Here is a 72089-nt window from a genome sequence, read left to right on the forward strand (position 1 = left end):
ATCTCCCTAGATCAGGTCTTATCAGAAAAAAAAGGCCTGTTTTTTTTTTTTTTTTAAGTAAACAAAGTTTAGTATCAGAGTGGCAGGTCCTCCATCTGCGACCTGAGCCCAGACTGAGATTGGCTGCAGCGTGGGTCTGATGGTCAGATGGTCAGTGTCAGCAGGGCTTTTGTTATGTTCACATTGTATCTGTGCGATGAACGGGAAAACAACAAAAGAGCCAAATAAATCATTAAAATACAGAATCCCTCAGCTTCCACATCTGACTCCTTCGTCATCCTCGGCACAGTGCCGAGCAACTGACCCCAGTGGGGAAGAGGAGGACAATTAGGTCACCTCATGATTGCATTACTCAAATGACATATTAATGTCATAGTGCCCTTCATGCATTTCATCAGCACATCTTAATGAGGACAGGAAGGGAAAAGAGCATGGGTGAGATTGATTGCTTCATGCTTCTATAATAATATTTTGCAAAAAATTCTAACGCATACAACAAAGTTTACAGCATAAAGCAGGTGAAATGTATTTGTTCACCCAATCAAATTAAACCAATCCCGATTATAGGAGGAACAGTGCATGGTCCTTGTAAATTATGTGTGTGTGCATAGCAGTGTTTTGAAAATATCTGTAACCTTTTTATTGCAGAGTCCCATAACTCCAACCCTGGCTGTGAGATATTTGTACACAAAGTGACCGCAGTACTGAAGGGTTATGGAATAACAAGGAGCCCCATGCATTATTAATGGGTTCTGCTGTGAATCTGTTCAGAATAATAACAGCGATTTCCCAGAGCCTCATTACCGTGTGTTTTTAAAGCATGTGTTTGGTATCCATGGACACCTGCGCTCACATTCTCCTCTTCTCCCCCTGTGTTGAGATTCAGGTCATGCACAGCACTTGCTGTTTTTAATTTTCATTTCATCATAAGCACTTTAAGACTGTTGCCAACGCTTATTTGCAGTTTTCCTGCAGACCTCTTCACTCGGGCTTCTGACAGGACAGATGCTGCAATTAATCACGGCAGAGAAATGGGCATCGTTTCCATACTGAGCTGAAGAGCCAATCACCGCAGCAGCAGCAGCGGCGGCAGCAGCAGCAACCGTGGGGGCCTCGGCCCAAATTACAAATGCTTTCCTAAAACTAACTAATTGAAAACAAACCAAAATTTGAAAATTGTATCAAGCCGCTATCACAGAAGCACAGGAGCAGATTCTCTCTCCTAATTTGTAACTAACATTAACCCATGCCTGTAATGCGTCAGCTGCTTTTGGGAAGAAAAAAAAGGCCATCCTCTGGGCCAGTGGATTCACAGCCTATTGTGAAGATATGATAATTATTGTTTGCCTGCCTTCCCTCCCCCGCTCACCATTTATTCAAGGGAGCTCAGCAAACCCCTGGGGATGTCTTGGAAATGAAGCGATTTTGAAGGGAGTAAGCAAGAGGCAGAATCCAATGCACTGGTGGGTGAGAAGGGGGCTGTTATTGAGACAAGTACCAGTTAGATGCTGACCTTGTCCAGTATCAACACTGTTTTTACACACAGTTACAATGGACTTTCATTCAAATCACAGAGTAACAGCAAACATAAACACGCCAACATGAATGCTCAGATACCACCGCAAAATATCTTTTTCTCATAGAATTACTCCATAGAAAACATACAAATTTATTTTTTAATATCTCATAAAGAACTGAGTGATATGGATATTTATCAGTTCATTTTCAATAGCTAACAAAGAGATGTGAAGAAATACCTCATAGAAATTATGGCTGATAAATATTTTGAAATAAACCAATTCTTTCAAATAAATATTTATGATTGATAGTTTAATTTTTGAACAGAGACACAAAGAAATATATAATACTTCATACAAAATTATGGCTACTATCATGTTAGTGATGGAATGTCTCTGGATTCGTCTTCATGGCCGAGTAAAATCTCAAACATTAAATTACTTTTCCTAATGTGAGCTGACAACAAATCTTTCAAGAACTCCATACCGAATGCATTTATTCTATGGACAGTTTTCAAAAGCAGTTGGTTTGTAAGCAAAATACAAACAAAATGAATCGCTGCTATTGTAACTCATAAAAAAGTATAAAAGAGCAGAAATGCACTATGTGATATAGCAATCCACAGGTCGTTTAACAATGTTTTAATTAAAGCCTCACATATTAAAACTTTACAACAGGTGATATGAAAAATGTACAACATTTTCTTTTTTTTCCCCAGGGACTTCTGTACAGCTGGCAAAAATACCTCCGATGCCTTTTCAGTTGGCTTTGGCAGTGCAACAAACTGGCTCTGCTAGTTTTCTTTTTTTTTTTCCTTTTTTAAAACAATGACGTATCAAGGAGCAGAGTAAAAATACATCAATCCCCAAACCATCTGCCTTGATCCGGACATTTGTATTTACCATAAAATATCCCCTTTGTTACACAAAATAAAAACATAATTTAATTGTTAAACATCTGAAGTAAAAACAAATAGATTAAAGAAGATTTTTTTTGGGGGGGTGCCAGTTACACACTTTTGGGCAAATCATCTGGAGGGTTGGATTACTGGATACAGGAGGTCTTGTCTCTCCCCACTCTACAAAACATGTACAGCAGATTACAGCTACACGTTGATGATGTGATGAAATAAATGATCTATGGCAGTTTCTGTCTCAGTCTGTAAATTCATTCATCCAGAGATCTGTGTCCCTAGAGTTTTTGTATTTTCTCTTCCCCTTATTTTTAAGGACTGCACTATAGGCATGATTCAAATGTGTTCAAATATCACTGGGCCACCGGCATGTGATGATCTGATCAACCATTTCCTCCACGCCATTGTTGAACAGTTACATCTGCAAAATGAAGAAGAGCCATGGGAGAAAGAGAGAGGTTGGAAAGAAAGTCTCGCGATATACTGGCCAGTGTGGGAACAAAGATTGATGTGTGGGTTACTGGTTTCCAGCAAGGATCCTGTGAGTCACTCAGTCCAGACAAGAGCTGATAGAAATCCTCTTGTTGAAACACATTGAAAATGTCCTTTTGCTGCGCTGAACAGACAACTCTGGCCTCATAAATAAAGCTTTATTGTTAAATAAAACAATGAAAGACATGTCTTTCAACATATTGTGTGCCCAGTCAGTTTAAATTGACAACTGAAAGACCTCACAAACAAACAAATAAACAATCACTGGGCGCTCGCCCTAACAGGCTTCTGTCACAGCTCAGCCTATTTTATAGACAAGTTAACATGTTTACCTCCTGTACACGCATGTGCATATCCGTCTATAACAATGGACAAGTTCTTAGTATAACATTCTAAATCTTACACACTTCTTAAGTGCAACTTAGAAAAGCAACATGGAATGATGCTTTTATTCTATTCCTGTTCTTTGAGATAGGATTTCAATTTGGCTCAGTAAATGCTGACTTGAGACAGGACCTGGGCATGGGCCTGGATTTGGGAGGGGTGTGGCTGTTGCTGTGGGGCCGGCTGGGGGCTTCCGAGCGATGCAGAGCCTCCCACTGAATGGGGTGTACCAGGAGAGTGCTGGGGTGGGGAACACTGGGACTGGTGCTGCTGTTGCTGCTGCTGCTGGAGATGTTGAATCTGCTGCTGATGCAGCTGATGCTGCATCTGCATGTGCTGCAACTGCATCTGCTGTTGCTGCTGTTGTTGTTGCTGCTGCTGCTGCTGTTGTTGTTGGTGTTGGTGTTGGTGTTGGTGTTGCTGCTGTTGTTGTTGCTGCTGCTGCTGCATGTGGTGCTGCTGCAGCTGTTGCTGGAGGTGGTGTTGGAAATGCTGATGCTGCATCTGCTGCTGAATCTGCTGGTGATGCATCTGCTGCTGCTGCATCTGATGGTGCTGGAGGTGCTGCTGCATCTGTTGCTGCTGCTGGAGTTGCTGCATCGCATGTTGTTGCACCGGTTGCATCGGTGGGCTCATCTGAGACACCGCTGTGGACTGGGCACCCGCCACCATGCCCCCTCCGGCACCCATCTGGCCGAGCAGCTGCGGTGGCATCCCGGAGGACATGTTTTGGTGGGAGACTGTAACTGAGGTCACGATCTGATTGCCCCCTAGTCTCATCTGCAGAGGTTTTGGGGCAATGGCCCGTGGGAGAGCTTGTTGGAGGGCCTGGGAAGCTGCTGACATGGAGGGGTGCTGGTTGAGGGGTGAAGGCAGCACCAGGCCTGGGGAAAGGCTGGTGGAGGCCAGGGTCTGCTGTACTGAGCGGATAGTCTGGGCCTCGGCTGATTCTGCTGCAGCCTGGATGTAAAAAAGAGATCTTAAGTTATGTACTAAGCTACAGTTGGCCCCACTGAAGAATACCATTTACAATTTCTAGGTATACCGTATCATTTCTAGACATCAAGTTGTTTTTGGCATTACATTTTCTACAACTTCACAGTGCTATAGAGGGAATTATAAGAAATTGAATTAACTTTTCTGTCAAATTCACACATTTTTCAGGTGAAAGGGAGGAACAGATTTCTCACCTTGGAAACCAGGCTAGCACGGTATGCGGCAAGGGCTTTTAGATATTCTTTCTTGGCAGCTTCTGTTTTGCTTTTGTAAACCTGTGATGACACAAAGGTACGAGTGAATAAAGCTTCTTATTAATTAGACATGATCCCTATTACAATGGAGAGTACATTACTCAAAATAAATGGTTAAATGGTATTCAAATTATAGAGTAAAAATACAAAACATTCGCTCATGGACAAATCACATTACAGATAATTCTAAAAAAAGAAAAAAAATGGCAGAAATGGCTGGACGAACTGAAAAGTCTTTATCCAAAAACATTCTTAAGAGGTAATATGTTATAGTGTGATCTACAGTAACCTTAGTTATTGCTGTGCAGTGTGGGGCAATGCAGCTCAAAGAGACTGCAGCTAACACTAAACAAGGCAGCAAGAATGGTGTTGATGTGAAAAAGGGATGAGTAAACTACATATTATAATGGACTGGTCCACAGTGGTGGATCATGTGAGACAACATTTTCTTGCACTGATTTAAAAAATCAAGAGTTTAAAAAGCCAGTTAGTTTCAAAGACAAACTGCAAACTGCTTATAATTTAAGAATAAAAGATAAAAAAAATCAATATGTACTACCAAATAAAAAAACTGAAATGGGAAGACTGTCACTCACTCAAGAATAGTATAGCAGTTGGATTATTGATTGTAGCTTTTTAATGTAGTTATCATCACACTATTGTTCTTAAAGTAGTTTTGGAATATTGCTGTTGTCTGTGAGCACATGCAGATGAATATGTGTGTATTTTTTAATGTGCACTCTTTATTGTACATAGTATTTAACCTGACTCTCGCCAGTTGAATTTCGTTCCACCTTGCTTCCCTCATCCCTCCTCCCTCATCCATCTGGGACCGCTCGAGGAAGCGATTTCAGGAGGCTGGGCCTTGTAAAAAATCCTTGCATATGATTGGATAAACCCCTTATCCCCTTGTGCTACTTCAACCACTCACATCGAAACCAACCCCTGACGCTGAGGAGAGCGACGCAGGGAAAAGCCAAACAGAACAGGTGACATCGTTTCCACCAATAAAAGCCTTCAGAGCCGTTCTCTGGTGTTCTTTTAAAGAAGAAATATTCATATATTAAATTAGATTAGATTAGAAATATTAGATTGGACAACACGGATGGAATAGCAGCATCGATGTTGACATCTGCTTCCTCGATGCGAGCCGCCACAGTCATTCTCCGCTACGTCACATCTATAAAAACCCGCCAAGCGGTCCTGATTGGCCTGACCATTTTTTGCAGACCCTGAAATCACTTTCCTTTGGAGCGAATCCAGATGGTTGAGTGGAGCTAGGCGGAGTCAAGACGGAAGCAAGGCGGAACGAAAGTCATCTGGCGAGAGTCAGGTTATGGAAGATTAGCCAATGAGCTAAAAGAGATTCAAATAAAAAGACAAATACTCAGTTCACACGTCTGCATAATTCAACTTTGTAGTACCTGCTTCTGCTCCTCTCCCAGACCGTCCCACATGGAGGCCACAATCTTGGACACCTCTCCAAAGGTGGCGTTGGGATTCTGTCCCTTAATAGCGGCCTGGGTGTCTCTGAAGAACAGGGCGTAAGCCGACACCGGCTTCTGAGGCTCATTGGGATCCTTCTTCTTCTTCTTCTTAGGAGTCTTGGGCTTCTTTGTGGGATCTATAGGGGCTGGTCGCTTCTCTCCGATGACCTGCAAAGATCCAGTCAGATGCAGAAATTTACAAAAATAGCTTTTACATCGCCAGATTAATTTCCTACGATTACCATTCAATACAGTTATTTAAATTATTTATAACTTTTGCTCACCCTGTTGCCTTCGTCCTGGTCATCTTCGTTGATGGAGCTGGAGGGAGACGGTGTGGCAGATTTGCTGGCAGGTGGTGATGGGGAAGTATGGGTGATGTTGGGTCCCGCCATGTTTAGGCTCAGCTGTGCGTTGAGTTGGGATTGGTTGATGGTGGTCAGCTGATTCCGTGATAACATCCCATTGGGGCTGTTCATGCTGATGATGGACTTCATCACCATGGCTGGGTTGGGTGCATACTGGCGAAGATGGCCTGGTCCAACATTCTGTAAAGGAATTGATGCAAAAGCAAAGCAGGCATGTTTAGAAAATCATAATCAATTTTAATATTACATTGATTTCCCTCTGCTTTCATAATGCCTTTGAGATTCTGGCTGCATGGACTTGCACCTCATTTCTCCAGCTCAGGGATGTCTTTATCATCACTATGACACCCTGCTGCCCAGTGCACAAAGCTCATGTAGCTGTATCTCTGTACCAGAGAGGAAATCAGGTCATTGGATTGTGCGGATTGTTATGTGGCCGATCACATGTCACTATGTCCTGGGTCTTAAATGTCTCTATTACAGGCCATGATAAATTATCTTGACACCCGAGGAGCTAGTTTTATAAGGCAGTAATAGATGGCCACACAGCTCAGTTGATTCATTTCAAAACTATTGTATGGAAATCTGTGACACAGCTTTTGACTGCCCAGTCCCTGGAGGGGAACAGTGGAGTTTTCCTGCGCTGTGGTACATAACTTCAAATGCCACAATAAAAAGACTGTTTGAGTCACAGTTTGTATGCATGCACCTGCATGTCAGTTTGGTCTGAGGCAGCCACAAGCCTGTATGCTTAAGTGTAATGATACTTTACAGTTGTAACACCTTCCATAGATCATTTTTTGACTGCCAGAGTGGGAAAAAAATACGTCTATATAATCAACTCCATAAATTAACTTGCTGAAGGTATGAAGCTTAAGGGCTCTGGACAGGTCTCCTCCCTTCTACTATCCAGGGTACAATGTCATGACATTTTGAAAAAACTTTCCTGGTAAAACATTAAATTCTTGAAAGAGTTTCAGAGAAGGTGCATGCAACATGTTTACATTGATTGTTGTGAGGATGAATTTACTAGGACTGCCAGCTCCCCAGAGGGAAGACTGATCAGAGAGCCAGCAGAGCTGACATGGAACAGAGGAGGGGACGTGAACACAACAGAAAAGGTGATTTGTTCTCCCTGGGTACATCCATCTGGTATTCAGCAGCACAAACTCAATCTCTCCCAACATCAACACATCATAAACCCACACACCTGGCTTTATTGAAAGAACCTTATGAACGCCCGTCTTCAAAAACAATATTATAACACCATTTCAGACAGAAACATATTGGATCTACAATCCATTTCTTTTCTCATATGCCATGTCTACTGCTTATCATAAATACAATCTATGAAGTGAGAGTGGATTTATATTTACATGTGCGAGGAAGGTTCTGTGAGAGGTGAGGCGAAGGTGGGAGAGAAATTGGAGACGTATTGTGCTTCAAATATGGAAGCTTTCCGTTTTCTTGCAAATAAAAGCTGCAATAAACAAGCCTGTGATCAAATGACTGTGATTTACATATCTGCAACCCGCCATGTTCCAAGTGCTATTGTCATCTTCATTACTGAGCACATGATGGCTTGCAGTTTCCTCTCTGCTCGCTGCGAACATCAAAGATGCACACACTGAGCTCATTAGTCGTGGCCATCTGTATAATAACACTTTTGCCCAATCCCAATGATGTACTTTTGACTTAGAGCAATGGCCCATTCTGCCATTTGTTTGGAATATGGTGATTTCATTTGAATGGCCTTTGGATACAGTGCATTAAAAAATGCACTGATGACTACAGTTAAACTTGATCACATCACATTTAACAGCCTACTAAATGTCTTATTCCATCACATATTATAGCAATAACTGGATTAACAGCAATTGTGCTTTTGACTCAATGGAACACAAGAACAATGACAGTTACGTCAATGAAACCCCAGCATTAGCAATTCTGATTTTAATGAAAAGATAACAGCTAATAACAGAGTAAAGGAAATCATCCTAAATAACGCCTTGATTGTGAATATGAATCTGATAGGATATTTATTTATGTCCCTCTACCTTCTCATTTGCATTTTGATTGCAGTATTGTCAGCAGTCACAGCAGACATCTAAGCAGATATTTTGATTGTCATCGTAAATCTGCAAATAAGTCCTTATCTTGAGTACACAGTGGCCAGATGTGCCCTCCTTAGTCAGCTCTGCGTGTGTGTGTGTGTGTAGGTGTGCCGTCTGTCCGTGTTTGTACGGTAAAACACTAACAAGCTGAAACCCACTCCCTAATCAATAAAGGCTTTTTAAAATGTAAATTAATTTTGTAATATTCCCCAACGTGTTGCCTTTATTGTCAAATCTGAAATAGCTGGCAACAACATAATGCTGTCAACAATATGCTGCTGCAAAAAAAGAAAAATAGCTTGTTCTGTACATTATTGTTGGCCTCGTCCACACTTAACAGAGCAAACACTCCATGTAGCGTTTGGAAAACTAGCAGATGAGAGAATAAAAACACCATTGACAATGTGTGAAACCCTTTCCACAATAAAACACAGGCCAATAAAGACAGCAGCTGGACACAAAATGCAACATTATGCGTTCACCAAGTGATACAAATCTCAACACTGATGTCAATGAAAGCAGGCTCTCTTCTGTTCTTTAAGATATTGGAAATCAGAATTTGGGGGAAAATTTATGAACAGTGGCAACATGTACTGAGCTGTAACAGGCTGAAAAGAATGTTAACAAGTTCAATTTCCATTCAATCAATGCCAGAGCTCTTGGAAATGTTCCATGGCAGGAGAGGGGTAAAATCATCTATATGGTAATTATAAGGATGAATCCCCCAGTAACTTTCGCCAGCATGAAAGGTCAGTCCTATTAAAGATAGTTTATCAGTGCTCTGCACATATTCCTTTACTCGCCTTCTAAACGGGTACATCATTTTATTTTTTTCCTCCATTTTCAGCAACCTGCTGAAGTCTGTGCTTAAGCCAAATGAGAAAAATGGAATTTTGAATGCCAGTAAAGGCTATAATAGCATAGAGATAAATTGTTTTTCTTTCCCTTGCCCTGTCTCAGTCAAACACACTACTCTCTCTTTCTCTCTCTGGCGTGTGCAAACTCAGTCCATCTATCTCCCCCACCTCTAACCCACACTTAAAAACAAATCTCTCTCTCCCTCTCCCCCCGTGAGGTTCCCTCCCCCTGGTCCGGTAAAGCCACTGACCCATACGCCTTTCCACTATTTCTCCTGATGCATTATGGGTATTTAAAACTTGTCCAACATGACATCATTTCATTTTGAGAGCTGCCTGAGAAAAGTAAATTATAGAATCAATCATGCAGAAGGTCAAGCTGAGACTTCATTACAAGTATTGCATGCCTGCATGAATATCTTTCATTTCTGACTGACCCAATATGTCACAATAGCTGTCTGTCGAGGGAGAAAAGCAAAAAGAAACGGAGCGAGAGAAAAAAATTCACTCTCTTAAATTGATGTACAACTCATGTCAGTGCTTCTTGGCTTGGGAGGGAGATAAGAGGGAAGTGTAGAAAAACATGCTTTCTGCAACAGTACCCACATTTTCCATTTGATTCAGGATATAGTGGTTTTTGACCAGTCAAAACCAAGGGTATTATACTCACTGGCAATCTACACGATATCGAGGCATATCAAATCATGTGAACAACAAACTACAAACCTTTTTTTCAGCCTCACTTTCATCTCACATGATTCATGTGGTCCAAACACTATTTTGTGTTACACATTAACATATCTTTGCAGCTGTAAAGCTAATGACATGTGAAACTGCGAGTTGGTAATGAAAAATATATAAAGCATCACCACATGGTGGTAAACGTAATAAGACAGCAGGGCTCATATCTCCTAAATATTGATTTTAACATAATTTACAACATGTAAGTTTCAATTCCAGTCGTGGAGGAAATTTCGGTACATGCCTACATGTGTCAAGAAAAGTCTAAAGTGTGGTGAAGGCACCAGGTGTTTTTTGAAATAGAACCCAGAGACCCTTGCTGTGCAGCAGGGAGAAAATCGAGAAGAAATTGTGAATAAAGCAATACTGGCAGCTCTAACTCCACTACTATTTGGCACTATTGAGATTCAATCACAAATCAGGAGGACACATGCTGGGAGACAAAAATGAGAGTCAGAAGCTTGTTAGGAGAGCAGATTAAATAAATAATGACTTCAGATTCAGGGCTTGCCAGGCACATTGCAGCTGAGAAAATGTATTTCTCTTTGTAGGAGCCCCGGCATCTGTGGCCACTTTGCGAGACATATGCTGAACATTATGGGGAGAGGAATTAGCAGAACACTTGGCAATGCAATGACATGGAAGAAGCTTTTTTGAAAATAGCCCAGGTATATTCACTAGTTGGGTATCTCATTAAGCTCTGATAAGAGACAGGCTTCCAGACACACTAAATGTTCTCCACTAGTAAGCTTGTATACAGAAAGAAAACCAAGACAAGTGTTTGGGAAATATGAGCGTGGTGGCTTGATGAAAAATGTAATTGCAATAGTGCACGGTTTATTTGTTTGCCCCTGCAGCCATAACAAATAACACAAAATGTAATCATGTATATAAGGCTGTCATTCCTTTATCAGTGTGCTGACAAAATGACAAAACACCCCTCTTAGGGCCTTCGTAAATCATTGTCTCTGTATATAGAATGCGCTGCTAACAGTGCTGTTACTTATCTCATTTAAAAGTTGCGTTCTCTTTTCTAGGCAAAGATAACACCATAGATGAATAGAATTTCTATAGGCATTGTCACAAGACTTTTGGGGATCAATCCCATTTACAGAAAAAATGAAGGGCCACCACAATCCTTCCTGCAGTACAATGTGTGATGACTGATAAGGAGTGAGTAGTGTGCCGACGACAAAGCCACGAGGCAAGGAGCAGAAACCCACATTCTCCCCTCAGTTTTTAATAGAGTCTCTGCACAATCAGAGACATGAGCCATGCAAATGGTGTTAAAGAGGAATAATGTTTGAGAATCAAATCTAATCCTCCAGCAAGTCGTGAGAACAGTCAGGAATGTAATTGTGTCAAGGTTCCGTTTCTTCCAGATGTAGAAAGCTTAACTGACCATGAAATGAAAATTCTTTAGGCAAAAGCCTTCTGGGGCCCACTTACTGTATGCGGCGGAGATATTTTAAAAGCCACAATTATTTTACATGCCAGAAGCATGGAAGCAGGAAAAGGAGCTGTAACACTTTATAGCCCCCTTTCCATATAGAATGTAAATAAATATCTCTAATATCAGTGTGATTCAACAAATGTGCTGGAGGGCAGGGGGTCTAAAACATATTTAATTCATTCACATAGTTATAATGATCATGGAACCTCTTCTCCTTGCCATGTTTTTTGGGGGTTTGCAAAGCAAAATCCGCATCATATCATCATCTTTCCACTCATGTCTTTGTCCTTTCTTTTCTTTTCTCCTAAATGAATCTTCCATTTTTGTAATAGGTCTGTAAGACAACTAGTCAGCCAGTGACATTTCCATTTTTCCTCCTCAATGCTTCTATGATTGTGGCATTTGAAAATGCCTTCCACCTCAAGACAACAATCTCACAATCTATAGCACATAGCGGTATCAACATAAAGAGAATGATTATTTCATCCACTGTTAGACCATCCGCATCAGGGGAAAGGAGGATTAAACTGAAAATAGGTTCATGAAGCCCTTTTTTAAGGGTCATTTTCTACAACGCAAAGACAAAGCTGATCCTAAACTCCAAACAAAGCATGTGTCTTTTCTGAAGACCTCGTATGACATTGGAGAGAAGCATGCATCAGCATTTACAACAGAAAAAAAGGCTTCTGGAGGCAACATGAATTAAATATGAGCATGTGAAACTGTGGCACTTTTGGGTCCCATTTTCACTGTCCTTCCTGAACTGAGTCTGCTTTGTACTTAAACACCTGTGATCTATGCACATCTGCTCACCTTACAGAGGGGGTCATCCATACTCTGTGTGCCTTTTTTTTCTAAAAGGAATCCTCACAGTAAGTAACATAATATCATGACATTTACTCAATGTGATCATATACCTCCTGTGTTGTAAACCAGGCCAGATGCTGTGCCAGATGCACTGACAACAGGAGGCATACACAAACTGTGAAGGTGACATTCCAGTTCAGTAAAAGTGCCCATTTAAGGACTGTTTGCTCGTATCAGGGGTGTCCAGTAGACTACACTTATAAGTCATATCCTTTAGTTTGGAAACAACATCAAAAAACGTATCTGAAGCTGCAGCTACAAGTAGGGCATACACTGTAGCAGCGCTGGTGCAGGATTTCAGTTGACAGATGAGAACAACATTTCTCTAGTTTCAGAAAATAAAGCTTTCTTAATTGAATAGTGGTGTATATGCATAGCACTGCTCACCACGTGTTGGCCATTGTGGATAGACACCCCTTCCTGGTCCATCATGTTGCGTGAGATGGTAATAGAGGGCAGATCCAGGCTCTGAGGGGGGAACTGAGGGATTAAGAGACCCCTGTGAGGAACTGGGGGCTCCGGCATTGCTGGGAAAGGTGAGTCCACTTCCGAAAGACCCAGACCAGACTCCGTCTCAGGTGGAGGTGTAATGGGAGGAATCTCAAACTCCTCATCTCCCAAGCTGGGTGTATGAAAAGTCTGCAAAGAAGAGTGAAAACCATGAAATCCAGGAAACACAACAGCCAGAAAACATTCTCTGAGGTGGGACTTATCTAACATGCTGGAAGGAAACCTTAGGGGATTAAATCAGACAACTTTGTTTAAGAGAGAGAGTGTTTTAGTAGAGTGGTAATACACTTGTCTGTAAGTGCACTAAGATGTAACATTTCCTAAACCTATTAAAGTCCACTTTGAGGAAAAAGAGAAAAAAAAAAGGCAAGTGAGGAGGAAGACGTCAAAAGCAAAAATATCAAGCGGCAATCATGGGAGAGAGAGGATACATGATAAAAGCCCTTAATCTTAGGGATGGAAGATGTTGGGTTGAAGTGCAGTGAAAATACACGTCACAGGGAGATGGGTTTAAAGAACATTTTCAAAGATTATTACGCTTGGCCAGAAGTGTTTCTTTTTGTTCCCCTTGCCTGCACCCTTAAATCTGCTCATCAAACAGCCTAATCCTCCTGCCTTTCGAATTAAAGTTTTTGGTCACACTTAATTTGCTTATGTGCCTTCTTGAAGATGGGACTGTTCACCTACTTGGGTCTTGTTTTCATTTGCGCATTGCATTAAGCTACTCTCTGAAAAGCCAATATATTCCTATCCTCACAATGACCACACTGCAGGCCGACATATGTACAGCTGAACAAACAGCATGCTATTGTGCTGCTGACATGATTTTGACTGTGAGCACTTTGCACACTGCTTGCATCAAGATGCTACTATCGAACACAAAACTGCTTCAGGTTTATCTCAAGTACTACTTTTTTGGCCTTGGCACACTTCTGTGGTAATATTTAACTGATAAATTCTACTAGATGTGGATAGCTGATAGGTTTCAATTATAGTCAATGTTTGTGCTTCCACCGACTCCCTCACAACTCCGCCGATCCGGAGCCCTCCGGAGCAGATACACAGGGCTTCTATTTTTGCCGGATGCCAGAGCAATTCAGCACAGAGCAGATCATGTGGGACAGGAAGTCGTTGCAGAGAAACAAAATAAAACATCTCGTTAATTTCAAAATAAAATACACCAAGCTCACAATATTGTACTGATCCATAGTAGAATCACAATAATCCACACAAAAAAAGGGGCTCAGTTGTTTCCCTTCTACTTCTCTGGATGGAAACAAACTGTTGTTGGTTTTGTGGTTCTGTTTATAGAATCTACATCCTGTTATATGTCACGATCATATGTGAATTTGCCTGATCTCGTGGGTCCTACGCTGGACAGCTGCACACCACAAACGCAGCCAGTGGGTGTTGACGGACGGCAGAGCATGGAGCAGAGCACGAAGCAGACACGCAAGACCTGCATCCAGTAACCTTATCAGCTATTTTTTAAAAAAAAGAAGTAAATAGTCATTTATACCAATTCGAAAAAGGCACATGTGAGTCTCCCGCATGCCAATTTCCCCTTTCACACACCTGCATTTCATTATCAACAGAATTGTGAGTCCTGGAGATGATCACCCCTCACTTTCTGACATAAACCCCAGGGGAGCCAGTTATTCTCACTCTCTGTTGACTCCCTCTTAACAAAATGTGAAAACATTACATTTAGGCACATAAAGCATCATTGCATGGCTTGTGCTATAGGAGTCCAGTCCATAGGAATCAACGTTCTATCAACCTCAAACTTGATACTAAGAGCAGCATGAGATGCCAACAAAGCTCATTGTGGTCAACAAAAAAGCTAACCAGGCATGTCTTCTCAGTCTTCCCCTTCTGTCTTTCTGTCTCCGGTAGAGGATAGAATAACAGAAGGAAGACAATGGAGAGAATATGCCAACACAGCCGTTGATTAGGGAGTATTAATGTTCCCCTTGCTTGCTTTAGCACACAGACACTTGAAACTAATTCATTGCCTACTCAGGGCAGCTGTCTTGACAAGCACTGATGAATTCCAGTGGTAGAGGCAGCAAATAGAGTTTTCATTTCTTCCTTTTCTTTCTCTCTTCCTGCTCCCTACCACTGCTTCACTTTTCAGTGCTTGTTTCACGGCTACAGAATCAGTTCTCCTTTCAAAAGGAGCGAAGGTCATATTCATCACAGTTCTGGCCTCTGGCTCGCAGAGTGCAGAATAAATCACAAGCACCTTCAGTGGAAACCATTTACTCTCCAGTCCTCTGCTGTCATATTATGCTTCCACTTACAAAACCTCGAGAACTTAGTTCACAGTAATGCCTGTTCATCCTCATGCAAATCAAAAATGCAGACTGTTTATAAAAAAAAGCAAAAAAAAACCAAAAAAAACAAACTGTCATGAGTTATGGACAAAAAGTTCCAGTAGCACATGGGAAGAATCAAAGATTCATCATCAGGGTCTTCATTCATCTTATTAGACCCCTGTGGATTATGGTAAACCTCAACACCAGCCTTGGCTTGGACTAAGCCTCATCTGTATCATATCATGTAGCAATTTGAAAACACAAGCAAACTATTATAATCTCTCTGAAAGAAGACTATCAGCTCTAACTTGGTAATGCCTTGTCCGGTAGAGTCAATCACACTACACACACTGTAATACTACATTAACCACATAAGCCCTTGTATGAATGCTTTTGTGGAAGCAAACAAATCACTCAAATGTGTTTGCTTTGGCTTTACCATGGATACTATTTGCTGATCTAAGTATATCTTGTGTTACCTTACACCTTGTAAAGTAAATCAGGGCAGAACTATACTAGTGATCAAAATTAGAGAACAAATTATAAATACTTGATTTATTCTGAAATACTGTTATTTTTTTACTATTCAGAATTTGATAGAATACCCCCTGTGGCTATACCACTGCTATACCAACATGTTTTTTGTTTATTTTTTAAATAACTAAGGCAATTCAACAAAACCTTTATTTTGTGGAAAAAATAAACAATATTTTCTCAGGGATATAGGATTAAAAAATGAATAGGAAGGGTAGAGGCCCTTGCTTTGAATGATTTCAGCACATACACGCCTACAGGACATCACTAGTTTCTCACACTGCTCTGGTTTGATCTTGGTCCATTCTTCTTCAGTCTCTTCCACAGTTCGGTATTCTATTAAATTCTAAACAACAGTGTTTCAGAATAAATAAAAAAATTAAAGTATTTATTAGTTGTTCTATGATTTTGATCTCCAGTGTATATAGGCCACTGGATCCTATAGGGTGGTGAAATGTGGCCTAGTTAGAGAGCCAACCGAGAGATTTGAGATGTCAAAAAGAAGGTTGGTAGGTGAACTCTGTTTTGTATGAGAGCAGCACAAGCATGACTGTGACCTTTAAACAAAACACAGACATGTACATGGAGGAAAGGGGTGCTGGTGTTTAGTGTCTGCTAAACAGAATGGAAGCAAAGGACATAAAATACTGTGGGGGAGGGAAGATAGATCAAGATCAGTATCACAGACGTGCTTGTGTGCATCACCTCTTTTTGTTAATGATTATACAAATTAACATCTGCACCAGGGGCACTGATAATGGAGACATGGCGTTTGTGTCTCATTTGGGGGTAGGGGGTGGGGGGTTTGGAAGATGTCAGCTGTCTGCTAAAAAAAAGGCCCTCTCCCTGGGGAAGAGAAGCCAGATTTTTACTGGAACCCACAGAGTGTTACGGTGTTGCACACTGTCTAGTGTCATTTCACATAAAGCCAGTCTAATTCTGTACCAGGAGCAGCTTAGAGGGCTCTGATCGGAGATTAAAAGATGCACAATCCACTTTTTTTGCATCACCAGCCTGATTATCCATTTAAATTGTTACGAATGGCTCAGCAGAGCCAAGTGCCAAGCCAAAGGCTGGGTTGGGATGTGCAGGCATGTACATTTAAAGGGTGGGCAGGAGACAGCACAACAGAGAGTGAGTAGTGTGTGTGCGCCTTTCCACTGGCAGCTACAAGGTCCAGTGGTATGAGTGCAGGGCTTGATGTACCCAACATGAGCATCCCGAGTAGGTGTTTGGGAAACCTCCAGCTCTCAGTGGTAAATCTTGGCCAAACTATACTGTACTGCAAATCATCCTCAGCAGTTATTATATTCTGCCTGAAAAAAAATCAAATACTGGGGTTAAGCCTATCTAGTTTGTAGTGATAAACAATTCATAGCTAATTGTTAAGAATATCCAGTGAACAGCAGTGAATACATTACAGCAAATGCAAAAAGATGTTACCAAATACTGAGACAAAATGATCTACAGCCACACTAGGGGCGTATGTTCACAGAAGTGCTTTGAGCTAAATACTACCATCAGCTGTCAATGATAACATGCTGATGTTCAGCAGTTAAAATGTTTACCATGTTCACCATCTTAGTTAGTATGTTAGCATGATAACATTTGATAATAAGCACTGAAAACAGCTGTAGTGAACAGCTGAGGCTGGAAACTCATGGTGGCACTAGAGAAAACAAGTTCACCAGAGTCATATACTGTTCATCATCTGGGAACCATGAATCTGTTAGATGTTGACATATTTCAAAGGATAAGTGAAAATGTATCTTTAATATCCTGGAGGCACTGGATGAGGAGAACCTTATTGTGGCGCTAGAGGAACTTCAGACTTCATCCTCTGAGGAACATTAATGTCAATACAAAATTGACATACAATAATTGAGCTATTTCAGTCTGGTCCAAAGTAGTGGACATACCGCCCGACCAGCATTGCCATCAATTTAGTGCAAAATCTTGTTTTAAACAGTGATGCTTCATTGTAACTATATCTAATAAATGAAACACTAAAATGTTCACAACAATATAAATATACAGGGAGTTGACTAGAGATGTGTATCAGTGAATTTCCCTTTCCAATATTTTATCCTTGTGCTGCCATGGTGCTCTTTCAATATCAGGACAAAGAGCAAGAGAAAGCTTTTCGGGCAATAGTCCCAGCCCTTCAATAAACGTAGTAATGCAATTCACAGATGCAATAACCAAGACTTGTTAAAGGTAGCAGCAAGCAATTACTGCATATAATAGGCCTTAGAATCAATAGAGGCAGGATTGAGGATCCCGTTTCAAATATCTAGACAGGCAGAGTGCAGCTACTCAAATGACAACATCAACCATGGCACCCCTAATCAACATTATTTCAAATTTGGATCATCTGTAGTCCATTTCTACATATTTATAGTTCATTACACGTCTCTAATTTGATTGGGAAAGTAAAGTGATACATCTGAGTGGAACACAATCTCAGTGTGCAGTATCCTTTTCCCTGAGGGACGCAGTCAAGCTTTCACTGCTAGGATGTATGCTTTACCAGGCACACCAAGGTCATCTTATCTCATCCTCTAAGTGCATAAGGTAAATGATACACCAGCCATTTAAACAGAAAATACAGGTCTACTGTTCTAATGTGAAAGCAACCTGCCACAAACATAATACATGCTGTAATTTTAAATATACAGTATGCTTTGTGCAGATAAATGGCAACTGGATGCAAACAAGTTTCCATTTTGTTTCAAGACATTTGTGGTAACAATTGTGAACAATCATCTACTTGGAGTTAAGAGTCAAAGCCCCAACAGCAACAAAATTCTCACCACAGACAACAAACTGTCGCTATAAATAGTATATTAAAGTGTAACATTATTCTTCTTTCTTTCTTTGCTGCTACACTCTCAGTCCGCCTAGTACATGACCAGTAGTTTATGGTGGCCAATGTTAGCAGACTTTGGATAGGTATTGCTTAGACGGTCAGTTAACTGACTTTATAACTCTACTTGTATTACTGTTACACTATGTTTTAACATTTACCATTAAAGTAAAATTGTCATCTGTGGCCACAGTGGCAGCTGTTAGCAAAAGTTACACAGACTCACTAAATGATAGGTGAAACAGGACACTCACATTGCAATCACGTCAAAGAACAGGTTAAAAAACAAAAAGGGCTACAAAAGCTGTCAACTGTTGTTCAAGCAGTCAAATTTCACCAGCTTGACAACTTACAAACTTTCTCAGGGACAAAATGGAAGTTCCGATACTACTGCAGGAAACCCAGAAAATTTGTTACGTGTTGTGATGTGACTGTAACGCCACTTTTTCATGGTATGGCCACATTGCGGATGGGACCCCCTCGGTGTAGGCAGGATCGGCATAGCACTGCTGCGTGGAACTACCGTGACATCACCTCCAACGAAACACTCTGGATCCTTTCATTGGCAACCAAACAGAGGTACGTCTGCACTTCATCAATTACTAGAGATGGGATTTTCGGCTCTTTGAAGGGAGCCGGATCTCATTTAACCGTTTCTTTCAAAGAGTGGTTCAAAAGACTAGCTGCAGACTGATTTTTATGTTTATTTATATATATATATATATATATATATACACACACATCTATATACACAAATACATGTATATGTGTGTATGTGTATATATATGTATATGCATATACATATTTATATATATATTATATGTATATACAGTGGGTACGGAAAGTATTCAGACCCCCTTAAATTTTTTACTCTTTGTTAAATTGCAGCCATGTGCTAAAATCATTTAAGTTCATTTTTTTTCCTTTTAATGTACACACAGCACCCCATATTGACAGAAAAACACAGAATTGTAGACATTTTTACAGATTTATTAAAAAAGAAAAACTGAAATATCACATGAACATAAGTATTCAGACCCTTTGCTGTGACACTTGTATATTTACATCAGGTACTGTCCATTTCTTCTGATCATCCATGAGATGGTTCTACACCTTCATTGGAGTCCAGCTGTGTTTAATTCTAATGATTGGACTTGATTAAGGAAGCCACACACCTGTCTATATAAGACCTTACAGCTCACAGTGCATGTCAGAGCAGATGAGAATCATGAGGTCGAAGGAACTGCCTGAAGAGCTCAGAGACAGAATTGTGGCAAGGCACAGATCTGGCCATGGATACAAAAAAATTTCTGCTGCACTTAAAGTTCCCAAGAGCACAGTGGCCTCCATAATCCTTAAATGGAAGACGTATGGGATGACAAGAACTCTTCCAAGAGCTGGCCGTCCAACCAAACTGAGCAATCGGGGGAGAAGAGCCTTGGTGAGAGAGGTAAAGAAGAACCCAAAGATCACAGTGGCTGAACTCCAGAGATGCAGTGAGGAGATGGGAGAAAGTTCAAGAAAGTCAACCATCACTGCAGCCCTCCACCAGTCAGGGCTTTATGGCAGAGTGGCCCGACGGAAGCCTCTCCTCAGAGTAAGACACATGAAAGCCCGCATAGAATTTGCCAAAAAACACATGAAGGACTCCCAGACTATGATAAATAAGATTCTCTGGTCTGATGAGACAAAGATGGAACTTTTTGGCCTTAATTCTAAGCGGTATGTGTGGAGAAAACCAGGCACCGCTCATCACCTGCCCAACACCATCCCTACAGTCAAGTGTGGTGGTGGGAGCATCATGCTGTGGGGGTGTTTTGCAGCTGCAGGGACAGGACGACTGGTTGCAATTGAAGGAAAGACGAATGCGGCCAAGTACAGAGATATCCTGGACGAAAACCTTTTCCAGAGTGCTATGGACCTCAGACTGGGCCGACGGTTCACCTTCCAACAAGACAATGACCCTAAGCACACAGCTAAAATGACGAAGGAGTGGCTTCGGAACAACTCTGTGACTGTTCTTGAATGGCCCAGCCAGAGCCCTGACTTGAACCCAATTGAGCATCTCTGGAGAGACCTCAAAATGGCTGTCCACCAACGTTCACCATCCAACCTGACAGAACTGGAGAGGATCTGCAAGGAGGAATGGCAGAGGATCCCCAAATCCAGGTGTGAAAAACTAGTTGCATCATTCCCAAGAAGACTCACGGCTGTATTAGCTCAAAAGGGTGCTTCCACTCAATACTGAGCAAAGGGTCTGAATACTTATGTCCATGTGATATTTCAGTTTTTCTTTTTTAATAAATCTGTAAAAATGTCTACAATTCTGTGTTTTTCTGTCAATATGGGGTGCTGTGTGTACATTAATGAGGAAAAAAATGAACTTAAATGATTTTAGCACATGGCTGCAATTTAACAAAGAGTAAAAAATTTAAGGGGGTCTGAATACTTTCTGTACCCACTGTATATATATATATATATATATATAAACACACACACATATATATATATATATATAAGCACTGCACGTGTACTCTGCTGCGTTCTTCCCCTTGTGCCTTTTCTCCGTCTCACGCAGTGGAGTAGCAAAGAAGGAGCTTGTGTTTGCCGCGTTAAAAAATAAACTCACAACTCTATCAATTATATGGTGTAGTGTATGTAAGTAATGTACAGCATGGTTCCGTGGGCTGCCATTTTGAAAAATCCGCATTGAGTGAATTAAAATTTGCTATCCCTATTGAAGGTAGCATGGCTATTTAAACATCATGGAAGATGCAGGAAGCCCTGTTTGTCATGTTAGCTCACTTAGAACCTCTACTAAGGTGTACAGGTCCAAAAACGTACTATTGCCTCGCTCTTTATAAAGAAAACCAATAAAGAACGAGTCAAGCTGTAACATTCAAGGAAAAAGCAGTAAAAGAGAGATACAGTTTGATGGTTGTAATAGAGAAAACATTTAGAAATGTATGTATGACTTTACAATTTCAAGTTAGCGCTATAACAACTGAACCTACCGACCAAAAGTTAGTGCACCTGCATCTAATTAATAACTCAAAGCTAATGATATTTTTTTTAAGTCCTATTTTGAGCTATGCATAAAGAATCTTCATAAAATACAAGGGGTCACATATTTGTATGCAATTACCCTTTGGTTTGATTTGATAACAATAGCAAATATGGAGGAATAAATTTAGCCTGCTGCCAAAGTTAGCTGTTCATCATCGAGTCCTCATAATGGACACTTCCTTTCTCCCTGCACCCTCAGCCCAAGGCAGACACATTAAGTCGATTAATAAAGCATTACAGTGGAGATGGTGTGAAATATAAACATTAATCTTACTTTAGCTAAGGTTGCAACAAACAACACTTTGGCAAAAAGAAAAGAAAAAAACTATGCTTAAGACTTCTTCTCTCTTGCTCCAACACAATACCATCTGTGCCCTAACACTGGAAACAGTTGTTCCTTTTGACGAAATGCAAATGAGGTAGGCTGTTTTTATCAAGGAGCCCCCCTCTTTCCAAAGCCCATCCCCCCAGTTCCCTGACTGCCACAGTGGGCACTCACAGCTGGGGGCTGAACGGGCCTCAGCAGCCAGTGAATACAGAGGATGCGGCCACTCAGCGTAAATGCAAAGGAAAATTAAACTTCTTCCATAAAACTCTGTGGCTTTCTGAAGCAGCCACTTTATGGACATGGGGTCACACACTCAAAACACTTCCGTCTGAGTTGCATCCCAACAGCCCAAGTGACTTGAATGAAAACAATGAGGTTAACGGTGGCATCTATCTCACTATTTTGGAGCCGTGTAATGGTGCTTTGCTGTGGGTTTTGAAGCCAGATCAATCTCCCCTGCTAAACTGGATGAGATTGGCCCATTTGAACCACAGAGGATGACGGGTATTTTTGGTGCACTTGTCTCTAATGACAGGGCAGTGGAGTGGGTGGAGGGGGAATAGAACTGGTAAATTTAGCACACTGTTAGGACTACTATGGCTCAGAGAGGCAGTTATGTACCTCCAGAGAAACAACTGTTCTCTTCTTTCTTTCAAAGCAACAGTACACAGAGTCCATCCAGCAGCTCCACATACTTAGGGCGCGCTCACACTATCCTCCCGGACCGAGACCCGGACTTTAGGGTACTTGTCCCCCCTCCCTCTCCCCCCCGCGCCCCAGCCCCGTTTGTACTCACACTACCAGGGCCTCGGCCAATACTTCTTGCTGTCCATACGCCTTCAAGCCGTAACACGTCACACGCATTGATCGCGTGTGTGTGGCTTTGTTTACAAATCTTTCCACAGACAGTTTTTGTGCGTCTTGTCGACTGTTTTTGAATATTTTCATCCGACCAAATCTGCAGTAAACACTCCACCTCCGCATCACACCAACATGAACCTTTCACCGCCATTGTTGTTGTTGTTAAATGTCCGCGCATGGTCCGTCCTTCTATTTACATGTCCGAACAGGCGGACATAACGCTACTGCCGTAGGGCTCGTGCTCGTGCGCGTACACGTGCGCACGCTCGTGCTCGTACATGTGCAAACGGCTCCGCTAAAGCCCACCTATTTCAAGCGGGCCGTGGCGGCCCAGCTGGCCCCAGTTGAGCGCAGAGCGGGTGCGCTCACACTACTTAAAGGTACTAGACTTTAGCTGAAAAACCGGTTTTGGCCGCGGCCAAAAGGATAATGTGATCACGCCCTTAGATTGTTGGTGACATTTCACTTTTTGTAGCAGATAGAATGTGACAGAACTATACAATCTCTCTGGGCTCCTTCATTATGTCTTTGAAAAGGAGAAGAAAACAGGTGTTTATAACCTCAGCTTTATCTTACAGTGTGCGGTCAAGACAGTAAGATCACATCAGCATCAGCTCTCAGAAGTTACTATGAGGCAATAATGGGTGAACCTAGGTCATCCTTCTGTAAACGTATTGTCTTTTGTGGCTCTCAAGACAGGCAACACGATGAATGGATGTTTTAGAGGGCATTACAGTGTGAAATACAGAGCTTATGCTTTAGATATTGGCGTTTACTTATTTACCTAAATACTAAATCACGAATCATTTATATACATGACACCTATAAAAAGGCCAAACTAAATGAAAAATATATTTAGATGTTGCCAAGTCAGATAAGAGACATTTGTTCCACTGTACTTTACTGCATTTGTATTGGAAAGTAGGTTTTGCTTGGTTGAATTCACCGTGTTCAAATGAGAGTTTTAATAGGAAAAAAGTTAAGTATACTCACATCCCCAGCAGCGAGCAGTGCACCGTTCGCCTCCGCCATATTCATGTAGTTGTTGTTATTCTGGAACTGCAAATTAACACAAAAAACACAATCAGCCTACTAGTGTCCAGATAACATTGAGTGCAACTCGAGCTCTCCCCTTTGATATTGGACATCTGTCATTCAAACAGACTGTCACACTTGCCTCTGAATGTTTACACATTGAGTTAACCCCTATTCTCTACCTGCGCGGGCGCATTTTGCCACTCTGCCATTATTGTGACATGACGAGAGGCATGTGAGAGGCCCAGGCCAATTCAAACCAGGGTAATGAGAATCTGGTCTGGCTATTCAGCTCATATGGGATGGCAATTAAGGATATGTTTGCATCACAAAGCCAAGTATCAAGATGCAGTGGCAGGTTATTAACTTCAAATAAACTATGGGAGGGGAGATACTGAGGGGAAATAAGGAGGCAGAGAGTGTTTTTAATACGGCTTGAGTACATTTTTGGTTAATGGGAGCTTGGTTTTACAGTGCATCTCACCAACATGGTTTGGATATATATTTATTTTCATTAAGAATCAGATGTCAACATGTATTTTGGATCCATCCTCTTTTAATGCAACAAATAAAAGTGTATTTTACCTGCTAATATCGGTATTGATATCAGAGTAATAACACGTGTGCCACACTTTAAAGACACATTAGTGTCTCAGACAGTTGACAAGCTATTAAAACCCTGTACTTTGGTAAGAAATAACATGTTTTCACAACATGCCCCACCCTCCTAACCCACACGTAGCCTGCTGGCAAAATGGCAGCCACTTCCTTTCTTTGGAGACACAACCACGCTGACAGGTAGGAACAATGGGACATAGAATGAAGAATTATGGGCTAGCAGCTGGGCCCAGGAGCACAATGCACCTCTCTGTGAGTGAGGAGTGCAAAACCCAGCCTACACAGTACAGAGGAGAAAGAGTCAGAGCGTGTTTGCGTCTTCATGAGGCTGCACTTAGAACACATTTTCAACAAAGCTCGGCAGTGATCTCTTTTGTGTGTTTATTACAAAGTCACTCTCTTAAAACGTTATGAGAGACGAAGAACTCCAATGGATTGAGGGAGAGAGTAAAAATGGATTCTTATCCTTGCAGAAGGCAAACAATTGTGGAAACAAATTAAGTTCAGAGCGAACAGAGAAGTGCATTAATATATTTTCTAGCCCTTTGTGATTTTCTCCACTTCTCCTTTTCTTCTGAGTGGTTAGTATGCCAATGTAATTAATGTAAGAACTGCTGCTAATCAACTGCAGGGGTATCCATTAATTAGTCTATGCCCTGGAGAGAGAGTGGCGAATCATCAGCAATGTTAACAGTATTACGCACCAATGAGAAGGGGAGCCACAAGCTCTGCTAGCAGTTGCTGAAGCAGGTGGTTTGTGCTGTCTAGGCCTCTGGTGCCATCTTACCTTGAGTTGTCCCACTAAACTATAACTGACTGGAGCGCTGGGCTTTTACATGTTTGCATGTTTACATGAAACATCTGTCAATAGCTAGCACTCGTTCACTTCCCAGCTGTGTGTAACTTTGAGACATGACATGGCTGGGTTACGTCAGCCACTCGGCTGGTAATTAACCTTTTGCTGGGCTTATCTTGGAAGTGTTACTCCGTCCCTCTTCTTCTTTAAGATAACAAATTGAAGTCTCAGAGATATCCTTCTCTATTCAAGCACTAGGAACATTGTTCTGATTGTGGGGGGAGATAGGGCTTTGTGCAGTGCCGTCTCTGTTTCTTCTGTCCCTGTGTCTCTCTGGATGTGAATACGATTTTTAAGAGTGAGCAGACAACTGCTCTTCTTTGTAAATAGTTCTGAGAATTCAGGAAAACCCCAGAGGAATACAGCCAGATCTGAAATATTTATACTACTTTTAATATAGATACTTGTATACTTTCCTGCCTGTTGTGTGAAAGAAACACAAGCTGCAAAATGTGTCTGAGAATGGAGTAGTTTTGTCTCAGGTTCAGGTTTGGTGCAGAGCTCTGGGTGGCACTTCTTGGTCACACATTTTAACTCAATGATCTGCCATCTTGCACATCACTGGTTCACTGTGATAACAACTTACTTCACGAGCGTGTAAGGGCTCACTCACACTGTCCATCTGTACCGTGCCCAAGTAAGTTTCACGGCTAAAGTCTAGTTCGTTTGACCAGTGTGAGTGCAACCGAACGGCGGTTCTGACGTCATTTTATGTGCACCTGTTCGGACTGACCATGAACTTGAAAGACGGACGGACCATGCGCGGCCATTTAAAACAATGGCGGCGAAAGGTTCACGTTGGTGTGATGTGGAGGTGGAGTCTTTAATGCAGATTTGGTCAGAAAAACCACAAAGCCAAAAACGTTACCATGTTTTCTGCGCTGCTTTCCATTATGTGACCAAAAGACAGCGCACTTTTGTAAACAAAGCGACGCATCGCGATGACGTCAATCAATGCGTGTGACGTGTGACGTGTGACGTGTTACGGCGTGATGACATATAGGCCGGCAAGAAGCATTCGCGCCGAGGCCCAGGCAGTGTGAGTACAAACGGGTCTGGGCTGCGGGGGGAGAGGGACAAGTACCCTAAAGCATGGGGCACGGTACGGACGGACAGTGTGAGTGCGCCCTAAGTGTTCATAAACCAGGAAGCAACATGTCATTAAAACAAACGCCTCACTGTGAGGTATAGTTGAAATATATACCGTAAGCAATGACATTAGGCAAGTTACATTAGCTCCATTAGAAAAAGCACAATCAAGTTAAGTCCAAGTGCTAATTAGTGGAGTGAAGCTCCCTGTGTTCCGTCTCTGAGTGATGTTTTCATTTGTTTTTAGGGCCCTTTAAGAGCAGTTCCATATCTCCTCTGAGAACTGTGACTAACATCCCAAGAAATGTCCCCAGCCACTGGTATCAATCCTCACCATTAAAAACTGCACCATGTCTGCACCGGAGGCCCCGGCAGACGACCAGAGCAGGGAGTGGAGATTATTATTGTAATTCCCAATTCATTTTTTGGGGGGGGAGGCAGTCACTGCTCATGTTCGCAGCAGTGACGATTGAGTCAAATGCCAGATGAAATTAAGTGTGATTGGAGGGACCACGCAGCTAAATTGGGTCAGCGCAGACAATGAAGGCTCTGTAATTAAAGTGATGTGACGAGCTAGACGAGAGCTGCCATGTGAAGAGCCAAACAACAGTGTGTGTGCACGGAAAAGTACTTTGGAATCAGAGTTGTAATGTAAATGAAAATGTGGGGACATTTTTTTTGCTAAATAAATGCTCTTAAAACACAATAAATTGGTCTTAAATATTTAGTGAAGCACTATAGCAACAGCTCAAGCAGTGGTGTTAAATGCATTCAAGAAACATCTCACTCCAAAAGGAGTACTACTACTCCTAGAATGGACCCAACATGAAGCCCTAGAAAAAAGGTGCTTTAAAGTAGCTGTGGGGTAGAGGGCTTTTATTAACAGAGTGAATTCACAGTTAAAGGTGCTCTGTAATATGAGTCACACTAAGAGCCAGACATGGCTACATGGCAGAGAAAACACTGGGCACTCAGTGTTTTTATTTCTCTTTCAGCACCACCAGCACATTTCTTCAATAACTGTTTAACAGGAGAGAATTAAGAGCTTACATGGGCCCTGATCCTAACGTGAAAAGACTCCACTGTCTGCATGATCGCAGGCAGACAGAAAACCAAGCAACCTTGCAGTGAATGGGATGAATATGAATTTCCAGGTTTCTTAGTCAAGATAATACTGCGAGGGTATTATTTGAATCATTGCGAAAGCTTCAGGTATTCATTATCAGACAAAACTGTAACAATCAGACTCTAAACTACAAACAACCGCATGCATACTGCTTGTTTTTTTATTTTTCTGACAGTGTAATTTTGATGCTTGATTTTTTTCCCTCCACATTTTAAATCCCAGCGCAGGAATATTTGTATGAAAGAATGTCCAGTGGGAAATAAGGTGTTTTACAGCTATTATAGCAAACAAAATTATTTCAACCTCAGGGTGAACACAATATTGCACCAACATGACCCCAGCACCTGCAATATGATGGTGTAACCACACAGATCCTATCAGTAAACATGAACTGGACAACCAAGTTCCACAGAATGCATGTCTGAAGAGCCTCTGATAGCACAGCTGCCATCTCTGCATGCATACAAATGGAAAATAAACACGCACTAGTCCATACTCTCATCTGAACATTGGATACTACTTTGTCACTGTTGATTAAATGAAATCAATAAATACTGGTAAATGATGCAAGATGGCATATGATTTTTTTTCATTGAAAATAATAAAAATGAGATAAATCTGCTTTTTCAAATCCCCTTAAGAAGACTGTTCCTTGGTTTTTAAAGTGCAATCAAAAAGTCACAATATCAGTGCTGTCTGCCAGCAGGTGACCACATTTGACACATTCTTCCTCACCACTGAAAACCACCAAACTAATTCAATCAAGAGCCCAGGCTTTTCCAGAAACATATCAACTGCTGACAAGCGATTTTACAGTTCAGCTTGAGCTCAGTAATCACAGCCTAGCATGTGTTCTCTGGAACATGACACTTGTGCTAATATGTTCTCCAGTGGTCTCCATAAAACACAGCAAAAACACCACAGTTAAAACTCAACCTCCAATCCTGAGAAACCCGCTGTAATTTGCCGTGTATTATTTTATACAATTTCCTTTAAAGCTCAGCCTACCACCAGGACTCTCTTTCATTAAGTGAAGGGGATCAGAGACTCAAAGTAGCAGCACTGTTTTCTTCCCTGCAAACGTAGTCAGTCCTCTGGAAAAGTTATCTTCTGATGTCCTCCTCACCGAATACATGCTCATTTACAACCCGATTCAGCATAAACACTTTGCAGCTGGTTCTCTGGTGATCACAAGGCCTATTCACGCCCAGCAGGCCAGCACGCATGCAGCGCCGAACAGACATATGCAGATGTATTTCCTCCTATGTGTGCAGAAGTCAATTTGTAAAACAACTCCTCAACACAGCATGTCCACGCAGTCGGCTAGCAACCTATGTTCTGATCTGCAGGTCGAATCGATTGGTAATTCAGTTTAAAGCTAAAATCGTTACTTCCCCAGTCCAGCACTGTCTTTGCACATTAGGACTCCTAGTCCTCAACTACACAAGGTAGCATTGAGGGTAAGTTCATTGTAAGCATCTCACTCTTCCTCTGCCTGCCTACCAGCACAGTAGTATAATGGATCTGGTGTGAGAAAAAGTCTAGGTCTTATCTGGGATCTGAATCATGCTGATGACAGTTTTGTTCAGGCTGTGTGCTGATATCTCCTCTCTTACACCACACTGACCACTGTGGTCTGAACTAGTGTCATGACAGATTGCTTTGCCTTGTAAACACAAAGCTTGAGGAATAGTTTTAACCCTTGCGGAGATATCAATCGTGCCCCAAAGGCCATTTTTCCATGTTGCAAAATGATTGGGAATCGGCTCTAACAGGATTCTACTTTTGATAAGTGTTTGATCATAAAACACATTTCGGATTCATGTTGAAATTTGGACCTTTAACTTTTGGAAGATGTCTTCACTAAGGTCTCTAAAATATGTGAGCAAGAAATTATAGATGGAGGTTGTACTGAGCAAACCAAAAAGCAGAGTCTCTTTTCTTTAAATTACTCTACATGGTACAGTCACGGGGCATAAAACCAAGTTTGCATATCCAACCAAAATGACAAGCTTAACTATCAAAATAAAGGAAAAACTTGAAGCGATTTCACAGCTCAGCAAATATGTATTATGTTTTTTCAAGCTACCCAGTCATTACGGCAGTGTTGAAAGACAGTAAAAGGCGAGCTATAGTTTGTGCATTCAGCATGTTCCTTGGGGCTAAATTTATATTTAGCAAAGACGCAGTGCACAAGAGTGATAACATGGAAACACAAATAGACCAGTGTGAAACAGCATTTGTAAGATCTTTGCATTTCTTTTAAAGTATTTGAAAATGAGATTAGCTGAATTTACTGCATCAGTACATACATTAGTTAAGGCAGAAAAGATGTCAATCACAATAAAGGAACACACTGCATTGTTGGAATCCACTTGCATTTTATGACAGGTTAAAACACATGCTGTATATTTTTAAAGCACACTTCTATGCATGTTGGAACACAAAAGTGCTATACTACGTTGGCTGTTGCATTGAATGAAAGAGAATACAATACCAAAGTCATTTGTCAGCTATATATTGTAATTTAATAATGGGTCTCCTAATTTAGAAGCACAATTATAGCCATGCTAGCAGCCACACTGCTAGTGTAGCTAGGAATAAGACAACTCTTCATCAGTGATATATTTTTAAATTCTAGCATCCTAGCCATCTATGTCATCAGGTTTATGAGTAGATGTTGATTTTTAGGCTGGACAGTGACAATACTTTAACACTTTAACACCAATACTTTGGTAGCATGGCCACATCCTACACCATGTTACACAATGGAACTAAAATACACTGAGGTTTACCATAGCTATGTTTTCTCTTAGGTTTAGGACTTTCAAATGCTGCCAAAACAAAGATGGTCTTAGCGTTTGTCATAATGGATCCATAGCCTGAGCCCAGAAGTCTCAATTCTATGCAGGTCAACATCCAACATCCCATTTTTTCTAGCTGTTGAGTCTGCTCTGTACTCTCAAGAGCAAATCCTCAAAGAAAGCACAAGCTAAATGGGGTTCCATCTTTGATCTGGCGGGGTGCAAAGCCATTGGCCCACAGCCACAAAGGAGCTTAGGCAATGGAGAGGGCCTCAGAAACATGGTGTAGCTTTCTCACAATGGCTGCTGTTGCATGGACACACAGCTCTTGAGGAAGCAACATGAGAAAGGCTTGGCTTGGTAGTGTTGTCTTGCTTTTACTGCTAAGCCATGTCTCAAGGCTGTTTACTCTCAGCAGCTTTGAAGCAACTCCAACTCAAGATGGTATCAGAGGTGTGGATTTTAACCAAGCTTACTCTGGTCTGCTTGCCATTCTTCACTATTGCGCAAAAGGCTGCTGTGGGGTTAAGGAAGCTAATAACTTAACATTACATGGTTAAATGTCATACAGGAGAAAAACAGCTTTCTGACACTGGAAATGTGTTTGTTTTTGGTTAATGGTGGTGTTTGTGCTACTTCTCTTGGTTTGTCAGACTGCTATGAGCTCTGGTACTTGGATTCACATAAAGCTCTACAGAAGGCTGCTGGGAGTTGAGTCCTCTCTTATTGCTCTAGCAGCACAGATGCATTTTTCTATTCCCTGTATTACCATTACTGGCTAATACACTCATTATAACCGGCTTTGGGAATGTGCACAGTCAAGAGCTTTTAGTGATGGACTCTACACAATCCTCTATTTCTTATCTGGTAATGACAGAAAAGGGTTTAAATGATACAATAACATGTATTTAAATCCAAATGTTGAAGGCAACAAAATCAGGGTATTCAAATCAGTAAAAGCCTTAATGCATAGTACGGCATCCTTTTGGACATCTAGTTGCTAGCTCGGTTTTGTTTCACATATTTCAAGTTCATTTTATATTTAATAATGTAAAAAAAACAGAAATAAGAAATAAATAAAGAATTAAAAGATTATATTTCTATTGGCTATGGCATTTGAAAAAGGTATTGGAAATTATCACGATACACCTTAAAAATACAGTTAAATTAATTTTCATTCAAGTACAACTTGATTAAGATCGCAGCTTCTGCATCAATGCTATAAAACAATAGTGTAAAAATAAAAATAAGCACAAAGCACAAATACCAATAAAATAAACAATTGTTTGTTTCCTCCAGTTCCCTGTTAAACAGAAAGAATCATAAAGATCCCATATTATGCTAATTTTCAGGTTCATACTTATTTACGTATTTTGGTTTTCTAACATGTTTACATGCTTTAGTGTTTAGAAAGAACATTCCTTTTCCCATACTGTCATCTCATACGACTGTATTTACCTGAAATGCTCCGTTTTAGTGCCTATCTCTTTAGGCCTGAAAAAACCCAGTCCGCTCTGATTGGTCAGCTTTTCGAGGTCTTCCACATCTGCGCTCTCTGCACCATCATTGCAGATGGGAAATAACTAACCACACTATGGCAGCACTTTCTACCTATAAATAGCATAGCTGTGATATCACAACTGTACAGAAGTCCTGACAGCTCATTTTTGAATATGTGTGTATTTCTCTTTGGATTAAATGTTATATTACTTTCACAGTATTTGTGTAGCACTTAGACCTGCTTAATGATAAAAAAAGACATAGAAATCTCACTTTTTACAAAATGGGACCTTTAAGTCCAGTCGTAGATTTTAAAACCGTACTGTATGTACAGTCACAAAACCTTCCAAGTTGCTGCGCAACTTGTGTCTTTTGTGTTATTCCTACCATAAGCCCACAGTAAGCACAAACTGAACCGTTGTTCAATCTCTATAAATCTGAAAAACACAAAATGCTGAGCAGAGACTCATATATCAGTCTATTATATACTACAGGGCTGACTGTATTAAACAAATGGCCAGGCCTGCAGCTGGAAAAGAGAGGCAATATAGAGAGAGCAGAGGTTATTGTCTAATTTAAATCTTGGCTGCTTTCCCAGAGCTGTACCACATTCCAATTTGTGGCTGTGTTGCTTGGCGCTACTGACAGAGGTCCGGCTGCAAATACTCTCAGGCTCCTCTCCAGATATGTGTCTCCAAACTGACAATCAACAAGTTGGCAGAGATTAACCAATAATGACGGGGGCATATTGGGCAGATAATGAAGATGCACACATATACGTAGATGCTGTGTTTTGTGGTGTTTCTGCGTGTGTCTTCGTCCCCTCCCAGAGGTTGCAATAATGTATCTATAATCATTATGACTTGATGTGCTACAACAAAGGCTCATAAAGAAAGCCAGTGCATTGCGCCTGTAATGTCTTTGAGTTTCATAATGAAATAGCAGCTGGAAAAGACATCTGTGAACACATAGTAGTTACAGAATGGTTGAGCGGGCTCTTAGAAGCAATTATCTATTTCAAGCATTTTCTTCTTGGCATACTATTGTCCATTCATCTAGTAGATTGACAGCACACCAGGACATCATTAGCAAACCTGACGGCTGTTGAGTCGCACACATTGTTTTTCTTGTGACAGCAACCATCAGGCTAAGTGCTTCACTAATGTTTTTAACAGTATTTAAACTCAAAATGTCACTTTAACATTCCCTACTTCAAAAGCAGTGCGAGATTAAGATACCAGCTTTGAAAAATTACAAACACTAAGCTTCAACTTTGATTCCATATCATTGCACTGACATTCAAAGAGATTCGGAACAAAGACACACTACACATCTTTTAGTCGTACGGCAAAAATGATTCCTTTCCTCTGTGTGCTATGACAGGTTGGAGATCAAAGGGACACGGAAACCTGGAGGTCTAAAGTGTACTGAAGTGCTGTTTTTTAAGAGAAAAAGTCAGCAAAGTGTTCACACATCTCAAAAAAAACAAGTAAAATGCTCTATGCAAAAATCTTTGCTGTTTATGACACTTGTCAGTGTGTGGCCAATCAAATACAACCATTTTCTCTAGACTGAATTTCCCTACTGATACCATCAGGCAAACTAGTGAGAATCATTTTGTCACACAAATCTTACACTTGCATGCACATTACAGCATATACACACTGACTGCACTGAAAGATGGATGACTGCAAATCAAAATAATAATACAAATAATGTTAAAGTCTTGTTGTACTCTAGATGGGGTTTCAAGTGTTCCTCCAACAAGAAGATAACCCTAATCTGTCTATTTTTACAATTTAAAATAACCAGAGACCTTGCATTTGTACAACCCCACTTTACAGCTGTATTGATTTGCTTCTTTGGCCACAGCTCCCCCCAAGCACTTTTAACCCATTTCTCCAGTTTAGGTGGCTAAAAAAGGGGTCACTGACATTTTCTGTATTTGAGCCTTGACCTCTATTTTAGGACCATGCTGTGAGTTTCTCCACTAGAATAAATGAGAGCAGGGAACAGTCTCTTCTGCACTTACACCTTCCTGTGCACATGTTCTCCCATCACTCTTCATTTTTCTTCATTAGGCCCATGCTTGACCCACTTCACCAATTCTCTGCCAGTGTATATAGTCGGCAGAACATGTGATACTGTAGCCCAAATCTCCTGATATGCTTTTGTAGAAACAATCAAACCTTTTATAGTCTAAAATATTTGCAAAAGTATCATGATTGATACAATTAATGAGCATATTGACAAAGCTTGTTATGACAAAATCGGTTATTCAAACAGGAAACACTATGCCGGAGAGTGTAGCTTTCATTCTAGGTGAGAAACAGAATTCCCACCGTCAACTTGTCATCAGCTAATTCACCTGGAGCCAGAGGGGGGAGATTCACTGGACACATAGGGAGAGTTAATCTCTTCATTCATCTTTACTAAAGAGATCGACCCAATTAGCTTGCCACATTGACTGACAGCCCTTGTGTTTGCTTTTTTCCCTTGACTTTTTCCCCCCTTCCTATATCAGGAGTTATGCAGTTTATGCTGGCTCCGGATGAAGGCCTCTAAAATTATGCGAGAGAACTGTACAACAGTGAAATAATGATGATGTCTTTATTCAAATCTGTTGAGTCTGAAATATTCACAACTGCAATTTACTGTGACTGATTAGCCAATGGAAGGGTTGCTTGAGGATAGCTCTCCAGAGTTCTGTAATTGAGCAGATTTGACTCGGGAGAGTTTTTTTTTTCTCTGCTGATAACTACACACATTCCACTTTTAATATACTTTTCTTAGGCTGTCCAAAGAGCCAGTGCACATCCGAATTATGACGCTTGTAGAAATGGCACCATGTAGGACCATTAATATTTGGATGGCTGTCCCTAGGAAATGTGATTCCACACTGTGTTTCTGATGTTTTACCAAAGTGTCTTTGATATGGCCCAGTGACCAGTCAGTGTTAGTTGGCCTGGTCACTGTAGCAGAACTGTCAGATTTAGAAACTCAAAGATCAGGGACCACAATGGCCCTGAGGACTGGCACCGTGGCCTCTGACATCGCACGATACACATCATAAAGAAAATGTTGGTTAGTGCCAATACTCATTTCGTATTACATGATATGGAGGCTTTAAAATGCTATATAGATATTTTAAAAATTATTTATTTTGTACTTACCGAATGCAGACTTATTTCATATTGAGACTCCCTCACAAATCAAAAGTTAAACAAACGCAATTAAATGCCTGGCTGCACAATTTCATACAATTTTGCTGATCTGGTTTGACCAGTAGCTTGTCGTGGCTACTGTTAGCAAGACATAGACATTGTTGTTTAACTGATTACTAAGTTTGCTTAGCTAATTTTATACTATGTACTTATTAACACATACAATTATTAAGTCTTTTTTATATTAGTTGCCACAGTTGTTGCTATTTAATAAAAGCTACATAGGATCACTTTATATAGCAGACAAAACATCCGAAATCTCTTGAATCATACTAATTACTGTCATGACAAGTCCCGCCCAAAATACATTGATAAATGATGATGTGTGACAGTTTGGCAAAAGTGTGGTTATATTCTGTATTTGGCACATGTGAGGGATTGCAAGGCTTTATAAAAAGGGATGATAAACAGTGCATTGAAAAGGGTAAGCCATCAAATAATGTCTAATAATGAGCTGTTTCATTATAATCCTGTATGGGTAATTATGAGATTAATATGTCACTGTTGGTTTTGGCAGGTTCTGCAGCCAGAAAAGCTATATTTACCTCGGTCCTCGTGCCACAATACACTGAAAACAGATTTATTTCACATTAAATCCTGTTTATATTGTACAGAAAAAAAGAGAGATGCTGTTATTCTTTTCAAAAACACACCACTAATGCTCAGGGGCATGATTTGTCATTGTTATTCAGTGCTCGCTCACCTACACTTAAAACATGATCCTTCTGGATTTTAATTAAGCACCAAGGTACCTCCCAAGGGGTTCTAGCTTGGCAAAGAAAATTACTTTGATTTATGTACTACTTTGTTGTTCCTGCTTGAAGCTTGCCGGTTATGAGAGACTGTGGTGATGATTGAAAGAATCAGGCAATTATTGTCATTTGTTCATTAGTTCCTGTTAGGAACGGATTTTAAAAATATCAATACCGACCAATAGTTAAGCTGAACATAGATTATTTTTGTATTGTATTTTTACATGTCATCTCTCTCAAATACAAATCACAAACTAAATTGGGGACCTTATTGTAGGCTGGGTAGGCTACATGTTGATACAGGTCAGCTAAATTTGGTGACAATTCACTGCTAAATCAACAAAAGCTGATAGGAATTTGCGTCAGTGTGTTCAGCATGCCAAACAGGATAATACATCTCTTTATGCATTTACATACATACATCCCCCCCAACTCCCCCTAAAGCAGCAAATGGCACAAATCAGCAAATTACTTAAAAAACAGTACTAATTTGCACAGCACAATGGGATGCCATTTCAATAGTGATTGCATTCAAAGACAATTTAGGCTACTAACTGTTATATCACTAATTAGCAGTAAACATTGCAGAATTTTAACACAATTTCTAAAGCAGAAGTGTACATATTTGTCAATTATCAGTATGCCTCTCAGCCATCTGGGTATGAGGTATTAACACACTGTTTTAGCAATCTATTTATAAAGTAAATATGATGTCATGGTTAGATATATTAATGCACAAAGCAAAACAATAAAGGCAAAACAATAAAGTAGAAATGAGAAGCCAGACACATTTAAAACAGATGAACCTCATATTCCAGGCCGTGTTCACATGCAGTATAACATCCCAAAGATATTACACCTGTTAACCAAAGCTAATAGGGTTGTTTCTCTTTCTAGATAAGTATCCCTTATTTGGTAATCTTATAGCGTGCACAGCAGCCAGATTCCAAAATGAAACTTTAAGTAATGGCAGGAGTATAATCCAGACAACCCAGGTGTACAATATGCAGCCGTTTTTTAATAAAAGGCTACATGCCCAGCAATGACAGATGACAAATATTCATAAGTGATGTAATAATGTTACAACATTACTCTTTTTATACAGTCTAGTTAGAAAAGCAAAATTGCTGTTAGTTGTGTAATGTTGTGGAGTGTCTTTCACTTTTTATTTATTCAAGTTTCTCTAGATAAGTGTTGGCTGTTTGACTTCCGTGTAAAAAGTGGTGCAAGACTTCGTCTGGGCCTGCTGTGCCACATATCCACATTGACAGATCAAAGCAGTAGCTGAAGATGAAAGTGAAGATGGTCAGCCACCTCAGTGTCACAAGAATACTTCCAGAGACAGACCTTGTACAACTCTGCTCTTTTAGATTCGTATCAGAAGGTAATGGAGTCTCAAAACTACAGGGGTGTTGTAGGATCGCTACAATTAGCTAGTGGAACTGCTGAAGGTCAGCACTGCTGAGCTGAGCAGCCACAAGCCCTCATAAAACCATGCAGCGTATCATTATTTTCAAAGTGTTTCATTATGGACGGTTAACCTTGGCTAACTCCGACCTCACACTTTAATCAGCTGCCTGTAATGTCTTTGAAACAGTGTAATCATTCAGCTTCTCTTCTTGTTTATCAGCATGAGAGACATGAATGCTGTGGAGCCTATTTACAAAAAAAGAGAAAGCTCTTTCCCCAGGCTGTGCAGCAGGTATTTGAAAAGTAACACAGAGAGTCAGAACCTCCAAAGATGAGGAACTAGATCCGTTTCCTTAGAAGGAATGTCATTTGAAAGAATCGTCAGTGGCAGTCAAGGAAAGGAAACCCTGCCAAGGCTGAGGCCTCACAGACCTGAATCGTGTTTCTACTTCTGCCATCCCACACTATAACCACATGTGAGTCCACGCGCCAGCAGAAATACACACATCACAAAATACAAGGACATGCTGTGAATGAGCCTCGACTTCAACCCTTGAAAATATCTTAAGTCAGCTCAAGAATTTCACAGACCCCATTCAGGATCCCATTCACAGCTTCAGGGGCTGGACCTTTGTCACATGACTGGAACTTTTACTGAGGCCATGTCCATTTTTTCATTTGACCATGCAATAAACTGATTCATGAATACTGCATGATTATCATCTAACTTGAAATGTGACTTATAGAATCCTCAAAGCAGTGATACTTCAGCAACATGTTGAGAGATTTGCTCAAGATAATTGTTGGGCAATTGTACCCAAAAGAATGATGCATGATGTAATGAGTTAACAGTTTTTCCTAAAAAGTGTGTTCTCTGTAGAACATGATCAATAATGGAAAAGGTCAGTGTGTCCCGTCTCATGCTTAAAGTTAGGTTTCCAGTTAGACAAATTTTATAGTTCTTTATAAAATGGTTTAAAAAATGAGTGATAAATAAGTGACTCAGCAAGAACATAACAATGACAGTAGACTAGAGCGCAGAATACAAAGAGAAAGATAAATTAGTAGAGAGTAGTTGTTTAATTGCTTGCAGAAGGTTGTTTTTACATGTACTTGTTCTCTTAGATGGATACAAAGAAATATCAGAGAAAGTATAAGGAAGCAAGGGCAAACATACAAGGAAGCATAAAGGGCAAACATACTCTTCCAAGAACGGCTGTCTTATTCCCCTGCAGGAGTTAAGACTATACAGAGACACAATCCTCCATCAGTGCACTGTATTGAGATCTTGATATCATCATGAAGATGAATTATGAAAAAAAAGTATACATGCCAGAATATATGAGTATAATGCATGTACATAAAATGTGCAATGAAACGGTGTCAGGGTGAGATGGCAGTTTTCCAGTTCTAGGAGACTATTAAAGCTCATTTTGGGGCGGGCACTGTATGTTTATAGGCTGCGGTATTATTGCTATGGTAGAGTAACTGCTGAGACACATTAATATTATCCAACTGACATAAACAAACTTTATGTTTCAGAAGTAGTGTTTGACAATCACAACCATAGAAAAGACACTCCTCTAGTACATACCAGCATGAAGGTAGTAACAAAACAGTGCCTGTAAGCAGAAAATACACCAGTCAATGTTTTAAAAACAAGGTTTTAAAGAGATGCTTACCAATTGCATTGTGATGCAGTTTTTTATTTAAAGCTACAGTCCTTCTTGAACTCTGCGTCAATTAGCTCCAACATACCATATTTTTGACCATTCAAATAAAACTTTTATTCACCCCCCATTAATTACGCTCTTTGTTCAACGGGTCTGAGGGATATTTGCACACCTGCTACTATTGTCAGTCCTTTTAGTGCAACCTGGTAACATGCTGCATTATGGGAATGTGTCACTTAGGAGTGGGCGGGTGAAAAAGGGTGGATAAATCACACTGCATAACACGTGATAGTACACACATCTGCAGCCTGATACACCTCTACGAAATATATTCGTATTCAAACTGATACATGAACATGATTACTGGAATGGTGACTAATATTTCTATGAGTGGGTGCTTTAGTTAGAATGGTCGAAGCTAAATTGGAGGATAGAGAGAAATCCTACACCAGGACTAATTTATGTGTTACAGGATTAATATCTACATTTTGCAAATGATGAAGTGATATTCTGCATTTACCCGATTTGAAGCTGACGCAAAAGTAAATAGCAGGAACAGTTGGAGGAAAGAAATATAATATAGAGATAGCAGCAATGAATTCAACTTGTCCAGAAAATATTACCCATAAGTGTTTGAGACAGAGAACATTCGTCAGTGGCCCTTGCTCCTTGAAAAGAGCTTAGGAGACGGGCTTAAGTCAAGTTAAAAGGAAAAACAGCTGAATGTTTTGATACACTCTGTGAGCCCATTAAGAGAATTGGACATTAGATCTATGAAACATGGAATGGCTGCCTTTCTGGAAAGCTTTAAAAATGAATGTTTCTTAACAGCGAAGCAAACCACTAAAAGGGACACAACACTTATTGAATCAGCCAACCAGAAGTGATTGACTGGTCCTTTTCAAAACTGTTTAATTCACTGTAAAAGCATGCCGTTTTCTGGGGCACAGGGAGTTTTTCCCTTCATTTTAATAAGTCAGCAAGGTTGAGGCTGTCAAAGATGTAGTGAGCCAAAACCAGATTAAAACAGTTTATCATGGTGGAAAAAATATCTCTTGTGGGGGCTCTGCTTTGGTTCCAAGGGGAACCGTATTCACACAAATATAAGAAGACTCTTCAAAATCAACACTTCAAACTCTTACAGGAGGTTGATTTTACCTTTGACCTTCCAAGATAATCTAACCCAAACATTGCATTTACAATTTTTCATGTCAGTGACATATATACAACTTGCAAAACTTGAGTAACTGAAGTGCTTTCGGTACTTAAGTTAAGATGTGTTTCATACTTTTCTTAAGGTCTTCTAACCCTAATACTCACTCCCTCACTGACCTTAACAGTGTCATCGAGTCTCCTTCTATAGGGAGCTCCAGGAAAGGTTAACAAAGTTTCTCAAGTCTCTGTGTGGAACTAGAACTTATAGATAGTGTTGGAGTGGGTTTAGTTTTTGTAGCTTTCCCCCGCAAAAAACACTTATGTTTAAGAGGGATTCTCTTTCATACTATGTATGGTTTGATCAGCATAAAAAATAAATGAAACATCAAAATTATTATCATCATGTTTCATTTGCAGCGTACTGATGCATCAAATAATTAGATATTTTAGAGAGAAGTAATAAGGCAAGGAGCAATTATCATTTGAGTAACAGATTGCACTGCATCTAAGCTCTCTACTCTGAATGTGATGATCAGAAATTAAATGTCCCTTTACAGGACAAACTTAAGGCACTATAGCTGAAAAAAGCAACTCTTTCATGACATTGGATGTCACAATAAAAAAAATAAAACCACAGCCACTTCCATGTTTTGATGGATGATGCAGTGATGTAGTGATGTTGTGTGCATGATCAAGATCCAATAACAAATGTGCCTCTCCTGTGGATTCATCCTCTTTGTACCACTGACAGCGGTTTCTGAAACAGCCATGTAGCTACAAATAAACTCTCATTGCCAGTGCTATTCCTACAGGAAAAAGAATAAATAAAATGATACACACAAAGTTGGCCCGCTGTGTACAGGCAATCAACATGTACGCGTGGATTATTTGCTGGTTTTACACTGGAACTACAATTTGTCCTTTTTGGTCATGAGCTCACAACCTTGAGGCCAACTCAGTACAGCGAGACGTCCTCCGTCTGCAAGCCTTGTCAGGACATGTGATGCCCACTGGGTCCACAACCCACCAGTTGGGAAACAACTTAAGACTGTGAGGTCTGCCTAAATGAGCCATGCTGAGTAATGTACACGGGGATGTAATGAAGTAGATTTATGAGCAGTGATGGCAGGATTACAGAAGGTCTTTACGAGTGCTGATCTGGGTAATGGTCTATGTCTGTCTAAGATTTCGGAGCCTTTCTCATATCCACCCCATAAACAAAGCAGACAAGCTGGTCTTATGTTTCCCACAGGTTTAGACTGTTGGTTCAGATCATTAAATTATACTGGTAAAACAAGTTGAAATAAATGGAAACAAACTCAATGGGACTTAGTTGGTGTGTGTGTGCATGCATATGAGCCATATGTCAACATGTCAATGTGATCAACAAAATAAAAGAGAGTGACAGCTGTGATACTGTGGTGCCACAGGAATCAGAAACTATCAGGCTCACAGTTTAATACAAGACTCTAGTCTGGGTAGTTTTTTCAGAAGCAATCAAGGTGAACCTGTTAAAAGTCAGTTTTCATGAACATGATATAGTTTCCACCAATATGTCTACCATCAGCTTTGTTCAGTGTCAAGACGTCTTGCAGGAAGTGGAGCGCCATGCATTAACAAAATGTTAACATCTGCCCTGTGGAGACATATGGGTAGTGCAGATTGTCAGACAGAGCCGTCATTCTTAGAGGCAGGAACTCCGAGTACAGTGTGTCTTCAGGCGGGCGGACTAAGAATAACACTGTCTAATGTTAGTGGGAAGAATTAGGTGTCTAATAAATCTGTTGAACTACATCTCCTGACAAGCTACAATTAAAAGACTTCACAAAACACATCAGCTATTCATTTCTTGGACAGTTAAACATTTAACATGCACCTTGAAGTCATATCCATCAACTGCTGAGTCTGACAAAGCAGACTGCCTCTGAGGACGCACGCACACGCACACGCACACGCACACGCACACGCACACGCACACGCACACGCACACGCACACGCACACACACACACACACACACACACACACACACACACACACACACACACACACACACACACACACACACACACACACACACACACACACACACACACACACACACAAAGCTGTGTTTGGATATGTTTAGAATGTGTGTGATGAAATGGCACCAGCTGTGTACACTGGAGAGATGCACAAGGCCCCCTGGTTGAGCAGAGTGTTAACCCCTTCCCTCCTGATGAAGCAGAAAGGACAGCAAAGACAAAAGAGGCCTGGCCCAGGGTTTTCTTTTTGCTGCAAAAGACAACTTCTTTCATGCTGAACATGGCACGAGTAGTTTTCTACAGCAGCGGGGAAGAGCAAAGTTGGTTATCTTCCTGAGGAGTTGGGGGTGTGCAGCCTTGTGCCTGCAGCTTGCTGAAAATCCCCACTGTTTTTTTAATGTACGATCTTCAAATCCAGTGCGATATTGGCGGACTCCGCCACTACCAATAAAAACTACTATATAGAGAGGTAATTACTTGGTGTAAATACATTTAACGGCTATTTCATGGCAAATGCCACCACTAATAAGATGGGGTTTGGTTTCATGAAAATCTGAAGGATTATACTCTAAGTCAAAGGAAACTGTCGTTGATTAGCAATTTGATTCACTTGCCTGTTGCCTTACCAACAAAAGTTACATGTCCTCTTACAGCACTCAACGTCAACAATAATACGGTAGGTCATACAGGAGGATTTTATTTTGTGGCTATTGTCTACCTTTGCAGTAAATACTCTGATGTAATTCAAAGAGTAATGATGTCTCAGTGGTGCTGGTATTAGTTTTGCAAATAAACCTCAAGTGTTAGCACCAGTGCAGGTGAAGAGTTTGTATTAACATCTGTTGGTAATTTCAGTCTTTCTGCGCCTGGAGGTAATGAAAGCCCACACGAAATGGTTACTGTATCTGAAACATTATTACATCTTTTAAAAAAAAATAGACCAGATGGCCATAAATATGGGAATAAAACTGAGTCCCTTTCATGAAATCATTAAAGTCAATCACATTTGACTTTTCCAAACACCAGAAATAGTCGAATCCAAACAGCTCCTTGTCTTTAGTTGATGCTGTGCATGACTGAGGAGCTCGCCCAAAAAAACCACATAACCTTAACTGTCTCACATCACTGGCATCCCTAAATTAAGAAATTGGACAAATGAGCACTGAATGTCCATGTATTCATTTAAAGGGTTTTCTAAACTTTAAATGGCAGCTCTTATACATTTTACTGACTACAACCAGGTGTTCTTAACATGAGCCAAAGAGCTAGTAAAACTAAGCGTCATTATCACAGATCAATTGAATACAACGCAGCTTGAAGTAACAACCAATCAGTAAAAGTAGGGGCCTTGGCAGATGTGCCCTTGAGCATAGCTGATAAGTGATCAACCTTAAGTAAAAGGTAGTTTAAGAGAAGCGTACCCTGCTGTGACAGCCCTGTCCCCCACCTGACCACTCTGTATTTAATGGTAAAAACTCACAGAAATAAACCTTTACATTTGCTGTAAGGAGAGTTTGTGCTTAATTCTTCCCCATTACAGCGAGTGATTTATTTTGTGAGTATTATTCAGCTGTGTGAAGTTGTGCCGTGTTTCTCTCCAACACCGCTGTTTCTCCTTCATCTCAGTGCCAAAAACAGGCAGCTTCATTAGTCATGACTGCAGCACCTAATTAAGTTTGTGCCACTCGTTTGGATTTTTCTGTAAATTTAAAAGAATCTCTGATGTTTCAAAGTGCCTCTGGGCCCTTCAGTCTCTGTTGTCATTAAAATTGAACATTTCCTGTGCCAGCGTTTTGAGAGGGTATTGCCTGTCTTCAAATCAAAACTGTAAATCTAGTGAAAGTTTTGCTGTTTGCAAAAGGTGCTCTGTCAGCCTATAAATAGATTAAAGAAGTAATGCCTCAGTTCTGTGGGACTTGTAAGCATGCCACATCTTTTGGATGACTAGCCGCTCTGCATTGTGCTACCTTTCAGCGAGCTGATTCAAATAAATTGGAGGCTTACTTGAAAGATGCATGTGAGAGAAAAAAAGAGCCTATTTGCTCACCATGGAAAGGCATTGTAATTAGCATGAAATGCATGCTTTGTAGTCTCCCTCTCTCTCTCCAACATAACTGGTGGAGATACTGGATAAGCACCTTCTCACCACACTCCCTCCTGCTCTCTGCCTCTTTTTGCATTGTGGCCAATTACTGTTACAGATGGAAAATTTCACTTGACCTGGGGAATTTATGAGCATGTATAAAATCTCACTTCGACTCTTACACCAATTCAAAGCAATGCAGTTAAAATTTCTCAAGGCTGATGAAGACATGATGAAATTGGGCACATATGACAACTTGGCCACATGACAAAGAGCTGATGAAACAGTGAGACAAACCTGGTAACTGTTTAGAGCTGCATCAGATTGCAAGGGCAAACAACACTAAAGGGCTGAATAATTTGGGAGGGGGTGGTGTGTCTGCGTGTGTAAAGAGGGGTGGAGGATGTAGGGGCTGCCATTGTTTAAACTTTGTAAAAACAGCACGCTGCAGTTGTCATTAGTCTGTCATAGTCATGTTGTCTCTTGAGTCAGGCTCATGATGGATAACGGGCTGAATAGTTCAAGTGTTACATCACTGAGAAAATATCACAAACTATCATCTGTGTTTTATGTAACCTCTGCTTCACGTTAGATAGTTAATAAACTTGCCGTAGATTATTCACAACTTAGAAACAGGCCTGCTTGTAAACAGATGTAGTGAAATGAATGAACCAACTTGTAAACAATGCAGAAAAAAGGCTGTCTGACCTGGGAGCGAGTAGATAAAACTATGCTGTACATCATGTGGCTGCCTCGGTTAGTATGACAGTCTGAGGGGTTTACTGATGCCATGTTGAAGATAAGTGCACAACACAGTGCAATGCTGACAATAAATGCATTCTGAATGCAAAGTGTGCAGTCTATTTCTCTTTCTGTGCGTTTGTGTTTCTTGGTAGAGCTGTGAAGTTCCTTTCCAGCACTATCTCCAAGAGCTATCAACAGCATGTGCAGCTTGGTAAATACTCCAAATAAAGTTGTAATGAGTGGGAATGAAGAAAAAGACTTATAAATGGACATGCCAAAGGGTAGACGCAAATGTAAAAGTATGTGTACAACATGGTACATTTGACTGCATGATGTTGATGGTCTTCTTGTAATAGGATCACAGTCCAGCGGCAGAGCATTTGATTTGACACTTGATACACTGTCTCACTTTCATCACATTCTGGGCACTGTATGCTGATGCAATGATCCGTCACTGATGTTTAGGAACATGTAACTGTATAGCCAACAGCGCCCGTGACTGTGGATCCCATCACTCTGGTGAGTTTAGCAGTGCAGTGTAGTGTGGCCGGCGTAAGCTGCGCCAAAGTAACACTGTGCCATTACACTTGTCTCTCATTCCCATTCTGTATACACAACAGCAAAGTTTGTGGCAGGAGAAGGAAGTGTTGATCAAGCAACTCCAAAAAGACAGTCATGATAAGTGGCTGATGTCAGGGTGTAACAATGTCGAGGCAACTAGTCTACGCAAATGAAAATATCAGGAGTTTTAACTGACTTCATTTTAGACTGATTTTGACTGGAGCAGCCCGGAGTTACGGCGCACTCATGGTGTCAGCACTCAGCGTGGTCACACAACACACAGCCAGCACTAAACAAGAGCGGTTTCTCACCTTATTGAAGTTGTAGTAGCCCAAACAGTGGGCGAAGTCCAGGTTTGATGGTTCTCCTGGAATAGAATTCCCACCCGCAGTCGGATAAAATCTTACATCCATGGTGTGTGAGGGAGCCGCGCAGCTGTAGCTGTAGCCTGCTCTGCACGGAGATCAATTTGTTTCTGCCGTTTACAATCCCAGCGCAGGGAAAGAGAGAGAGAGAGAGAGAGAGAGAGAGACGGAGAAAGAGAGGCGGCGAAACTGACCCAAGCTCTGTTGGGGTGAATGAGACACTGCGGCGGGGGGAAACGTTCAGGTAAAGTTTGGATATTCCTCTTCTACACCTGGTTCAGCCGCTTCATCTCTGACGAAGCCCACATGAAAGTTGGACTGAGCCGAATGAGCTGTCCGTCAAGCAGCAGTGGACGCTGTGCCCATGCATTTACACACAGCTGCTGCTGTATACAAAGAAGCCACGAGACCGGCGACTGCGCGTGGGTCCACCTCCTTTTTTCCCTCCCCCTTCAGACGCAGGAAAAAGAAGAAAAAAAACGAAAACTGTAACAAAAGTGATAACGATAAGCGCTAAGTAAGTCCGCACGTCAAAACGGCGCCGTGCTCAGAAACGTGTCCGTATCCTCAACTGTGTCTCTCCGAAGTTTATCTCTCCAACTTAGAAAACTAGCTGGTGAAGCAGTGTGAGTAAGCTAGCTGGCCGCGCGCGCCCATCTGCTAAATACGGCGACTGGAGGGTTAAAACAAGCAAAACAACACTCCACAGATGGTGTAATTAGTGGATGTGATGTTGTGCGGATAGTGTTTGAGTTCAGCCATGGGCTCTGCCTGTCGTAGTGATGAACCAGGCAAAATGTGTGCACGGCAGCCACTCCCCAAACACACGAAGCCCCGCCCATGAAAACACCGCATTTGAATCCATGTGACATGATGGCGTATGATAATTAGGCTACAATTACATGAGGGTTTTTTTTTTTTTTGCATGTTTATGTGTATTTTATAAATTTCTACATCATCATTTTCAATTTTGTCTGAGCACCAAGTTTGAAGTGATTCCATGTCTAGGGGAAATGACAGCTTGCTATCTTAAAAAATATGTATCTAATATAATCTAGTCGTTTGCTTTATGGTTGCTATGTGACAGGTTATACAGTTTTTGCATTTCATTCCGTTTCCACTTGCATCATCAAGTGCCAATGCTAATAGTAGCCTCTTTAGACATTTAAGTTTAAGGTTGGGGTTTTTAAAAGGAGAACTACAGCCATTTTCAAAACCCGTACATGTCCATCATGTGGTCTAAGACAGTCCACAAACATGAACATCCCTCTCTCTCTTCAATCCAAAAATTTGTATACTAAAACTCAAATTTGTGATGTCATCATCGCTCCGTAGACAGTGAATTGTGAAAGATGTTATAGACACTGAGAGCACCCAGATGAATGTTCTGAGTATGACTACATTTTCTGTTTTACAACTGACAACAATACAGTAGAATAAAGCTCATTTGGGTATATATATATATATATATATATATATATGTATATATATATATATATATATAAAGGAAACAAACAAAACCAGTCTTCCATTCATTGTCTATGGAGCAGCTCCACACTTTATCCTTGATGACATCACACATTTGAGACTTAATCAGGGTTTCTGGCTTTGAAAGAGAATAGACTATGTTCACAAATTCCTGGGCCATGGAAATAACTTAATTTAATTGTTGTTCCCCTTTAATTACATTTTTCTTCTGTGCATATTCATCTGACTTTGTTCACATTTGACCACTGGATGTTTTTACAGTCCATGTTTATTCAACTCAAACAGCTCCTGTGCCGACTGGATATTAGCTGTAATTAGCTAGTAGCGTAGCCCATGTGTCTGTGTGTGACTCTGACCCAGAACGTAACACAAACTAGTTCTTTCTGTTGTCTTCTTCCAGTTTATTTCTGTTTTTCCTTTTCTGTTTCTGTATATTCATGAATTGGAGTCATAAAGCCCCAGAATAACTGAAAGATTTGCAACTTGTGCAGACTCATCTTCACCTCAAGGCAAACTTAGCATTTACACATCTTTGTTCTGACTTTTGCACCACCTCTAAAATTCACTTCATATTCTGCCTGAATACATATTTAGTTTCAGAACACCACCATAGATGAGGTTCTCAAAGTCAAGACATCTTTAACTTTTTCCGCAGCCTATCCCTGTATTTCTTTATGTCCAGGTCTACACAGTGTACATCCTACATACGCTGGTAACCAACTTTGAAAAAGTTATTAAGTACACTTGCTTTTTTTTTTTCAGTTACACTACTTTCTTTTACAGCAAAACAGTAATCATTCAGATACCCTTTTTTCATCCCAGCATTTGAAATACAGGCTGCTCAGAATTTAAAGTTACGTCAAGCTTGTGCGTTGGATTGTAATTGCTGTCTCCACAAACCAGACATCAGTTAGAAATCTGCCCTGGCTCCAGCCCTGTTTCAGATCCCTTATAAAAATAATGGTCAGATGTAATGATAATAGCCTATTATAGGCTATTTAGTAATTATGAAAAATGAGAAACAAAGGTAAATATGAGAATGTACCACAACTAATGGGCGGAGGTGGTTGTAGTCAGAGACCACTGAAAAAACATCCAGCTCTTGCTAACTGAACTGTAGCATTTGACACCAGTATTATAAAACACTTGTTTTTAAAGTCCTCATACCAAAATGCATCAGTTTGACTGTCAGCAGTGTTTATTAGACAACCTATGACATTTCCAAGATTGACACCTATGTGTGTTGTCTGATCCAACATTAAGTTTAGGCAAATATTGAACCATCATTTTGTCTATAAAAATATTGACTAGCACTTATGTAACCATGGCCACCTGACACAATGTGCACTTCACCTATCTGTTATTTTACTGTAAATGCTTTATGTGTGCATGTAGTCTGTGTACAATAATATACTTCTCAGAAACAAGACAAGATCGTACAAGTGTTACTTTTAGGTGGCTGCTGGAACCTGTTATTTTCCAGACAAGCTGATCAGAGATAATATTTCTGTGTAGTACTTCACAGCTCTGGGTGAGAATAGGTGTACACCAGGGATCCAAGGAAGCCCACCTACCGTAAGACTGTCTGATCAGGTTTAAAGGTAGCTGTATTGTATGTGTAGAAAAACAAGTAAAATAGTTTATTGTTTACTGGTGAAAAAGCTGAAAGGTTTGCATAAAAGGAAAGTCATAAATAAATATAAAATAAAGAACTGTAAGTAAAAACTGGGTGCAGTAAAAATACTGACATAGTGTTGAAGGAAATATGTCACTGGTTACTGAAGAGTTTTCAGAACCTGAAACAGGAAGTTATTTTATTGAAAAGTGTGCTAAAATTAAACAGTAGACCTATTTGTATTGTAATCAGACATTCTTTTTGGATAAGACAAATAGCAAATTTGTGGACTTTTTAAATGATAATCCAATCAGAATCTATATATAGCATTGCCTTTTTCTCTGCAGACATTTTGATGTGGCATAGCAGGAAAAGCACACGTGTAATTAATAACATGTATGATGGCTGTGTTACATTAAAGTGTCTCAGTAAGCCCTGTCAGTGAGACAGCATGTTCAGTAACAATACCTTGGAACACAGCCATCATTAAATACTATTATTTAAATACTACACCTGTGCTTTTCCTGTCATTTGTCAAAATGAAACTGAATTAAAAAAGGTCCATTATCATTACCACGTACACTGCTGGATTTAAACATAAACTGTCATATCAGTTCAAAATGGCCAGAAACCAGAATTACAAAAATGAAGTAATGAATACATTGAGAATTGGAGGATTTAATGCTAAGCATACAAAGAGAGTCCTCATTCACCTGTCACATTCAGCTCGCCGAAGAGGAAAGAAGAGGTCGGAGTAAACATGAAAATCAATGCTATCGGCCATGAGAATACATAAGCAAAGCTTTGCAGTTGTGTCATATTTGTCTGCAAATGTCAGATGTTCCTTATTTACCATTTGATCTGTGCTTTGAAAAATGTCAAAATATGTTTTTCAATACCGTAAGACGGTACACTGTGAAAGTGAACATCCACTACCTTTCCCATTCAATAATCTGTGAGGTTACAACTTCAGTCTCACCACTTCTACATTGTCAGCAGGGAGTACCAGGGTCTATCGCTTAAAATAACAAGCTATTTTTAATTGGATAGTTTGCTGCTTCTGATATTACTTTGTGCCTCCTGCTCTGTAACACAGTCACACTGTTTTGTGATGGTTCAATGTGCAGAGCATCCAAAAATGATTATGTTGATATCCACTTTGTGTTCTGCGCGTTCTCTGTTTTAATGTACAATGTTTTTTTAAAAAAAGTTTAATTCATGTAACTCTGATATAGGCTTTTAGACTTTACAGTTCGAAGTTGTTGCGTTTCTGAAAAAAGGATTAACATGTCATGGGCAGATATTTAATACCCTGGAAATCCAGCAAAAAATGTAAATTTGCTGGCGGAGGGTCGGGGCACTCTCCATTTGAGCTCATTAACTATACAAGAAAACCCAGAATCACCAATCAAATAGTACTATCTGTTGTGGGCGGGTGTAACCGATGATGACAGTGATGCGCTGTCCTAGACTAGATAGTTAACAACAAAGATTGCTGTGAATGGTTTGAAACGGCTCTGGCCTCCACACTTAACAACTTGGACTTGGCTTTTTCTTTAAAAAAACAAATAAACACAAGACAGCACTCAAATCTTTTGTCTGCAAGAAAGATGTATTTCCTTTTTTGCCGACCGGATACAGCAAAAATGTAACTTACAAGTTAGCCCCGCTGGTCTCTAAATGTTTGGGGCTTAGTGAAAACTAGATGCGTCACCTTGTCCTTGCTCTGATTCGTAGTCGTCAGTCAGTCGTAGCGCTATCCAACTGCGTGCAGTGGTATTTTGAACTACATGCGTTGGTGCCGCCCCTTGAGTTGGGAAGCTCTATTGATCGTTCCCAGACCTACAACTGGATAGATGTGGGTCTGGATTTCCAGGCTAGATATTTCATGCATCATGGGTACATTTACACCATGATTTGATGCTTCTGCATTGCATCTAATAATAATATAATTTTCTATATATCCTTTTCAATATCATATGAATTAAAATTCCTATATCCCCATATGCTTTATAAAAATTACATTGCAACTGGTATTACCAACTAATACTAGTCAACTAACTATTTAATAGCAGTGGCTAAAGTATATTCAGTTGGGAGTACTTTTTGCTGCATTTAATACAAATATACATATCTTCTATTTCTGTCTTTTGTCCTATTTCAGTTTGTCCTTTTAATGTCAGATTACTCCTGCCCTTTAACTTATTATACAAAGACAACAGAGATATAATAGAATATAGGTCACATGTGCCACCCTGATGTTTTAAAAACCTCTAAATGCTGCTATGCCAGATAATTGTGAATTCTACTTAAAACTCACACATTGACTTATTAATGGCTCTTTATATAACTATATGGAATAGCAAAAACATAACGTAAATTTGGTTTGTATAAAAAAATAAATTGTGCTGCATGTCTTTACCTTTTCAGATAATATTCATGTTTGTCTGTCCTAGATGAGGGTGCTTTCAAGCACTTGTTATGAGACAGAAGAAAACATATGCAAGTGGGATGTGCGTTGGCATGTAATATACGCAAGCTTAATCAATGACATACAGTGCTAAACTCTGCTGTGCTGTGCTGGAGGAGATAATCCTCATTTGAACACTCTCCAGTGCTTGCTTAGAGATGGTCAACAATCCATGATAGCTGCCAAGAAATGTACTTTGTAATTATGGACACATTGATGCATATGCAAACCATTTTCCGTCATGTTCCTGTTTGATAGTGGCTCTTGCATGCATAACGAAGCAATGTATTCACATACTACACACACTGATACGCCCACCCAATCAAATCTCATTCACTCTTGCACATAGGCCTACAGACACATTAAAAAAAACAACCCACACAGTCTCCCACACACCATATATCAGATAAGCAAGCTCCTCTACATTCCCAATTCAGCCTGGTTATTGGATGTTTGGTTTTCAATATGACATGAGTGTGGTGTGTGTGTGTGTGTGTGCGTGTTTGTGTGTGAGTCTGTGTGTGTATTTCAGTGGTGGCTGCTGTTGTTATTTATTCCTGTTTTTAATGTTGCTTGGCTGTGCAGCCAAGGAGTGGAATTAATTTATTTTCTGATGGTTGGATATCAGTGTCTCAGCCAGATGAATTATGCTTTTCTACCATATGTCATTTCCTCTCAGCCTGGCAACACTGGAACCATTTGGTAACGTGAAAACAAATTATCTTCTGCTGGCTCCTGCTCAGAATCAATTAAAGCGGTGCAGAGTAATTATACAGAGGTACAAAAGAGTAATAAATGCAAAATAATTAATTAACCTAATAATCTTTATTTACTGTACGATCCCCTTCATGTTAAGTGTGTGATTCTGTCAATGTGCGACACCGTCACGAATAGCTGCAAGTTCTACTGAAGACAATTTTGTTTATTTAAATTTGATTTGATTCACAGGTCCTACTTGTCATGCTCAGAGCTATTATGATTTTTATCACCAGCACCCATGGAGGAAATATGCATGCCACAGCTAAAAGTGGTGTTTAATTTACGGGCAGACACTTATTGAGACAGTGACATGAATACATCAAATTGAACTCAGTTATCAGTCAGATGTGACTGAAATCAACAACAAGCATATAAGAAGAGCTTAGTACACAAACAGTGGTTATTGTGTAGTACGTCGTCTTCCGTATGTTACTGGAAAGGGTTAGATTATCTGGAGAAAAAACTGTGCTTTCGAGCTAAAATGTGTTGTAATAAAATTTAAAATGTCTGTTGAAATACGATTTGTTAAAAGGAGATGAAATAGCAGTTAGTATGGGCGGGCTGAAAGAAGTTTAAGTCTAAGTGTAAGCACTGACAGGAGCTGAAATCGTAATAAACTGAGCTGTTAGTGTCAGCATGTTGCTGCCAAAACAGATCAGTATCATGTTATAAAAGTAAAAGGTGATTGTTATAAAAAGATGTTTTTTCCGCGTTTTAAAAAGTTTTACATTAATACGAAATACAACTCTTCACTAACTCTTCATGTTATAACAATATACCTATTTATCTTGTTATACCATGAACCATCTTGCGTTATAATGTGATGAATTGTCATATTGTTATAATGTGAAACCCAAGCTTAAATGAAGAAATGTGTGCATGTAAATGTGAAAATAAATAAAAGAATAAAAGAATATGGCCAATTTACACCATTTAATTAGTTCTACTTCATGCTTGAGCTGAGACATGGGGAGATTCTGCTGTTACTGAGCATTGGTGTTTTTTAATAATTAAATTAATATAAACATCTTCCTTTAATTCATTATCCACTGAGCCTCCTGTTGTAAACAAAAGCATATAGCTAATTATGCAGGATGATGAACTTCCGCTACTGTCAGCTACTGTCAGAACTGTTAATATTTTGATTAACCCCTCATTACCAACACTATTTCTGCTGTATGGATCACGCCATAACTCCAATCAGTAAAAGGTATTATTAGATCAAATATCCAAACTACAGTTCTGGTTTCGAAAGCCTAGCTTCCTACAGCGGCATTGTGACTGCAAGATTAGCCATGTGCATTTGTCTACTGACTTGGGCCTTCAATTTTTTGACAAAACGTTTCATTTTATTGTGATAGTTGTAATATCATATTGTTATTATAACTGAAACTCATGCTTGAATAAAGAAATGGAATAAGGAAAGTGTGCAGAGCAGGAGAGGGGGCAACGAGGCAAGAGTGGAAGATAAACATCAGCTGCGATTCATGGATCTTCTCCGGGCATCCTGCTGACCAGTGTGCAGGCACTGGGCGGTGAGCTAGGCAGCCTCTGTCCATGTCGGTTTCCAGTTCAATGTAATCCCGTCAGTTCCTTTCTATTTTAATACGTTGTCTCTGAATTAATAGTGCTAAGAAATATGCTGACCAAAGGCTTCACGTGTACAGCTGTAACAACCACATTTACTTGTTTTTTACTTTAATTTTATTTTACGTGTTTTGGTTTGTAAAACTGAACAACGCTGACAACATGAGGTCACTTTAATTTGACTTGCAGTGTCCTTGCACATTTTCTTAATATCCTTTCTCAGTCAACCATTATTATCAAGAAAAACTATAGAAAAGCATTGCTCCTATTCCTTGTGAAGGGTATTTTTGTATCACTATTAAATAGACAGCATTGCTTACATGAAGCATGATACAAGTAAGGCAGAGAAAACATTATTCAATTCAGAGCATGAAGCCTTCTCTTCTCAGACAAACATTATACAGGCCATTAGAAGAGTAAAATGGGCATAGTTGCAAGACTGTGCGGCTGTTTCTGAGTTTTAACAGTCACTCCACTAAGACATAAAACACACACACACACACACACACACACACACGCACACACACACACGCACACACACACTCATCACTGACAAATTTAAGTCCGACACCCTCTCAGAGATAGACAGTGGCCTGCAGCTAGACACTGAAACATGAGAGGATAATACACTCCAAACCTCACAGCAAACCATTACACAGCTCACTTTAAACTTCCATCACTGTTCTGAATACATGCCCTATATAAAATATGTTAATAATTATGCTCTTTAGTTATTATCCACATTTTTATTAAAAATCTTTACAGGCTGTGAGTCTGAAGGGGAAACAAGCAATAAAACCAAATCAATGGTGTTTCAGCAGTGATAATCTGTTTAGCAGCTCAGAGAACATGTCTCTCTGTAGAGAATGAGTTTTAGGCCTTAAGTCATTACACATTAGCTTTATACTTCTGTTGCCCTTTCGGATAGATGCCTTAAGTGATGATTATAGCTACGACACAATCATGAAGAGAAGTCTGCTGTTTATATGAATGGAGCTGAAGACATTCACTTACAAATGTTACATTTGAGATGGTGGTAAGCTGAATGATATTATTGATTATTTCATAGAAGTTAAACAAAGTCTGACCAATCAAATTATTAATGGCACAATTGGGGGATACAGTATGCATATGTTGTATGAACCAGAATTTATAAAGTGAAAGATGTTGCTCATAGTGACGATCCCAAAAAGATTTAGTATAATTGATTCTGCTGCTCCCTTCAACTGGTGCATTTTAGCATCTATTAGCTGATTGGTTTTTACAATACTCTACAGTCCAGCCACTGACTAGACTGGGAACCAGACAAATCTACAAACTCATATTTTATTAGCTCTGGCAGATACCTCTGGTCCTCCTCCCACTCAGCCACCCAATCACCGTTTATCTCATATGGGGCAGGTTTCAGACGATGACTGACAACTCCCAGAGCCTTTGTGCTGACACTACAACTGTCTAAGTACTATTTTCAAATTCTGATGGCAGAAACGGCAACATTAGTCCATCACTCAGGACTATGTTGTTTTGTTACTCTGACTGGTTGTATGGCTATCCAATTGCATCCAAGTTTGTTGTTTTTGGTTGATAAAACCCCTTGGAAATAGAAAATGAACCGAAAAAGAACTTACATTTGCAATTTAGTCTGGCAATGTCAGGCTAGCCACTAGCTCTGCTCTGCTGCCTCTGGGGGCCAAACAACCGTGAAGCTGCTGTCCTGCTGGTAGCTTGCTAGCCATAAAGCAATGGCCAAAATATCACTGGCTGTTTTAACAACAAGAAAAAAAACTGTAACATTTAAAAGTCTAGTTTCTTTCTTTTCTTTTTTTTCGGGTGCAGTTGACTGGACAAATAGTTTAGAAAACAATCAGCGCTATCTTTTCACAGACTGACAAAAGCTAAAGACAAGAAAAGCAATTGGAGTTGAAATAGTCTGGGCTGGCCAGTTGCTGCATTACACTTCTCAGTAATGATGAGATTAGGCATCAAAGATAGACTAGTTTTTATTCTTAATGGATTTGCAGTAACCTTCTCAATGTTGAATAATATCCGTTTCTCTTAGATTGTTATATGAACATGCAGCTGCTGTTATCTGTTGTAGATATCGTCATGTACCAAATGGCATCTGCAAAATGTTGGATGTTCTGAATTGTAGTTTCTCCATTCCTGCTTAATATTCATGTTGTGTGTTAAATTGAAACATGCCAATAAGCAAAGGCAATCTAGTCAGTAAATAAAATACGGTTACCGTCCTCCAGAGCTTTACACAAAACTTAATTATTTGCTTGTCTAATAAATGACATCTGTGTACTAAGTTATAAAAAAAAAAGATGTTTCATTGCTGGACATACCGCTGGCTATTTTAAACAAGTCATAGGCCTTTGTGGACCAATAAGAAACAAGGACTGCATACTGACAAATCTGCAGGACACTTAATTATATTATTCTCAATTAAAACCTGTCCTCAGCAACATTAGTCATCTTAGCACTCGTCATTCATACTAATTAGCGCTTGCCTTCCGAGCCTCATCCTGGAAGAGGATATTTCAATATCCCATTAAGCGATTCCAAGATATGCCCTTGATTGACGTTCCCTTAAATCCGGGAGGTAATTACATTATATGCTTCAGTTTTTTTTTAATAATTTCAGATTTACTCAGGGTTTTTTTAGTTTTATGTTTAATTTGTGTTACATTCATCCACATCTACACTGTGTAAGAGGAGGAAAAGACAAAACAAGAACACATCCTGGCACACTGACTCAATAATTGAGTATACATTTTAACCATACAGTGTGTGTATCCATTCTAATAATATGTAAGTAAATACATATATCTAAATCATATATTATGCACATTACGCGACTTAACATGCAAAATATTATTTAATTAGAAGACAACCATCAACCGTCTATATTTTGTGTTGCACATTTGCACACATCTGCGCTTCACTCAATTTACTTACCTTACTTAAGGCCTAAATGACTCTTCATGCTAAGCAGCCATGGCACACAGATTTGAAGAAGAAGAAGTAAGAAAATGCATGTATGAATTTGCATCTACCTCGCTGTCAGCAGATTTCATCAGGAACTGATTTTTCTTACCAAAGAAGACTGGAATACATAACAGTGGAAGGATGTGTTGCTGCTGAGTTTTCCAGATGTTGTTAATACATGTTGTAAGCATTAAAATAAAAGTCCCTTAAAATACGGGGTCATCAGGTGACGTCTCAGAGGCAGAGATCTAAAAACTGCTTAATAAAATATATCATATTTTTGTGATTTGGGTGAACTGACCCTTTAAATTTGCAGATCAATGTGGGTCCTTGTAAGTGTTAGTTAATAGGTTAATATAAATGATGCATTTATCAGAAGTTAACTTATTAACAGCTAACTATACTTTTTGCAGATACCAGATCTAAAGCGAGAACAATGCCTTGTTAGGGTTAATAAGTCCTTTATTATGTAAAAGAAGATATTTAAGGAGAGAGGAAATGAAATACAGCAAAGGTCCAAACTGGGATTGAACCTAGACCTCAGCCATGAGGATTCACCCTTGGTGTACATGCTCTACCAGGTGAACTACCATAGCACCTAATTAATCCATCAATGGTTAACGCTATATTTGCAGCTCCTGCATCTGAAATGAGTACTACATGTGGCCAGTTAATATAATGCAATTTTAAAATTACATATACATACTATATTCTAGCGGTGAAGCACAAAAGCACCCTTTAAGACAGCTCTTTTGATTTTTTTCTTTTTAACTTTTAAATGGCAGCCACTTGCGACCACAAAGAGGATTATATAATCATTCTGTTATTTCTGATCATTGAGATGTATTATCAATACATTGTGTAATGGCATTTTAATTTTGTTTTATGAATCGGTAAAATAATCAGAACTATCATTTGGAGGCTTGAATGAAAACACGTGCAATCAGACTTCCATGTGTTAAAATATTTACTTCCATGCAGAGTAAGCAACAAAACATGGATTATTGTGTGTTTTGACAGAACATTTGTTACTCTAGAAAGGTTTGCTCATGAAAAATATTATAAATGTGTCTGTCCCACAGTGCTGCACATATTCTAAATGGTCCAGTGTAATGAGTCGGGTTTTTGTAATGAACGTCCAATGCATGATGATTAATAGTTTTGAGCTATTATTTGTAGAATGCAATCATTTATTCTGTGACATGTCAGTCCAAACCCCATGTGTTTGTTTCACCTAAACAGAGAATAAGCAGGTCTTTGTTTTGCTTCACATGTAAATTACAGTGTTCACACGTTAAGTGACACCCTATCACATAGAAAGAAACCGTCACCTGTCACAGGGATTATAACCTATTTTGAGAAATAGTGTGAGTGTCAAAACAGCATGAAGGGTAGGGAGTGAATAAAAAAAGTTTATAATGTTAGACAGGCTGTCCCCATTGGAGGTAATGCATGTTTTTCCCCAATTATTTTATCTGGGATTTTTGGCTGGGGTAGTGGGCGCAAGAAAGGTGTCAGGAACAGACATTTCTTACAAAAAGCACGACTGTAAGCTGCTTATGCGACCCATATTTTACATTTGTTGTTAGGCAGCAGACTCTACCGGCCTTAGTATGAAGAAAAGTCCACGTCCACGGGGGTGTGTTGGACAGGTCAAACAAACACGGGACAAATCGATTTTGACTTCTGACAACATAACTACATTAGTAGCCTACAGTACGTAAGTAAGTAAGTACATCATAAAATGATTTCCGTAACAAACATACTATTTTTAATCTAAACAATGACCTTTTCCAACATTAACCAAGTGATTCTGTTTTTAAACGTTAACCACATGAGTAAAACTGCAACCATTTCCCAGTCACATGTTATAGTCACATGTTTAAAACTGTCACCATGCAACCGTTAAAAATGTTGAATAGAATGGGCATGTGTTAAAAATGGACTCCTTGTGACCATTAACAATGATGAAAAAGATCCAGAAATACTTTTTTATTAATTTTTTGGACCAGTAATACAGTAATACCTAATGACCAGTAATACAACTAAGGTACAGTCAATGCTTGGGGAGGATTGTGGTTTCAAAAGACAAAAGTTGATTGCAGGTCTGTGACGAACACAAACTTCTGGAGTTTTTTAGTTTTAAAGTTATATGACAGGTTTTTAGATTTGAAAAGTGTTTTTTAAATTGGCTACGTACTGCCACACAGAGCTCCTAAGGTGGCTGTATAGTCTTGTTACTCCAAGCATTTAGTGATAGTTTATTGGTAGTTTCTGTTCTAACAGGTTCTCACGGGTGCTTTTAAGGAGATGTGTCTCCCTACTTTGTCTCATGTCTGAAACGTTACATGGTGCATTAAAAAAGCTATTTGGAGCTGATTCTAGTGTGCGGACTCACCGTTTATTCAGTTTCTGTTCTAAGGCACTTATCCCTAAGAAATACAAAATGTATGAACTTGTCTTTTGCAAGACTGATATCCCCAGTCAATTGTCCTCAAATCATTATTGCTTTGGTTAGGTTACCACAGATGGCTCTAATCATCCCAGCAAATCTGAACTCTACTTTGCTTATGGCAAAACTGATTCTGAAGGAAGAGCCACAGAGGGAGAGGTGTTTGAATAAGTCCTATTCTGTCCCTTATACGTCCTCTAATCACAGTAATAATGGTGATACCTATGCAACATCAAAGGCAGGTTATTCTATTTGATCAAATGTGACCATTCTCTAATGCCTGTCACTGGCCATACTCTTATGTTTATATCATGGGTTTGGAGGTATCCTCATGAATATTTATGCCCCACTGCAACTGAATGCTCAGCATGAGATGAAATACGGTGCTGTTTGAGAGTTGTTTGCCTTGAGACACAAATCTAAATCTACATATTGCCCGGTGCATACAAATAGAAGTGCTACAGGCTTGAACCTGCAGGCAACTGCAATCTAGTCTGTTCAAATTTGGAGATACCAGTTCATTTGGATGTGGTGCTGGGTAAACTTAATATACTGAATATTATTAAAATATTCTTGGTTTTGGTGTCTTTTTATTATACATTTTAGTTTAATTTACAATTTGTGTTTAATTTATGAATTGAGTGAGATTTGACTGAATTAGTAAAAAGAGCATGTATTATTTTCTCAGTTCCTCCAAACTGTCTTTTTTACCAACGCACAATCACATCACTGTTAGCACCAAGACGGACACAGTGCATGGACACTATGAACACAGCATCATTTTCCAGCTACATTAAAATAACTGCATTTTCTCTTCCATGGTCCAATAACTGAAGAAAGGATCTTGATTTGTTTTCCCCTATGGCTGCAAATCTCATTTTTATAGCACAAGATATTATGTGCAAACCAATTCCAAATCCACTTTTCCTGTCTACTTTTCCATTATCACAATAAAATCGAGGCTCATTTTTATGATGGCTGAATGTTGAAATACATTAAAATGGGTCTGAGAATAGCCTTGCCCTCTTGGCCGTTGTCTTTCGAATTAAATGTCAACACAGGTGTAAAACAAAATGTAGCCTCATATTCCACCGAATATAAATGTGCCATTTGCTGATATAGATGAGTCTGGAAGAGAAAGAGGTGCATCTCTTTGCTCATAAATTAACTAGGGGATGTCAGTGGTTGAGTGACACATCTTTGATTTGTAGCAAGCAGTTAATTTCAATTCAAATCCTCCATGCTCAATCTCACAGCGTCTTGCATCCTACACTGCCATGCAGAAGGAAAAGGGAATATACTGCCCCATCAAATAAATGACATGTCATGTGACCTTTCAAAATAAGCCATTTGCTATAGCTAAAGTAAACCCCTTTACAATGTCAGACCATCATTTAAATAAACGTGTTCAGTCAGTCAGTTAACTAGTCAAAACTAATTGCTGATGGTGCACGGTGACAACCAATTTAATGATTCCACCACTGATATTTTTCCAGTGTAATTGATTTCCACAGTGTAATTATGTTGGGACAAATGCAATGTTTTCAGTGGAGCACCGTATTAAGTTGTGTGAGACGAGGCTCAGGAGGGCAGCCAGTTTGGACAGGAGAGAAACAGAGGGGTGGCTGGATGCGAGCCATGACCCTTCTACTGTCTCTCTCCAAAACTGTCATTTCCATTAGTGTGGACTCACCAGGGCCCTGACAAACTCTCTCATTCCTTCCAACTCAATTCGATTGGACAAGCACTGGACTGTGTCGTTAAATTCTTCATAAATGGTTGTGTTTTCTGAAGCATGAATAGCTCCACAGTGCTGGTAAATGAAATCCGTATACAGTATAATGGAGAAGTTTCTTATAATGCTGAACCTTTCATTGGAATGTGAAAAAGGACTTAAGGAGAGCGGTGATGGGTTATGACCCGGAGCTCATCCAATATGTGTTCTTGAGCGGTGGAATTTAGATTTGCAATAATGATAGCTTTAAGATAATTTCTTATAGGGTGCCATATATATGTGGGACCAGTCGTGACTGTTATCGGTGACTGATTATGAAGAAATAGCTATGTGCTGTGCTTGCATGACCCAAGTGTGGCTATTGCTCATGATATTCAGCTCACTTCAGTTCCATTCAGTTAACAAGTGTACACATTTTGGGTAACACGTTATATTAAGGTCCTTGTAAAAAGAGTCAGTAAGGAAACAAATGCCTTTTAAGCCCTCACAAGTTACTTATTAACATTATTATGTGTTGATAATAACATTGTGAACATGTTTGTTATTAGATCATAAGACATTTATAAGCACTATAAGAAATACATTATTATACGATTATTAGCAGTTAACTATGCATTTTGCACCTACTGGATCTAAGCAAGAACAATGCCTTGTTAGGGTTGATAAATGCTTAATTATGAACACATTAATAGTTACCTATACTTTGATGGGCGCAGATCTGGTAGTTGCAAAAAACATAGTTAACTGCTAATACTATGATAATGTGTTTCTTATACTTGTAATGTCTCATAATCTAACAATAAACCTGTCCTGATGTGTTCTAAACAATTATATGCTGTAAATAAAACATAATAATGTTTAAATATCTTATAAGGACTTACAAACCCCTTATTACAGGGACCTTATTATAAAGTGTTACCTGTATTTTTGACATGAGCTGGAAATATGTGTGTATATGAATAATATACAGTATCTTAGTTAACTCATACTTTATATCAGTTGTTTGCCTTCTTGAAGGCATATTATTGAATCAGGAAATGTTATTCTCTACACGTGAAATAAAAGGCATTAAAAAAGCAATAGGGAAAAAGTGGCATTGCCTGTAACACAATCTGATAAAGAGAAGCGAGGAGAAGATAAGAAAAGAGAAAAGAAGAGAAGAGAAAAGAAGAGGGGTATAAAGGATGAAATGTTTGGTACAGACAATCCATTTACTCCCAAACACACCTTGGGTTATTGAGAACGATAACAATGCAGCAAGGGCCTTTTGTATTGCAGCACACAGACACATGTTTCTCCTTGGCTGACATAATTGCCATTCTTCCTCTATTTTCTATCTGGGCAACATCAATCTCTGTTGCCGGTCTGTCAGAACTGTCGGAGGCACAGAGCAAAGTCAGGCTTCCTGTATCAGGGCTTTGTGAAGAGATGGAGCTAAGCACAAGATGCAGCTGAGGATGAGAGATCATGCAACTGGCTCTGCCAAAACACTCCGTCCCCCTCTTTACATCATGTGTCACAAGATAGATTTAGTGTAAAACTCTGACTTCAGCACCAAAGCTCCATAAAGGCTGACATTAACAAATTGATTCTTGTTGTCTCTGGGATGTCTAATTTCACATCAATAACACCTCAAACGGAATGGCAAAAGCAGGTACCGTGCGACAGTGAATATGGGGGCACATCAGAATTGATGATGATGTACACACATTACACACAAAAGCCTGTTAAAGGATCAGATTTGAATATAGAGCATGTTGAATTGTAAAGTATGAGTTTGTGCAGTCGGCAAAAGTACGGAAAAAAAACAAAAGAATATGCTATGCACTGTGAACATAGACTAATCACTGTTTCAAACATTTTTCTCACAACTTTGGGATGAAAAAGATTGTTTGAGGGGAGAAGCAATATTTCACTGGGTGAAATAGGTGCAGGCAATCTGCCTTTGGAGTGGAGAAGGCAGCAGTGTTTTATAATGGAAGAAATTCAATGTGACATGTCGAGAATGAATTGCTCAGTCAACCAGAAATATCCCTTGTTCTAATGGCTTGGGACATTCAGTGGCGTGTTCTCTCCTCCTTCTCCCCCTCCCCCCATATTTCTCTTTTTCTCTCCTTCCCTCTATCTCATTCTCTGTCTGTATAAACACAACACACATATGTAATGAATACAGTTCTAAATAGTCCCTGATTGTTGAAATATACCAAAAACATTCTGCAATTATGTGAACAGCAAGTCTTAAGGGTTTGATGAAAGCCGAACAAAACTAATATATTGATTGATTTGAAATATTTTAAGCAGACTGTTATATCTGAAGGATTTAACTGAATAAATGTACAATTTAGGCAGTAAATCTGCCTGAATGATATCAGGAAAACATCCAATTGTGATTATTCTGACCAATACTGCAGTTGTGATTTAAATTGTAATTATTTTCTTTAAATTTAACTGCAGGCCTGTAATTGTGCTTTACATAATCTTAAACAAGACATGATTATACAATCCTTAAACTTATCAGAACTAATCAGATTCTTTCAGTCAATTAGAGAAAACCTTCTTAGTTTTATAACACCAATTTAGCTCACATTTATTAAGATATTACATATTTAACATTATTTATCACCAGTCAACGATATTCAAATTATTCAAATACAATCATGTCATGACATTTAAATTAGTGCTTATTGTTTATATATGGATAACTCATAGTTGGCCAGTAATAGTGACAAACCGTTGGTACATAATGTCTGACAATGAGTCTGAAAGGCGATACAGCTAACAGCTTTGCTCTGTAGCTGCTTAAGCTAACGTCACAAACAGCCTAAATCTGATCATGTTCACTCAACAACTGCCAAGCTCCCAGGTACCTATCTCAAACTGACGTGTTCATGAGAAAGCGATACAGAGTGGTGTTTCTTCTACGGACTCTGGGGCTTTATTTAGATTTAGATTTATTTGCGCTGCTGTTGTTTTAGCCTAACATAGCTGCAGATACAACATTTATTGGCTACAGCTGGGTAAATAGCATAGCCAGCTTAAGTTGTTACTTTCCACTTCACGTAAAGACAGTTATATATTGTATGAAATATGGACGTAGTGTCCCTGATGAAAAAAATGGGAAAAGAAGTGGAGCCGAGCCAGGCCAAATTAAGCCTAGCTCAAGCTACCAAGATAACAAAGGCTAACAAGCTAGAAGAAGCTAGCTAGCCTACTTCGCCAAGAGGGAATGAGAGCCACAGGGGGCAGACTGGAGATGAAGTTACTAAGTGGCTGTATCAACTTAATTTCATGCAGCGCAGACCGCAGCACCAGGGATCACAATTAGCTATAGAGGCTAAAAATGTTTTTGGTTTTTTTGTTCCAGGCTGTCAACATATTTCTTCTGTAAACTTGGGCATTCTAAAATGGGGATCTATGGGGATTGACTCGCTTTTGGAGCCTGCCTTAAGTGGCCACTTGATGAAATGCAGTTTTTGGCACTTCTATGCTGGCCTCATTTCTCATACCCAGAAATTGCCACTTGGTTCAGACACATAAATAAATGACAATTTGCAGTAAATGTTGATCTTTCAAGTCTTTAAAAATCAATTGTTCAGCCCTTGTAGATAAGAAAATTGTTGCCTGATGTTCAATAATCAATATCTAAAGAGAACCTAATGCAAAAACTGTCAGTTGAAAATAGTATTTGATGCTTAGAGTAATATAATTGGAATTAAAACTCCTGCATGTATTATGAATATGTAAATGAATGTAGTTTTTGCTCTAGAATCAGAAGCATGCTACACTGAACATGCGGTAGCTTTATCTGTGAAGTGGGCCAAACATAATGTGGCGAGGTGTGTGCACTGCCTGCAACAATAGAAATGTATTTTCCCCAGGTCACTGCTATGTTGTGATATGTGTACTGTTGCTGCTGATACAGAATATGTATTCCCTTCCCAGCGAAGATCGAGGATGCGCTGTCATGTATCTGGTTGCATTACTTCTGTTTGACTATATACACTCCATGATTGGCACTTTATTCATCCTGTCCACAGAGCATGTCTTACCTTACATGAAATATGATTTCTTGAGAAGTGTAATCATGGGTTGGAAGATTGCTTTCTATTATCCAGAAGTGAAAATGATAAATCGGTGCTGGGGGTGAGGATATGTGTGTTTGTGAATGTGTGTGTGTAGGGGGGTGGGTAGTGTCATCACGGCTATTTTACACACACATGCTCAGTTTCATTGTGCTTCATGCTTACTCATATTCACCAAAACTGAACTACCGTCCTTCTGCTGAAATGCAAACTGGAAGCAAACTAAACTCAGAGGCTAAAAATATCACAGCATTATGATAGGTTATCTGGCTCCTGATAACAGGCTGTACAATACATTACATATTAACCAAGAGTCACACTGTGGTGTTTCAACACTCGTGTGCAGCACAATGTCACAGAGTAGCTATCATTTTCAACACAAATGTGTTACAAAAACAGATATCTTTGCTTTTATTTATTTTCTAAATCATGTTTTCATAATTTTCTTTCCACTCAAGGGAATATCAATCAAACTGCTGATGGTTTATGTATTTATCTGTTTAAAGTAGCTATACTCAAAATACTGTGTGGGGGGGGACTGAGATTGGCTCCACACAGCTGTCAAAGATCGTTCTCCAATGCGTGAAACGTTTTTTCAAGGCCACATTCACTGACATGAACTTGTGGACATACTATCAAAACAAACCACAGAGAAACTGGTATTACGACACACACAGATGGGAAAGTGACTTTATTCTCTGCTCAGGACGCCATTACTCCACTTATCTTTACATAGCATTTATTAGTTTGCTGCTATATTTATTTTCTGAATGATGAGTACAGCTCCTTTAATATAAATGCATGTTGGCCACACTCTCAGTTTGGTTGTACAGCAATATATTGTATGTAGATAGAATGTACAGAAAAGCCCTAACAGTGCTGTTTATGGTGCATGCAGTAACCCAGCTGTTTGCGGCAAGAATCCACAGCAATCAACAGGGTATGAGGTCCAACAAAGTGGGCAGGAGAATTTGTCATCAGATCATTAGCACTGGAAACCCCCTTTCTCTTGGAGCTAATTCACTGTTGTCTATTCACACAGACTCGTCTCCTCCCAAGCTCTAGCTGTGCTAAGCTAATACTCTCCGAGGCATTAACATTAAGCTGGGCTACAATGTCCGGTGGAGCTGTGGAAAAGGGGGCTCCCTGTGTAGCACAGTCCAGCGCACTGTTTAGAGTCAGCACACCATTAGTCAAATCTCCTCAGCCATCAAAAAAAAGGAGGGGGAAGGGGAAAAAATCAAAACAGAATATGCATGCATAAAATTCAACACATTTGTTCCCATGGCAACCATTCAGCATGTCATTCACTTGTCAAGCCGCATCAGGGCCAATGGGGTTCATTGTCTGGGTCCTGGTGAGCATGGTTGCCAGGAACAGACCCGGCCACCTCTTCGACATCCAGGTCATTCACCATGCTGTTATTTTCTTTAATTCACATTGGGCTGGTTTTTCATTGCTAATCACACGACAAATGACCACCATGGCTAAAAAAAGAGAAGGGAATAAAGCAGTGCAGTATTGAGGCATGGCTTTTATGATTCTTATGAATAGGATGGGGGGGGGGGGGGGGGGGGGGGGGTTGGTGGGTAAGGGATTAGGGAGAAATTCCGGGCCCCTACTCTCAGACCAACACCTCAAAGATTTACCTCCTTAGCTTATAGATTTGGTGGGCGGTGAAGGCAGTGCAGAGCCTGAACGTCTATGACCGGCTGTCAAGATCAGTTTAACAGGCACAATAGGCAAAAAGGCCATTTGACTTCTGTAATCTTTTGGAACATGCTCCAGAGTTGCTGTTGATTGGCACCGCTCAAGTATTTCCCCTGTGAATAGCACTGTGCTGGATGTTCAGCTTGTGCAGAGGCTGTTGGATGTTGTACATTGTTCTTATCTGTTTCAAAGAATTATTACTCGAGACACTGAGTGAAAGAACACAGTTGTGGGACTGTCGAGTAACGAGCAAATTAGTTTTGCTCTAACATATTCTGTTTAGAGGAACACTGAGCTCCATGCAATACAAATGCACACTTCCTCCTTTAGTTAATAATCAACCCAACCTTTAGCTTGTTAACATGACTTAGAAATGTGTAAACGTTGGCTCTGAGGTCCAACCACTCTGTTGTACTTGTTTCCATGACAACAGCAGTTGTGAAACTATGAAATGTACTCTGTTTTTTGTGACACAGCTTAATCTCTCGATTCCTTTAAAGCAGATAGCACTTCTTCACAATGCTCTTTTATATTGCCAACCATGCTCCCAAGCAACACAGCATTGATTGTTAAAACTTGTGTGGTGGAAGCTGTTCTCTCAGGTCTGCACATGTGAAGAGCAGATAGTTAGTGTGTTCGTGAGCTGCGGATGGTCCTCCTGAGGATAGCTGTAAGCTGAGGCATTTGGTCAAACAGCCTTCTCTCAATACAACAACATGGCCGCTCCAACCAATCATCTGCCTCAGCCCAATCAATATACATCAGTGGAGATAATATATGGTATCGAGCAGTGTATAAATCTGTGTTGTTGTCACTTCATTGCAGTTTTTATTCGGTCTACTCCTCTGCTGTGTTAACTCAAAGCGGGCTGCACCCAAACTAATTGAGCAATAATCTTAAAATAACACTGGAGTGTAGCTTGCAGTTACTTTCAAACTGAGACTTTTTGTTTTTATCATATTGACAGCACTCTCATTAGTCATTGTTCCACATGCTTGTACACCTTCAACAGACACCAGTGCAATATTCATACTTGTTTTTTTCAAAGAGATCAGAAATCAGGCTTTGCTAACTTGTTAAAGCATTAAATGAGACTTCTCACAGATCATTTGAAAAGTAAGAAAGGGGGATTTTCTCGAGTCTCGAAGCTTTTTGCGCAACAACCAAATGTCAGCACATGAGCCTGGGAAATGAATACATGAGAACTTTATTCTGGCATATAAAAATGTATAATAAAAATCGTTCAGTTTAAAATGTGGACATACAAGGTTTTCACTGGACCAATGTAAAAACTTCCAGTAAAAATTAAACTAATTTTTTTTAATCAAAAAAATATAAAATGCAAGTAGTGACCCCAGTGAGTATTGCATTGAAAAACTTCTATTTAGCACAATAGAAGATGTTCCTGTTCAGTAAAGTTATACTATATTTTATGCATGGCCACCGTGTAAATACACAAAGTTAAACCTCGCATTTAGTGGTCACGTAAGAGTCAAATATGTTTTTTCATGGAGTCTGATGTGATTGAAAGCAGTATAGAATTGTTAGACAATCACATGAAGAGATTGGGGATAAGCCTCAGCAAATAAAAAGACCCCAAGGTGCACTCTGGCCCTGCTACAAAGTGGAGAGTGTGAGAAAAGCGGAGTTAAACAGTACCCAGGTTTGGGGCTTCTTAATAATTTCTCCTCCATGGTGAAGGTTTGGGTGTGGGAGTTGTGCCTAAATAGACGTGCTCGCCGCCCATGCTCACAGCCAGTATCAGGCCTAATGAGGCATTAATCGGAGGTGTGGGATGTTGCTCTTTAGAAAAGCGCAGGGTCAGAAAAGCACAATGAAGATGACAACAAAGACTGAGAGGCAGTGGCCCAAATGAGCGTTTCTCTGAACTGTATGCTCAGCAATCACTTCAAAAGCATGGTGACAGAATATTCACCAAATTTCAATAGAAAACACATGAAAGGCCCTTTGAACGCTTTTGTTTGTAGGTTTTCCCTTTTTCACAAGGGTGATTAACCCCCCTCCACTACTCCAGCCCCACGCACACGCACACGCACACGCACACGCACACGCACACGCACACGCACACGCACACACAAACACACACACACACACACACACGCACACTCACACACACGCCAAACCACGTTCTGAACTAGTAAGAAATTTGTTACAATTTGTGCCTAAATTGTTACATTTGAAGTAGTTCTGACAAACCATATTTGTTATGACGGACATGTTTTTATTCTAAAATAATTAATGAGCATTTACAAGACTTAGTTATTATAATTGCACACAAAAGATTTGCATTTAACACAGACAGAAATCAGGTGCTGGTTGACCCTGCTCTTAACTCCAGTGCATATTGAGTAGTTTACACTACAAGGATAGAAAAGGTTAATTGTTTTTCAGTTTTCTCATCTAAACAGTAGATTGTTTGATATTCATTCCATTACACCACTGTTGGATTGCCTCTTGAGCTTTTTTTCTTCGGTTTATTTTCATTGTTCCTGGCATTGAGAAATAAAACAAGGTCACTGAATATGTTGTATTTGAGGAGAAGATTCAAACCTGCCTCTAAATTATAGGTACAAAATTGTGAGGTTAAAGTAGGTCAGCTATAACATTGTGTTCTTTTTTGTAACAGTGTTAATAAGCACATTAAAAAGTGGGTGCCCTTTATTACCAACTCTCAGAAAATGACATCTCTCCAAGGTTGTTATGTTTTAGGCGCAGGGTTAATGAAGATAAACTGGTTTTGTGTTGGTTTATATATGGTTCATGCTGCCACAGATGGCTTTTAGACCTGGCCATCTGGATGTGAATGTCCAGCCTGAATGTGTATCCCAGAGGAAACTTACTATCCCTGGATACAATGTAGAGTCTGAGTAAGACCTGCCCCCACAGATATGTAACATTTCTAAAATATAGAACATACAACACAATATTTGACCATCTTATTTATTTGTAGTTATTAAACATAATGTTTAACTGCTGCTGTATGAGTGTAATTAACTAATTTAATTACATTACAATGTAAAAATTCACATAAACTATACATTTTACCATATCACTGAAAAACAAAAAATGGCATATTTTCACGGTAATGTGAAATATGAAACAGCACTACATTTGGCTATTTACACACCCAGCAAATATCTAGCAATCAGCATTCACTTATAGTTGTGTTTCTGGAAACCTGAGAAATGCAAGTCCAAAAATGTGGTGTCCGCTAACCTCTTAAGGAAATGTCTGTCTCTATAGGTACTAAATTATGTTCACCAGCTAACTTTGTATAGGTTGTTAGAACTTTTTTCAATAAAACATTTAAAAAAAAAAGCTTGCTGCAGTCAAAAATGACACAATGAGACCAGCAAGAATAAAACAATAAAGCTGCAGGTCAGAAAACCAAAGGCATGAACAGAAAGATATAGTAAAACTAAGGGAATTTGAAGGATCTTCATTGTAGTCTCTTAATTATTTTCACATTACGCATGGGCTACATCCACAATAATACATTTTAATTTTGAAACAGCAATACAAATAAAAATGTATTGTAATGTAAAAAAATAAACCTTAATTATTCGTAATAACTGTAACTTGTACAGGTAATGTTAATGTTAGTAACTTATAGCAGCACCCTCTCTCCCACAAACTATGTTGAGCTTGCTAGTAATACTACAACATTTGCTAAACATGGTTATGTTAACAATATGTTACACATATGTGCTGCTTAACATTGCATTACCTTCCTTTACAAGTTACAGTTAATATTAAGGTTGCATTGTTTACCTTGCTTTTACCAGAGGAGATTGTGAGGCTTAGCTTACGATGCGCCTACTTATACAGTGGCATGGATGTGATACAACATAACACTGTGATGTTACAACGGTCAACACATTTATTGTAAAGTTATTCGTATGATTTTTTTGAACAGGGATACCAGAATTCACCATATAATGTAGCTACAGACACTACTGTGTAGTCAACTCATCTAATGTAACGTCAAGCGGGGCCATCCCTATGGCCCTTTACGTACACAGGGCCAGCGTGGACTAAACAGGAAGCAAGTTGTCTAACATTACTCTGTGGTTCGAGATAAAGAAAATACTACGAAGGAAGACCTGCAATGGTAAAAACTAAGACAAGAGAACTCTGTGCTTGAACCAGGCTGAAAGTAACATCAGTATAAGGCAGTAAAAGCAGCGTAAAATATAGATTGGGAGTCGTTGCAAAGCAAAAACGGCAACATATTAGAGCAGTACTTACCCATCAGCTGAGGAAGCCATGGCAAGGGAAAGGAGTACCCACACTAGAAAGATGAAAGCACAAAAGACATGTAAGCCTAGCAATAATGTTTTGGCTTGACATGTGGCTGTCTTTCACCAGACTAGACTAATACACATCATTTTCAAACTAAAACAGGGTCAGCAATGTTTCTGAAAGTCTCCATTTTAGGAGCTTGTAAACGCCAGGGTGGCGTGGACGTGAAGTGCTTTAAAACAAAAACATATGGATGGGGAGGATGAGGATCCCTCTCGGACAGACCAAAGGACACCCACACATAGCGACGGAAATACGACCATGAGTGCACAATGCTTTTGCGGCAAAGTGTGCAAAAACCCACGTGGCCTGAAGATCCATCAGGCCAAGATGAGATGCGTGCAGACGGTACCTGTGACACAGCGCTCAGGGATCAGCCCTGGTGAGACGCAGGGGAGCTAGGCCCGGAGCCAAACCACAGTGCCCAGAACCTCCGAGCGACACAAGCCCCGAACCCATGTAGAACATCAGAACAGCGGCGGGTTAAATGGCCCCAAGCGAACAAGGAGAAGGAGTGGCTCTAGTTTGACGAAGATGCCAACACCATCATGGGAGTAACAGCGAAGAGTGACGCTGATCGACGCCTCCAGACAATGACTACCATCATCATCAGCCTAGCAGCTGAGAGATTTGGACGGGAGGAGAAGAAAGCAGTGAAAGGCCCCTACACCATGAACAACAGGGCTAACAAGATCCACCAGCTGAGGCAAGAGCTGAAGAGCCTGAGGAGGAAGTTCAAGGAGGCGAGTAAGGAGGAGCGGGGTCCTCTAGCAGAGCTGCGTAACATCCTTTGCAAGAAGCTCATGACTCTGAGGAGAGCAGAGTGGCATAAGAGAAGGAGAAAAGAGAGGGCCAGGAAGAGGGCTGCCTTCATAGCGAATCCCTTTGGGTTCACAAAGCAGCTACTTGGGAAGAAGCGGAGTGGCCAGCTCA

General features: G+C 39.9%; 1 protein-coding gene across 1 annotated transcript; it reads right to left on the bottom strand.

Moving 5' to 3' along the window:
- Window positions 1-3412: 3412 nt before the first annotated feature.
- Window positions 3413-46200, bottom strand: tox3 (TOX high mobility group box family member 3; the record flags this gene model as incomplete). The annotated part of the gene is made up of 7 exons (XM_083916356.1): window positions 45891-46200; window positions 23921-23986; window positions 12832-13083; window positions 6329-6592; window positions 5982-6212; window positions 4498-4578; window positions 3413-4267 (listed from the first exon to the last, which is right to left on the bottom strand). The coding sequence occupies exons 1-7, from the start codon at window positions 45990-45992 to the stop codon at window positions 3413-3415; spliced, it is 1851 nt and encodes a 616-aa protein (XP_083772482.1). The 5' UTR covers window positions 45993-46200.
- Window positions 46201-72089: the final 25889 nt, after the last annotated feature.

The sequence above is a fragment of the Echiichthys vipera genome (assembly GCF_963691815.1).
Source record: "Echiichthys vipera genome assembly, chromosome: 1".
In the NCBI taxonomy this organism is placed as follows: domain Eukaryota; kingdom Metazoa; phylum Chordata; class Actinopteri; order Perciformes; family Trachinidae; genus Echiichthys; species Echiichthys vipera.